At 45.8% G+C, this 72,089-nt stretch overlaps 6 protein-coding genes and 1 long non-coding RNA gene across 11 annotated transcripts; 5 read left to right on the plus strand and 2 right to left on the minus strand.

The window, feature by feature from the left end:
- The first annotated feature begins 12,707 nt into the window (after positions 1-12,707).
- On the plus strand, positions 12,708-14,751 carry LOC124260942. The gene is made up of 2 exons (XM_046695274.1): positions 12,708-12,888; positions 13,358-14,751. Exon 2 carries the CDS (start codon positions 13,361-13,363, stop codon positions 14,282-14,284), a length of 924 nt encoding a protein of 307 aa, XP_046551230.1. The 5' UTR covers positions 12,708-12,888; positions 13,358-13,360; the 3' UTR covers positions 14,285-14,751.
- A 5,375-nt stretch (positions 14,752-20,126) lies between these two features.
- On the plus strand, positions 20,127-21,551 carry LOC124260947. Its single transcript, XM_046695278.1, has 2 exons — positions 20,127-20,290; positions 20,583-21,551. Exon 2 carries the CDS (start codon positions 20,586-20,588, stop codon positions 21,225-21,227), a length of 642 nt encoding a protein of 213 aa, XP_046551234.1. The 5' UTR covers positions 20,127-20,290; positions 20,583-20,585; the 3' UTR covers positions 21,228-21,551.
- Positions 21,552-24,569: 3,018 nt separating this feature from the next.
- On the plus strand, positions 24,570-26,530 carry LOC124260946. The gene is made up of 2 exons (XM_046695277.1): positions 24,570-24,701; positions 25,401-26,530. The coding sequence occupies exon 2, from the start codon at positions 25,409-25,411 to the stop codon at positions 26,183-26,185; it is 777 nt and encodes a 258-aa protein (XP_046551233.1). The 5' UTR covers positions 24,570-24,701; positions 25,401-25,408; the 3' UTR covers positions 26,186-26,530.
- Positions 26,531-27,206: 676 nt separating this feature from the next.
- On the minus strand, positions 27,207-30,700 carry LOC124260948 (EF-hand calcium-binding domain-containing protein 2-like). Its single transcript, XM_046695280.1, has 4 exons — positions 30,488-30,700; positions 28,700-28,839; positions 28,299-28,370; positions 27,207-27,330 (listed from the first exon to the last, which is right to left on the minus strand). Exons 1-4 carry the CDS (start codon positions 30,685-30,687, stop codon positions 27,323-27,325), a joined length of 420 nt encoding a protein of 139 aa, XP_046551236.1. The 5' UTR covers positions 30,688-30,700; the 3' UTR covers positions 27,207-27,322.
- Positions 30,701-33,300: 2,600 nt separating this feature from the next.
- Positions 33,301-39,325, plus strand: LOC124260922. The gene is made up of 5 exons (XM_046695246.1): positions 33,301-33,423; positions 36,127-36,280; positions 38,065-38,204; positions 38,487-38,555; positions 39,245-39,325. Exons 2-5 carry the CDS (start codon positions 36,132-36,134, stop codon positions 39,250-39,252), a joined length of 366 nt encoding a protein of 121 aa, XP_046551202.1. The 5' UTR covers positions 33,301-33,423; positions 36,127-36,131; the 3' UTR covers positions 39,253-39,325.
- On the minus strand, positions 36,262-37,625 carry LOC124260923. Of its 5 annotated transcripts, none has more exons than XR_006894221.1 (5): positions 37,055-37,625; positions 36,900-36,979; positions 36,563-36,682; positions 36,351-36,510; positions 36,262-36,310 (listed from the first exon to the last, which is right to left on the minus strand). It is a non-coding gene; the product is annotated as an uncharacterized LOC124260923 (long non-coding RNA). The 5 variants fall into 5 exon arrangements; XR_006894219.1 differs by having other exon boundaries at positions 36,860-36,979; XR_006894220.1 differs by having other exon boundaries at positions 36,391-36,510; positions 36,820-36,979.
- A 2,358-nt stretch (positions 39,326-41,683) lies between the features above and the next one.
- LOC124260921 (cell division cycle 5-like protein) lies at positions 41,684-60,132 on the plus strand. Its single transcript, XM_046695244.1, has 19 exons — positions 41,684-41,816; positions 43,196-43,299; positions 43,567-43,728; positions 43,962-44,083; positions 44,393-44,489; positions 45,018-45,068; positions 45,339-45,415; positions 45,631-45,734; positions 46,314-46,393; positions 52,210-52,285; positions 52,615-52,779; positions 53,313-53,487; positions 54,999-55,120; positions 55,689-55,994; positions 56,309-56,509; positions 56,671-56,868; positions 57,422-57,505; positions 58,917-59,045; positions 59,709-60,132. The coding sequence occupies exons 1-19, from the start codon at positions 41,772-41,774 to the stop codon at positions 59,802-59,804; spliced, it is 2,394 nt and encodes a 797-aa protein (XP_046551200.1). The 5' UTR covers positions 41,684-41,771; the 3' UTR covers positions 59,805-60,132.
- Positions 60,133-72,089: the final 11,957 nt, after the last annotated feature.

The following is a 72,089-nucleotide window of genomic DNA, read 5'->3' on the forward strand; positions in this document are numbered from 1 at the left end:
TATGTCTGCGTCTTCCACTGTGAGGGTCAGCGTGTGTTGGCCGGAGGTCAGACGTCTTGGCGCGCCAACAGGGCCGGACTTGGAGAACACGTTCCAGTACATCCCGAACCTCGAGCCAGACTTGGACACCACGTCACCGACCTTCTCGCCGTCGATGTCCACCAATATCCGGTCTTTCCCACCGTCGTTGGACATCGTGACGTCACTAACCAACACTTCATGATTCTTCTTCAGACAAAAGTCAAATGACAGAGAGTCGCTAAGGAATAGCCAGACTGTCCTGTGATTGGACGCGCCGGATCGCGGGTACTCACGGCAGCTTGGTAAACCGTTGGTTTTGATCAGCTCATCCAACTGGATGGACACAGACGACTGCCCGGATCGTGGTAAACATGTCATCAAAACACAGACAAATAGTTGTTGCCGTCTGAGCATGGCGACGATCGAGTCAAGTCCGGCCGACTTGTGTCCTTATAAACTAGTTATTGCATCCGGCTCTTACCTCAGGTCAAGTCACCGTCGCCATGTTTTTGTTTATATCAGCGAGGTATTACGTAGATTCTCACAATGACCATATGTGAAAACACGAACAAGAGTGCTGAGTGAGTTCTTAAATGTGTAAATATTTACATGTTAAACAGTTAACTGTGTCATTGTAACGTTGTGGAAGGAGATTTGCGTAGAAGGTGCGTCTGTATATAAAGATTTCACGAACAAAACACAAACTGTGACATTTGGAATACCTTTACTGAGGGTATTTCTGTACAGTTAAACATTTTACTGAGGGTATTCTGTATAGTTCAACATTTTACTGAGGGTATTCTGTATAGTTAAACATTTTACTGAGGGTATTCTGTACAGTTAAACATTTTACTGAGGGTATTCTGTATAGTTCAACATTTTACTGAGGGCATTCTGTACAGTTTTCTGTACAGTTCAACATTTTACTGAGGGTATTCTGTACAGTTCAACATTTTACTGAGGGTATTCCTGTATAGTTCAACATTTTACTGAGGTGGGTATTCTGTACAGTGCCAAACATTTTACTGAGGGTATTCTGTACAGTTAAAACATTTTACTGAGTGGGTATTCTGTACAGTTCGTCATTTTACTGAGGGTATTCTGTACAGTTAAACATTTTACTGAGGGTATTCTGTATAGTTCAACATTTTACTGAGGGTATTCTGTACAGTTCAACATTTTACTGAGGGTATTCTGTACAGTTCAACATTTTACTGAGGGTATTCTGTACAGTTCAACATTTTACTGAGGGTATTCTGTATAGTTCAACATTTTACTGAGGGTATTCTGTACAGTTCAACATTTTACTGAGGGTATTCTGTACAGTTCAACATTTTACTGAGGGTATTCTGTACAGTTCAACATTTTACTGAGGGTATTCTGTACAGTTCAACATTTTACTGAGGGTATTCTGTACAGTTAAAGGACAGTGAGTATATACTACTTTCACACATGAGATTCCTCTCTTGAGGCGTGAACTGAACAGGTGATCATATGTATCACAATGTGTGTGCGTGTGTGTATGTGTGCGTGTGGGAGGGGGGGGGGGGGGGTTGATGGCAGGGAAGGATGTTAGGACATATCCTACACCCATATACAGTTCACCGCAATGTGGGCAGTGCACGATCCTCAGACACCGGTTTTAATGGCAGCAGATATAAGCAATTCATCCTTTTCATCCAAATACATGCTTGCAATACCCCTGCTGTAATATAAGCGACCTGAAGTCACTCTACAACACGTGGACGCATGGTAATGCTAGAATACTGTCCAGCTGACCTAATAGATGGCAATCTGCCACCGTGATGGTGTAAGGTTGCCTGCTTTAAGTGGTCCCTGACGTCGGCGCGAGCACCACATACGGAAGTGTGTGACGTCGATGAGATATCCCAATGTTTTCACTGCTGTACCACGTGTGTGATGCACTCGGCAGTCAGGACACGTCCTGCTGAGGTCAGGTCGACACATGTCGTCGGTCAACGTGTCCCATGTTTTCCACGTATGGCGTTACGCGATGAATCCCACGTTGACGCCAAACGTTAACCGGAAACCAGTCTGAAACCAAACAACAACATGGGATGGGGTGTAATTGACAAATGTAATGTAACATTAAGTAAGTTTACAAATTAATACAAATCACTACAAAGGTATTTCAATGTCAGTACCAACGGAATAGTCGGATAACCTGTGTAAACCAACATCGGAATAGTCTGATAACCTGTGTAAACCAACATCGGAATAGTCGGATAACCTCTGTTAACCAACATCCGAATAATCGGATAGTCTCTGTAAACCAACATCGGAATAGTCGGATAGTCTGTGTAAACCAACATCGGAATAGTCTGATAACCTGTGTAAACCAACATCGGAATAGTCGGATAACCTGTGTTAACCAACATCCGAATAATCGGATAACCTGTGTAAACCAACATCGGAGTAGTCGGATAGTCTGTGTAAACCAACATCGGAATAGTCTGATAACCTGTGTAAACCAACATCGGAATAGTCGGATAACCTGTGTTAACCAACATCCGAATAATCGGATAGTCTGTGTAAACCAACATCGGAATAGTCGGATAGTGTGTGTAAATCAGCATGACCAACTGACTATACAAACGTGTATCCAGGTGTACTTGGGCCTTGCTAATGTAGGAGATTGTGCTGTGGGAAATAATTCATAACATAGCAAACATAGCAAGTATATTTTGTACCCGTCATGTGATCTTCTGTCCAATCTCAAGGTGACTATACAATCTGTGGCTGATGATTAGACAGTTGCATCCGGGACCATCCCTAAAGCTATTGCAATACGCCATGACAAACAGACATATAAGGGACGCCAATTGACACATACACATATAAGGGACGCCAACTGACACATAGACATGTAAGGGACGCCAATTGGGAAACAGACATCTAAGAGACGTCAACTGACACATAGACATGTAAGGGACGCCAATTGGGAAACAGACGTATAAGAGACGCCAATTAACACATGGACATGTAATTAACGCCAAATGACACATAGACATGTAAGGGATGCCAATTGCCCCAAAGATATGTACGGAACGCCACAAGACACAGACATATTAGGGAGGTTAACAGACACACACACATAAAAACATACATACACAGCTATTTGACATATTGATATATTAAGGACGCCAACATGCGTACATAACAGACATACATACACACCTATTTATAAATATGTTATATATGTCATCATTACGGAGACATATTTGAGACTCAGACGATAGAGACACACGGATAATAAGAGACGCGGGCCTAACATCAAACCGATGACTTAACACAATTTATATATCTTTCACTAGACTAATGCTTAGTCTCTGAATATATATATATAATTTTGATGGTAACAAACAAGCCGGAATATATATATATAATTTTGATGGTAACAAACAAGCCCATTTAAATTGAAAAGGAGCCCTGGGGAGACCAGAGATTCAGATAGACTTGCTTTATTTAGGGCTTTAGCACTGCAGAGAGGCCTTAACAGTAGGGGAAATAATGCGGTTCAGGGACTGTGAGACAGACTAATCTTTCACCAAAGTTCTTCTATATTGTACAGTGGATGATGTAAAGTCTATGTACAGTCATCGCGGTTCGCGGTTAACCACGCGACCTGCAGTAACACACAAACACAGATGTATGTTACATACTGATGTGACAAGGTACGACAGGTGATTCTGGAAAGTCCCGTTTAAATATAAACACCTCTACCTTTACTCCACGTTTGAGAGCATAATATAGGTCATTGACGCTGCAATATAGGTAAGGCTAAAAATAAACGAGACAGCCTTACATACACGGATCTTATCTACGTGTGTGGGGTATGTACCGATGTTCAGACTACCGATGAGTGTAACTAGTCCTTGACAGGACGGCCTGCAATCTGTTGTCACAAGTTTGGCAGACTTATTGACCGGTCACAGTAGACCAGGGCTGTGTATTGGCAAATAAATAGTATTGCAATATATTGCGATTCAGGTAACCGTACTGCAACACGTATTCCGATGTATAAGGAACTTAAGTGTTTGACAGTAAGTGACACCAATTGTACATGTCAATCCTATTTTCTACATAATAAGTCCCTAAACAGACATGTTATGGCTCTGATAACAGCAATCTCAAAATGAGGTTGCATAAACTTGGATTCTTTATTATTATTACAGTAGACCCCTTTGTAATTGAATAACGAAGGGAAACATTTGTTGTGAATGAAAGTATGTAGATATTTATCTAAACCATAAAGATCATCACAAAAACTTCATATATGTTTTTACCCAATATACCGGTTCTCAGAAAAAAATATTGCAATACGTATCGTTTGAAAAGCGTATTGTGATATACCGGCGTAAAGGCCAGAGTATACCCCTGTCCCAAACTATAAACTGGGCTAGCCTTGTTTATACCCCGGGGTATATTCTGGAATAGGCCATAGATTACCTCCTCTTCAACCCCACCGCCCCATGCTTCGTTTTAGTGGTGGTTTAGACTGACTGACTGAGTTTGGTTTTACGCCGCTTTTAGCAATATTCCAGCAATATCACGGCGGGGGACACCAGAAATGGGCTTCACTCATTGTACCCATGTGGGGATTCGAACCCGGGTCTTCGGCGTGACGAGCCAACGCTTTAACCACTAGGCTACCCCACCGCCCCAGTGGTGGTTTAGAACAATGAATGTAAGTTGGTATATTTGAAACACCACGTGCTGGCGGCTGTCAGTTCTATCTAACAGGTTGTATTCAGGCAACACAGATTTCACATGTTTACAGGTGCACACGGGTCTATATCAGCTAAATATAGACATGGGAATTCCCAACAATATCGGTTCTGGCAGTCTGTCCAACCCGAATCTGTATACGAATGTCACTGTTTCTCATTGGTCTTCTGTACACCATTATATTGGAACCTGACGTGTCATCTATTGTTCGTTGTGCACGTTGTGCATATATTTGTTAGCTTATGTGGAATTTACTTACCTGCCTAATTCTAAGACTCTTTCATCTTCAATCGCAATATAAGGGACAGTTCATAATCAATGGGTGGGGGTGGGTGTGGGGTGGGTGTGTGGGGTGGGTTTTGAATGTTGATGATTCATATTGTAGATGTTTATCCATAAAATTCATCAATACCTCCATCCCTAGCCATAACTTATGCGCGGTCCCTAACATATGACTGCGCAATTGTTGTGAAGTTAAAACCATGTTTATTATAAAGCAGTTGGTCAACCACTAAGTAACGTAACACATTCTATAGTTGGGATTGTACTCTCTCTCTCTCTTTCACAGTCTCTCTCTCTTTACCTCTCTCTCTCTCTCTCTCTCTACTCTCTCTCTCTCTCTCTCTCTTTCTTAAGGGTGAAATACTGTAAATATTGGTGAAAATGAAAATGGTATTTTCACTGGTGAAAATGATATTTTTTTACTGAGTAGAATAACATGTTATTTCACTGAGTAGATAATCACTTTTACCTGGAACTACTTTCTTATTAAAGAGAATGTCTCGATCATTTATTAACAATGATCAAATTTAATAATAGAATATTTTGTTAATGTTGTCAAATAGCAAGTATAATTCATCTCGTGGTCTGATAAAGTTGATATGTTCAGCTGCACCACTCGTGAACATATAAACTTTGTCAGACCACTCGATGAAATATACCTGTTATTTGCCAACATTGATTTGTTTCGACCTGCTTATCTAATACCAGATTGCTCAAGAGAACGGAGCTACAATTATACCGCTGCCAATCGATAAACCTCGTTGCACAAGCCTAGAGTATTTATATAAGGACTGGATGTGTACTTCGTTGAGGTGGCAGATACAATAAATTGTAAACATGTTCAAATGTGTCAAGTAGTTTGGGAAAACAACAAATTTCTGAGAAGTAAAAACAAAACGGGTATCTCAACAAAACATATCAAAGTTTAGATTCTTATTACAGTACGACGTCTACACAATTGTGACTGCATTTATGCAATATATTACAACTGAGTTGAGGTGAGTTTTACGTCAACTCAACTCGAACGTGATATACAGTATATATTGCATAAATGATATATCACTGTAATACAAGGAGTGATGTTTGAACTATAAGTGACATGCATTTACAACATAAGTGGTTATGTGTATGGGTAGCAAGTATGTCAGTATGGGTATCAAGTGTAATACTCAAGTCTTGAAGTTCTCTACTTCTATACAGAGATAAATGTAACGCTTCCAAGATGTATTCTTCATTTAATATTTTCCAACAGTCTATTTTTGTTATCATTCCTTAAAGTTTTGAATGAATTGCCACCTTGATTGTATACAAGCAATGAAAAATTACAAGTTGGTCAGTGAAATGAACTCCTATATGTCTATATGTTAATGTATGTCTAGCTCCCAACAGGAGCTGGCAGAGGCGGCACACGGCGACTCACAACTACAGATCACGTGAACGGTTTCTCGTTGTGAAAGCGGCATTCAGAATATTGTAAGCACCCCATTCAAAATAATACATGTATTTACAGCTTTCGAACAGCTTTTGTCCATTCTCTCAACAGTCATTGATTCGGGTGCTGGCGTGTGCCGGTAGGTGCGAGATATAAATATAGCCCCACCTCACACACGTCATCGGAATGTGACCGTCACGTGACAAACACGCAATACACGGTACCCTAGAGATATCGACAGTATTGCAACTTGAGGGATTTCCGACAGTTAGCTGCAGGCGATATAAGTAGATAAAATGACATGCTCGTTGCCCAGCAGCAAACTTCTCTCATCTCGTAGTTGCATTAGACAAGACACTACATGGTTAACTAACCACACATGCGTAACCGTCACATAACGGGTTCACTGCATACTACATAAGAGGGGCTATGAAAAAGTAATGCGCAGCTGTTTTAATGTTTTATTTTTCTACATATTATCTGTCAACTTCAAGCATATTGGTTTTGCCATGTTCCAGCATCACGATCCCCATTTTCTTTGACTTTTTACCTTGGTACCCCCCAAAAACGCAAAATCTGCAATAAATGCATCAGAAACTCCAGAAAACAAAATGTGCAAGAGCCATACTGTGTGTTTGAGATAGTCCGCTAGAATCAAACTTTGACATTAAAGTGTATAAAAAAAGCAATTTGAAACTACAGTCGCTTGTTAAACAGACTCCCCACTTTGCGTTTATAGAAAGAGCTTGTTTTGGAGACACTACCCAACCCCTTTCAGATGACGTAATCATAAGGAGATAATTTATTCTAATGTTTTCACCTATTCATACACGATGCTAGGGGTTCAAACTAAATACTGAATGATCACACAAGTGTCAGCTCTCCAATATTTTGTAAACAGTGCCAGCTTAAATATCTGGACACAATGTTTTTAAAAGATTAGAATGGGGGCGTCCTTAAAATGACTCCCCGTCTAAATCTAAATCAAGCAATCCAAATATTTGAATGTTGATTATTACGTGAAGTCCTCCAGTACCATACTGAACATATTCTATATATTATCCGAGGGCATACCATTATCCAAAAGGTACGAAATGACATATCGTTTTTCATTTTCTGCAAAATTTTTACAAATATTATACCCCAATGTGTTGTGATGACTAATATCTCGTTTACCACGTTACCCACATAAGTGAAAGTTTGGATATGGCTTTGCTAATGATTCCTTCAAAATAAAATTGAAACTTTTCAAAAATTGGACATCGGGAATATAGTCAGGCTCACTACCTTTTGATAGCCCCTCGTACACGAGGCATTGCCCGTGTGTGCACCAGCTCACACCAACAATAGCAGTTCGGAGGCGTGATAAGAAATTTAACATTCATGATATATAAAAATGTACTTTATAACCCAACATCATACCAGGTTCATAGAATGGATGAAAAAGTAGTTATAAAAACTAGTAAAATAGCGGTAAATGAGGTTTATAAAAGACATATTACAAGTAGGTTCGTCTTGGTGTACTGACTTTGTGTCAGTTGTCCTGATTGTAGCACATCGTGTCAATATACTGCATTATCAGCGCTATCGTCATGCCACCTACATTCTATCCAGACAACCAGAAATCAAACGCATATACGTGTACAGGTAAATAGAGATATATGAGTCGGGGCTTAATGTAGACCTGGGAATTCCACGTTGGTTCTACCTCTCCCCAATCAGTAATGGCCAATCAGCAGTTTATGCAAATCGTGTCCATTTCTCATTGGCGCACAGTACAAGATATTTTGGAACTTGACGTACCAACTATTGTTCATCGTGCACGACTTTCTTTATTACCTGTGACAACACATGCTTGTCTGAATGAGTGTGTTTCTATTTTGTCCGTTTCTAAGACTACAGTTTCAATTTCAGTTTCTACTGGCTGCCTTCATGTACACGACAATGCACATATAATGAAGACATATACATGTATAACCCGTGAATTACAAATGCTATTCTTACATGTAGTTAGTTACAATATGTATAAAGCAATAGGCAACATCTTGACAGAATCTTTCTTCTGATGCGAAATAGATTGTATTGTCAGTGACGTGGTTGTTAGCGCGTCATCGTCCCAGGACGGGGTGAGACGTTCTTCGTAATATCAAACCATTAGTAATGCACACAGAACGTGCCCATGCTCCCTGACAGCTGAACAGCTTTCCCTTTGTGGAAATAAACATATACGTGTATTTCTTTACAGCTTTCAATAGACTCGCGGTTGTGCATCCATTTAATCTGTTTTCACAATAATAGGACTTTTTGACCGAGGACTTTTTTTCCTATAATCCCCCTCAATAGCCTTTTGCTACGCTTCGTTGAGTTTGGCAATTAGGTGGGTTTAATTCAGCCCCTGCATGTATATACATGTACTCAATATCAAGCGCATGTAGGTCAGGTAGGTATAGAAGAGTTAACAGGCTAAATATAGATTGGGGGATTTCCGATATTCTTCTGCAAGTCTGCAATCGTGTACTGTTCCCATTGGCTCGTCTGGACAAGATATATCGGAACCTGACGTCCTATCTCTTGTCCTAGGTGACGAAGTCTTTGTTCCATGTCGCTATATAACGAGAAGGATTTTACTTACTTATCTGTTTCAGTTTCAGTATCACGTTAATACGATCACCTATATATGGGCGATGATTGTGATTATGTTTAAAGATGAATATAAACTTAGAGGTTAAACCAGTTCGTAAGCAAATAAATAGAACGTGGTAATATAGATGTAATCACTTAAATACTATTTCTTATGTTAATTAGGAAATCATTCTGAGATTACTTAGAGTCCATTTTACGATTCCAACTGCATCATGTGTTTATAAAACGCTGCCTAATATCTCCTCACGCTGAAGGCACAACGTGAAATACATACACTGTGTTTGTGCGGATTCAGACACCATTGCACTAACTCTCATGTGACTGTATTGTTTGTGCCGGTTTTAGCAATATTCCAGCAACATCAAGTCGGGGGACACCAGAGATAGGTGTCGTACACACGTGGGGAATCGAACCCAGGTCTCCGGCGTGATGAGTGAACACTAGCTACCCCTTGTCCCACCTAACGCGATACTTTACTAGACAACATTCGCCTACCAGCTGCCGACCTCGGCTAGATGTCTGCAACATACTGACTCGATATCAGTTTAGTGGGGAGTGAGAAGACATTTGTCACTTGATATTATTTTCACTCTCTGTACCCCGAGATGTTGCAGTCTTTCCTTCCCGGACACACATATACATATTTGATCACCAGTTACCCCGCCGGAAGCCAGAACTATATTTGTTTGCTTCTATGTCAATTCAGTTCAATTCTTTATTTTATATGAAAGGCCATAGGCCCATATACAAAAGAGATACATATTAACAATGACATTTATAATCAACTTTCTAACTAATGAAATGTTTCCTTGACAAAAATGCATTGTAACTAAATACTTTGTGGTTTTTTTAGGTCCTTTGCTGGAAAGTAAGGAAGACAATAGTTTAATGATATGAGATAAAGACAGTTGCGGTAGATACTTATTTCTTAGATTTTCATATACAGGTCAAATAAACATGAATGGAATTCATCTTCAGTAATGTAACAGAATGGACATTATCTTTGTTTGTTTTTTTCCATAGAAAGATATCTTCCACGGTTAATCAATAAATCATTAAGGTCTAACCTGAAACGTATAAAAGCATTGCGAACATTTCTGTAGCAAAGATAAGCAAGAAAAGACTCTGGCTCAAACAACGACTTGAATTGACGATATGAATCATATCTAGAACTTTCATGGATAGTTGAATGCCATTCCTGCTTAAACATATCAATAGCATGCATGCCAAACTGTCTAATAAACACATTTACAATGCCAACTGTCTGTGATAACCAAATAAAACCAAACCATATCTCAATAGTAAGGTGCGAATATGAGATATCCAATTATTCTTTCCAAGATAAACAATCTGTTTGATTGGCATTTTAGAAGTTGATTGATTATAAAAAAGGTATAATACTTTATGGATAACAACTTCTTTATTTATTATGATGCGACGTTTCGGTATAGCTTCTTATACCGTTGTCAAGCAAGAGTTAAGTACAATATAGAACAAGTTTTATGGATAACAACTTCTTTATTTCGTGAGTGCGACGTTTCGATACAGATTCTTGTACCGTTGTCAAGCTTGACAACGGTACAAGAATCTGTATCCACAACTTCTAAAATGCCACTCAAACAAGAGTAAAGTAATACAGCACAGAACCGACTTATATACATGTAACAGCATGTTAGATAAACAAGATCTAAAAGCATATTGAAGGCCTTTTTGAGGTAAACGAAGTTCAGGCATATAATTATTTTACACCAATATTTTAAACAACGAAAATAAGATGATATGTACAATGGAAACCTCCCACATTCACCATAACCCATAGCGTTTGGTGTTGACAAACAAACACATGGAAACTGTTTACAGGCAAGCAAATGATTTTTTCTTTGGTATAATTCACTTTAAAACCCCATATTTCAGATCCATACAGTAAAATCGGTTGTATTTGAGAATCAAATAATTTGAAGTAAATAGTCGTTGTAAAAGAGCTTTCTTTGCTCTCCTCGCCAGGTAAAGTACAGACGGATTCAGACCCAGCGTACGGGTAAACAAAATGCCAAGGTGTTTATAATCATTCACAAAATTCATACGTTTATGTTTAAAAAAACATTTCTCTCTAGCCGACAAAGGACCACCTCTACGGAATATACACACGCTTCCCGAAATACCTGACTATAACAAGTACAGGCGCACCTCAAGACGTACTCGACTCTGCTCCAGTCACACCCATTGATCCAAGTAGTCAGCATTATGCTGTGCGCGTCCGTCTGCTACTAAATATAGATAGGGGAATTCCCACCACATCTAACATGAAAACCAATGCACTATAATCCATGCGCTTGAGAGCTTTTTTTGTTCTCATATATGCGCAGTATTTCAGGTTAATGGAGTTTCAAAGTACCTCATGAAAAATTCATTTCAATTTCGTAATAATTTCATGGCGTTTTATTTCATTAATGTCTCATTGCCATAGACTTGAAACATGATCATGAGCAGATGGGCTTTTCGAAAGACTGGGTCACGTGAAGTCTCGAGTTAGATTGACAGCTGATATTTTCATTTTTAAACCAGTTCAGATCTCATACCTCCCCTTTCATTTGCGTGTCTATTACTACACAAGTCCACGTTTTGGTGCCACAAAATACATACTGCAAAGGTTGAAGAATACCCCGGTAAAAATTGTCACTAAAACAAGACAGACAGACAGACATATAGGCAGCTGAGGCAGATCTCCAAACATGCAGTCGCCATGGCGGAAATGCAAGTGTAATGTCTACCTCAATATTGACTTATTTAAATTTTTATTTGAATGTTAAGGCTGTGGCGCCTGGTCCTGTGCATAGAGCTCGGGCCATAATCAGTAGAAGTTAAGCGGTGTTGTGTGCGGAGAGTACTTAGATGGGTGACCGGGTTTGGCAGCTTGCGAAATTGACTCCTGAGAGTGCCTAGGACTTCAGTCCTGCTCCACAACGATACATGTGGTCTCACCTTAGGCAAGTAAGTTTGTTCAAAATTGTCTCTGTTCACCCAGCAGTAAATGGGTACAGACTATTAACCTTCTAGCGCCTAACAGGCAGCTTGTGTTGTCCGGGGTAATAATAGTCAGATTGTGCGCTTTGAGTAGGATATACGGCCTGGAAAATGCGCGTTATAAATATTCTCATTATTATCATTAAGCGTACATAGATGTACAAACCACTAAACAGTGTTAAAGTTATCACTTCCACAAACACGTGAACTTTGGGTGCCTTTCAGTCATTCTACAAATATTGTGTCAGAGTGGCGACAACCAGAGGATCAGATATTGACGTAAAAGTCAGAAATATTGTCTTCTTGGATGTTCCAAGGTCTTCCAACGGGTATGTTACCAGCAAACCTGTATACGTCCCTACTGCCAAGAATTCACTCAACCAAACAAACTATTGTAGACATAGCAGGTCTTCGGTGAGTGAAGAACAGTGTATATATGTCACATATGTCGATCCGTTCAATAACTATTCGCTGTTTGTCGTCACTGCAGTAGTCATGTGTTCGGGACATGTGTCAGCTGGTCATTCTAAACACAGACCAGGTGTCATTCTTGGCGTGGATATATTTTAGTTCACATTTTCCATGACCATTTCGAAACGTTGGTTCTATATTTGAGCAAATGTATTGGTATAAAATATTTGAACTGTTGTCTAGACGTCAGTTCTGAGACTACTGCCAGGTTGACAACATCCTTACTACGTCTACGACTGTGACACCGACATCAGCACACCTACCTGGTGAGTGATGGTGGTCTATTGACCAGTTCTGTTTCTATGTACATTTGTGGTTTAAAGCCACACTCAGCAATAGTCCAAACATGACAAGCATGGTCGCTTGCATGAAGGTCGACTAATGCAGTTGGGATACCCCGACAAGCAAGTCAGCGAGCATACCCGTACACCCGTACATCTGGACATCCGTTCAGTTTGTATCCGTACACTGCCTCCTTTGTAAAGCATGTGTAGCTGAAGACCAGTTCTAACTGATTCTTCACGGGGGAATAGTTTTCGTCTAATTTGGAACCTCCCCTCTCGGTGTGGGGATGGTGTTTCTGGGTACGTAATATGTGAAACATGGTCCAAACTTGCCACGAAATCTTGGAATGTATGACGAAAGCCGGAATTCTGTTCACTATCTTTCTGGTATTATATTGAAGGAAAGTGTGTCTGGTGGGCTGCTGTACACAATTTGTTACTTTCTTTTCAGAAAATGTCACTTCACGATCTCAACAAAAAATTGGAAAACTGGGTAAAAAAACATGGCGGCTTTTCCGAAGATGACTTGAAAAAGGGTCTGGTTCGGTTTGAAATCGACACAAAAAAACTCCGAGTGATCACTACAGACAAACCACCTGACCCAAAAGATGAAGGAGGAAAGTCTGACAAAGACAAGAAAGAAGAATCTGACAAAGACAAGAAAGAAGAATCTGACAAAGACAAGAAAGAAGAATCTGACAAAGACAAGAAAGAAGAATCTGACAAAGACAAGAAAGAAGAATCTGACAAAGACAAGGAAGAAGTAGGTGGGGATGACATGGGCTCAGGAGTCGTGTTCAAATCGACGTACACCAACAAAACAGATGTCCCCCAGGAACACACGTTCATCATGAACAAGCAGACAGAAGCCACACTGACCAGCACCTTGACCAAAGGTTTTACCACTGATGGCATTGTTGGTATAAAGGTGAAGGTACCAGACGTCGTCTCCAACGCCACCAGCACCTTCGGCACGGACGTGTCCATCGCAGAAGACGACATGAGCATTGTGAAACACTTGCTGGATTGGTCCTCAAAAACCAAGGTAAACGTTGCACCGGGGGAGACGATAGTGACGGAGCTGAGGATCAGTGAAACCAAATGTAAAGTCCAGTTTAACTCGACGGTCGCCATGAAAGGCCGGGTGATTGCCCGCGTGTACAGGGCCGACAGACAGAATCCAAAGGTGATGCAGTCGCCGCTTGCTACCATCCTGTCTGACGACGAGACTGTATCACAGAGGTCTGATGTCTGTATCGACTTGGACACCGGGAAGGTGACCTGGGACATGTCAGGCTCTCTCCACTTCCGGTTCGGCGTGTCTCAGGACTGTGTGGTGTACGCCTTGGAAACAGATAATCCTCCAGTTACAAAATGACTGTTACTTTGTCGGCAGAAGCTTCTCGTGGCAACGGATGTAAACAAACTTGCCACCAGTGCGTCCAGTGTTAATAATCTGAAACAGAGAACGATCACACCTGCATAAGAGATATGCAGTTATACAAAATATATCTTGTACGTATGGCAACAAAACTTAAAAGAAGATACAAGTAACTTACTGTTCATAAAAAAGAATGACCAAGGCCAAGTGAATGTTAAAATACATACCTACATTTAGACATTTGTTTATGGAAAATAGACCTAGAGGTTTTGGCTCAGTATAGTCTGATCATGAACTCTCCCTGTGTAGTAGAAACACAAGAAATTGAATAATTACACTGAGTATTGTCTAATTGGCTAGTTTTCAAAAGAAAATGTGTTCATTATTTTTTCAGAAACATATAATAAACTGTTTTTGTCTGTACTTTTATATCCTACCTTGCAATAAAAAATGTTGGTTGGTAATTTGTCTTCTTTTTTGAAACGGTTTTGTACTTCTGTATATCGAACAGAGTTGTGGCCCTTGGAGTCATGATAAGCAGTTGGTCGTGAGTTCGAATCCCACCCTGTTATGTTATGTAGCTCGGTGTACAAATACTTAGCCAGCCTTCGTGTAAACCGAGCATAGTGGAAATGTAGACATCTGCAACACTGCGTTCCTCCTTCAAAAGGGACCCGTGAAGATCTGGGTTAGAATTGATCTTCAGTAACCCATGCTTGTCGTGAGAGGCGACCAACGAGATCGGGTGGTCATACTTGCTGACTTGGTTGACACATGTCATCGTATCCCATTTGCGTAGATCATGCTCATGCTGTTGATCACTGAACTGTCTGTCTAAGAAGCAGTTATTTACAGACATCCGCCATATAGCCTGGATATTGCTGAGTGCGACGTAAAACTAAACTCACTGACTCCTTCATAAGGCGACGTGTCATGATATAGAAAGTGTTAAACATGGCCAGTTTGGACCACATTCGTTTGACAAATTTGACATACGAGTACAGCTACAGCGTCACATCACATAACCATCCATCCACTCAGTGACAGTTGGGGCTGACGAAAATCCATTGTTTTTGTTATGAGATAGTTGTACACACACACTAAGTGCTGTCTGACAACACCGACTTTAGGAAAACAACGCAACTTAATTATAGCGAGGTTCATCTTATCCTAACTCGTACTTCGTTACAGTGAGGTTGATCTTATCCTAACTCGTACTTCATTACAGTGAGGTTTATCTTATCCTAACTCGTACTTCGTTATAATGAGGTTTATCATATCCTAACTCATACTTCGCTATAGTGAGGTTGATCTTATCCAAACTCATACTTCGTTACAGTGAGGTTGTTCTTATCCTAACTTATGCTTCGTTATAGTGAGGTTTTTCTTATCCTAACTTATGCTTCATTATAGTGAGGTTTTTCTTATCCTAACTTATACTTCGTTATAGCGAGGTTGATCTCATCCTAACTCGCACTTAATTATAGCGAGGTTTATCTTATCCTAACTCGTACTTCATTATAGTGAGGTTTATCTTTTCCTAACTAATACTTCATTATGGCAGGTTTATCCTATCCTAACTCATACTTTGTTACAGTGAGGTTGATCTTATCCTAACTCGTACTTCATTATAGCGAGGTTGATCGTATCCAAACTCGTACTTCGTTACAGTGAAGTTGATCTTATCCTAGCTTATGCTTCGTTATAGTGAGGTTTATCTTATCCTAACTCATACGTATTTTTCAATAAGCGAGAGTTTTACTTCATCTACTGAGTTTTGGATTTTCATATTGTTGTATTTGCTACTCAAGGGCAGAATTATTCCGGAATTGAAAATTCGAACACCCTGGACCGAATCACTGGACCAAATGAGAAAGTAGTTCAAGAGCTGAATACACAATGCCATTCAGAAAGTGGTCAAATGTAACATATCCCATATTTGGGATGACACTTTCTTAATAGAGTACAGATTCTAGTGCTTTTGTTGGGTTAGTCCCATCCGGCATTCGAACTCTGAGGGTGTTTGTTCAAATCCCGGATGGGACTCAACCCAACAGAAGTACTAGAATCTGTACTTTACTAAGAAAGTGTAATCCCAGATATAACATATGTTACAGTTCAAAAGCTGCCTCAATATGCACTAATGCACTGACAGCTTAAGTGTCACGTGTCGTGTGTCACGTGTAATGTGGTTGCATGTCAGTTCTATTTTCAGATGCGGCATGACGTGGACACACACGTGTATTCTTATTAAAGATTTGATATTCACGCTTGACACGCTTCGTACCCTACGGGATTTAATGGGGTTTCGAGAAGACACCTACTCAACACCCCTGTCTGCTATTGTCTGGGATCCTCAGTATTTTGGGAACAAACGTAGAGCTTTCTATGCCTGGCTAATGCGCACATTTTCTCAAGTCCTAATGGATTAACTGACTCTGCAGATATTTTTACATGTCATGCGTTATTTCGGACTGTGAAAATGTGGTTTATATTCTTTTTCTAACAATGAATGGCCAAACTACAACTACAGACAGATATTTCATTGTCATTTAGTTCAGATTATCTGTAATGTATAGTGACTGGCCAAATTACAACCACAGACAGATATTCCATTGTCATATAGTTCAGATTATCTGTAATGTATAATGACTGGCCAAACTACAACCACAGACAGATATTTCATTGTCATTTAGTTCAGATTATCTGTAATGTATAGTGACTGGCCAAATTACAACCACAGACAGATATTCCATTGTCATATAGTTCAGATTATCTGTAATGTAAAAGGACTGGCCAAACTACAACCACAGACAGATATTTCATTCACAACTGGGTTGTTAACTGTGATGTGTCCTGACAACTGGGTTGTTAACTGTGGTGTGTCCTGACAACGGAGTTGTTAACTGTGATGTATAGTGACTGGCCAAACTACAACCACAGACAGATATTTCATTGTCATTTAGTTCAGATTATCTGTAATGTATAGTGACTGGCCAAATTACAACCACAGACAGATATTTCATTGTCATATAGTTCAGATTATCTGTAATGTATAGTGACTGGCCAAATTACAACCACAGACAGATATTTCATTGTCATATAGTTCAGATTATCTGTAATGTATAATGACTGGCCAAACTACAACCACAGACAGATATTTCATTGTCATATAGTTCAGATTATCTGTAATGTATAGTGACTGGCCAAATTACAACCACAGACAGATATTTCATTGTCATATAGTTCAGATTATCTGTAATGTATAGTGACTGGCCAAATTACAACCACAGACAGATATTCCATTGTCATATAGTTCAGATTATCTGTAATGTATAATGACTGGCCAAACTACAACCACAGACAGATATTTCATTGTCATTTAGTTCAGATTATCTGTAATGTATAGTGTACAGTTGTTAACTGTGATGTGTCCTGACAACTGGGTTGTTAACTGTGGTGTGTCCTGACAACGGAGTTGTTCACTGTGATGTGTCCTGACAACTGGGTTGTTAACTGTGGTGTATCCTGACAACTGAGTTGTTAACTGTGGTGTATCCTGACAACTGGGTTGTTAACTGTGGTGTGTTCTGACAACTAAGTTGTTAACTGTGGTGTGTCCTCACAACTGAGTTGTTAACTGTGGTGTGTCCTGACAACTGGGTTGTTAACTGTGGTGTGTCCTCACAACTGAGTTGTTAACTGTGGTGTGTCCTGACAACTGGGTTGTTAACTGTTGTGTGTCCTCACAACTGGGTTGTTAACTGTGGTGTGTCCTGACAACTGGGTTGTTAACTGTGGTGTGTCCTCACAACTGGGTTGTTAACTGTGGTGTGTCCTGACAACTAAGTTGTTAACTGTGGTGTGTCCTGACAACTGGGTTGTTAACTGTGGTGTGTCCTGACAACTGGGTTGTTAACTGTGGTGTGTGTTGTTAACTGTGGTGTGTCCTGACAACTGGGTTGTTAACTGTTGTGTGGTGTGACAACTGAGTTGTTAACTGTGGTGTGTCCTGACAACTGTGGTGTGTCCTGACAACTAAGTTGTTAACTGTGGTGTGTCCTGACAACTGTTAACTGTGGTGTGTCCTGACAACTGAGTTGTTAACTGTGGTGTGTCCTGACAACTGGGTTGTTAACTGTGGTGTGTCCTGACAACTGGGTTGTTAACTGTGGTGTGTCCTGACAACTGGGTTGTTAACTGTGGTGTGTCCTGACAACTGGGTTGTTAACTGTGGTGTGTCCTGTGTTCTGTGGTGTGTCCTGACAACTGAGTTGTTAACTGTAGACATTCTCACCATGGTGTGTCCTGACAACTGGGTTGTTAACTGTGGTGTGTCCTGACAACTGTGGTTGTTAACAACTGTGTGTGTGTCCTGACAACTGGGTTGTTAACTGTGGTGTGTCCTGACAACTGGGTTGTTAACTGTGGTGTCCTGACAACTGAGTTGTTAACTGTGGTGTGTCCTTGACAACTGGGTTGTTAACTGTGGTGTGTCCTGACAACTGGGTTGTTAACTGTGGTGTGTCCTGACAACTGGGTTGTTAACTGGGTTGTGGTGTGTCCTGACAACTGGGTTCTTAACTGTGGTGTGTCCTGACAACTGGTTGTTAACTGTGGTGTGTCCTGACAACTGGGTTGTTAACTGTGGTTGTAACCTGTCCTGACAACTGGGTTGTTAACTGTGGTGTGTCCTGGGTTGTTAACTGTGGTGTGTCCTGACAACTTGGTGGTGGTGTGTCCTGACAACTGACAACTGTGGTGTGTTGACAACTGTTGTTAACTGTGGTGTGTCCTGACAACTGGGTTGTTAACTGTGGTGTGTCCTGACAACTGAGTTGTTAACTGTGGTGTGTCCTGACAACTGGGTTGTCCTGACAACTAAGTTGTTAACTGTGGTGTGTCCTGACAACTGGGTGGTTAAGTTGTGTAACAACTGTTGGTGTGGTGTGTCCTGACAACTGGGTTGTTAACTGTGGTGTGTCCTGACAACTGGGTTGTTAACTGTGGTGTGTCCTGACAACTGGGTTGTTAACTGTGGTGTGTCCTGACAACTGGGTTGTTAACTGTGGTGTGTCCTGACAACTGGGTTGTTAACTGTGGTGTGTCCTGACAACTGAGTTGTTAACTGTGGTGTGTCCTGACAACTGGGTTGTTAACTGTGGTGTGTCCTGACAACTGAGTTGTTAACTGTGGTGTGTCCTGACAACTGGGTTGTTAACTGTGGTGTATCCTGACAACTGGGTTGTTAACTGTGGTGTGTCCTGACAACTTGGTTGTTAACCGTGGTGTGTCTTGACAACTGGGTTGTTAACTGTGGTGTGTCCTGACAACTGAGTTGTTAACTATGGTGTATCCTGACAACTGGGTCGTTAACGGTGGTGTGTCCTGACAAGTAGCAGTTGGTCCCAGTTACAAGTAATATGGAATACGATAATACCCCTGTTGTCAGTGGACCACACTGTTACAACTCACAGCCTCTTTCATACCCAGTACTTATAATCGAGACTGACTATTCTCCGACGTTGATTTAATATTGTTCACATGAGTTTCAGTTTGAGACAGGATCGATACACTACAGACTTCACAATTCAACCCGATTGTTCACCCAACTTTTATTTATTGTTTGTGTTGCGCAGTTCACCACCCGATGTACGGCTGTCTACATTAGACTGTGTGTGAATTTCCAGATATATTTACGGCAATCGACTCATATCCATTCCTTTGTTCGTGGTGCGTGTAGAGACAAAGGTGGGAGGTCCTAGGAGACACCGGGGGCGTTGCTGGAGCTGTGCGTTGTCGCTATTTCCGAACAGATTCAAGGTATTAAAGGAGGACACGGAAGCCGGGATGCCATTCACCAGACAGTTGCGAGTTGATCATTGTCGTTATTTCCGAACAGTACCGAGGTATTTCCGAACAGAACCCAGGATTTCATCCATCAGACAGCTGCAAGGTCGGACCACTTCTTGAATCCACAAAGTACAGGCTCCCGACACCTTGGTAGGTATCTGTTAACCAATAATGTTTTTCAAGAAGGTGTTTTCCGTGTGGGGCTAGATGCCCCTGTTTCAGCATTACCTTGGAGCAATCAAACAGTTAGGAGAAAACCAATGTTGTTACTTGTAATCACCTTTTATCAGTGATTGTTGTTTCGTAGCTTTGATGCTTAAGATAAAGTGTTTCTTTATAATGTATCTTCATTTCTCAGATAGCTTGTCTATTTCGTGTGTTGAAAGTTAGGGTGTAATAAATAAGGATTGGGCATTTTTTACTCGTCGTATATTTTTTCTAGACCATGCCCATTCACGATCTACACAAACCTTTGGAAGACTGGGCCAGGAGGCGAGGCCAGATCGATGACGAGGAAGTCAGGTTGGAGGTTGACACCCACAGACTGCGTATCAGAACCACCGAGTCCTCCATGGCCGAACTCTCGGTCGCTGCAGGATCCAATTCTCCATCCGGGGTCTTGTTCAAGTCCAAATACAAGAACAGTACAGACACCACCCAAGAGCACACCTTCATGGTGGAGAGACAAACCGAGGCAACGGTCACGACCTCTTTGGCAAACGGCTTCACCAGAAATGGCAACGTTGGAATACAGTTAAACGTTCCTGTTGACGTCTCCAAAGCTACTGGCAGCTTCGGGTCGAGCGTGACCGTGGACACCGAGGATGAGAACACTGTGAAACACGCCGTCAGCTGGGGCATCAACTCCAAGGTGAATGCCCCTCCAGGGGAGACAACTGTCGCTGTTCTTAAGATTATTGAGGAGAAGCATCACTTTACCTTCAAGGCCAAGGTCACCATGAAGGGACGGGTCCTGGTACGAATTATGGATGACGACGGAACTGTTCTGCGCGTCATGGAGAATGACCTGGCCACCATCTTGGATGAAGATGAAAACTTTAAAAAAAGAATCGGGAGTCAAAGTTGACATGCAAACAAGAAAGGTCAAATGGGATGTGTCTGGGTCGCTGAATTTCCGGTTCGGTGTGTCGCAGGATGTGGAGGTGTTTCACGAGAGAAAACAGCAGGCTCAATCACGTCGCTAAAGTTTCGACACCATTCGTGCTCTGCTAAAACTAGATTCTTGTTCATTTCTTCTTTCCAGATTCTTATGCAGGAATATCATGATGATTATATATGCAACTAGGCAGTCTGTTTTTTATCCTACTAAGTTAATCAGCCCCACAACTGTAACAATATCTACTTAACTAAACATGTATGATGGTGGAAATAAAACTTGTAAGTAAACTTCTGACTTGACTTTTGACTCTTTTGGTGAGATATCCCGGTTATTTTGACGGTTGGTTGTTTAACGCCGGACTCAGCAAACTTCTAGCTATATGGCAGCGGTCTGTAAATAATCGAGTCTGGGGCAGATATTCCCGTGATCAACGTCATGAGCATCGATTGGGATACGATGACATGTGTCAACCAAGTCAGCGAGCCTGACCACCCGATCCCGTTAGTCGACGCTTACGACTAGCCTTGTTGAAGGCCTATTCTAACCCTGATCTTCACGGGTTATGGCGGCCGTTTTACCTACGAACATGGATCGCTCTAGGATGTTAGTCGTATAGAAACATCACCGTATAGGTGAGTGATGGAATGACTGGTCACGTCAGTGGCTGACTGGATGTACAACGTTCCACGCCATGGAAGCACGATGACACACTGTTAGCCAAGCCACACAGTAAGACAGGTCACACGTTAGCCAGGCCACACAGTTAGACAGGTCACACGTTAGCCAGGCCCCACAGTTAAACAGGTCACACAGTTAGCCAGGTCACACGTTAGTCAGGTCAAACAGTTAGAAAAGTCACACGTTAGTCCAGGTCACACAGTTAGACAGGTCAGAAAAGGTCACACGTTAGACAAGTCACACGTTAGCCAGGTCACACAGTTAGACAGGTCACACGATAGCCAGGCCACACATTAGACAGATCAAACAGTAAGAGAGGTCACACAGTTAGACAGATCACACAGTTAGACAGGTCACACTGTCAGATACGTCACACGTTAGCCGGGTCACACAGTTAGACAGATCAAACAGTAAGAGAGGTCACACAATTAGCCAGGTCACACAGTTAGACAGATCAAACAGTAAGAGAGGTCATACGTTAGCCGGGTCACACAGTTAGACAGGTCACACAGTTAGACAGATCACACAGTTAGGCAGGTCACACAGTTAGCCAGGTCACACAGTTAGACAGATCACACAGTTAGGCAGGTCACACAGTTAGACAGGTCACACAGTTAGGCAGGTCACACAGTTAGACAGGTCACACAGTTAGCCAGGTCACATAGTTAGCAAGGTCACACAGTTAGACAGGTCACACGTCAGCCAGGTCACAGAGCCAGGTCATACGTTAGCCGGGTCACACAGTTAGACAGGTCACACAGTTAGACAGGTCACACAGTTAGACAGATCACACAGTTAGCCAGGTCACACAGTTAGACAGATCACACAGTTAGGTAGGCAGGTCACACAGTTAGCCAGATCACACAGTTAGGCAGGTCACACAGTTAGCCAGATCACACAGTTAGCCAGGTCACACAGTTAGACAGATCACACAGTTAGGGAGGTCACACAGTTAGGGAGGTCACACAGTTAGGCAGGTCACACAGTTAGACAGATCACACAGTTAGATAGGTCACACTGTTAGCCAGGTCACACAGATATATATGGGAACTTAAGTGCATGACAGTGGGTGACACTAATTGTACATGTCAGTCCTATTTTCTACATTATAAGTCCCTAAACAGACATGTTATGGTTCTGATAACAGCAATCTCAAAATTAGGTTGCATACTCAGTTATTCTATTGACCATTTTATACAATTTATGGTACAACAGTTTGCCGTTTTGTCAATGAATACGAAGGAAAACATTTGTTGTGAATGAAAGTGTGTAGATTTTAATTTAAACCAAAAACATACTCACACAAAATATCATATATGTTCTTTTCCCAAAATACCGGTTCTCATAAATAAATAGTGCAATGGGTATGGTTTGAAAAGCGTATTGTGATATACCAGTATGTCGGTAATACCGTGTCGTCCTAGACTAAACTATGTGTATCGTTGACACAGCATCACATACAGTGAACTGTATCTCTGTATCAGCATCATATGACATACGTGTAGTCTAAACCACCAGTTCCCAAGCTGCAGCTGCTGGTGTGACAATATGATGTTTACTGGATCGGTAGTTACACCGAACAACGGAAACAGTCCGAGCCGACATTACCGTGACGGAGCAATGGAAACATTGTACCCAATGTATACTGGCCATAACATCCACCTTTCTGTTTAAAGCAATTGCGGAAAAGTGAGAACTACATGAGAGAACTACTATTTCATACTATTTCTGAATACATTGTCGGTGATATAGAAGTATCAAGGTGTGCTGCGACCTACAGTATCACGTTGTACTGCAGGGATGTTGTAGCAATACACCCCGGAATATGTATCGCAGTATTCAGATTCTGCTCTAGACAGGGTCCAGTGTATACAAGTAAAGCAACTGTACTACCACCACCCGTCTTCCCGACGCGTCTCGAGGACTGGTCGACCCTGCCCACGCCCCCATGTTTCGTCACAATATTAATATCTACAAGGGTCACTTTGGGTTGATTTCATTAACCACAATATTGTTTAACTCAACTCATTAAGTGTGTATTACCATTCATAACACGACACATACAGGCTTATATCCGCACTGCAATGTATGGATCAAACCCACTCATGCGAATCAAGCATATTGACGGCTTGAGTCGCTACAGTGTACAAACCACACATCTATGTAGTGAATGTGTACATTTCACTCGAACACTAAGTATATTACACACGGGGTAGAATCGTTATGTAAATAAACATGAAGAGTGTATACACTTGTCTTACAGCTCGGCCCATGACGGCAACGTACGTGGGACGTGTTCCCGATACGCGGAGTGCGCTGTCGTTATCGATTGTATAGGTTTACCTGAGCGTGTTGTGTCGCGCAGTAGGTATAGGTACAGAATGATGTGGAGGTATTACCGTTGATGACGTCATAAGTCTTATAGCTCACTTTATTTTGACCAACCACGTTGCCACACGCCACAGTCATAACGTGTGGTTATTTATAAAAACGTGAATCCCCCCCAGTCGACGACCACGTGCAGACAACGCCATGGAGAAACCAATGACTTGAGGAATTACCCGCTTAAAATATATTTGTAGAATATTCCAGGTTTGACATGGATTTATATTTAAATTCAGAACAGGGTATAAATGGTGATATTTTCAGGACATCATCCATTCGGAGACTGAGCTTCAGACGTTTGCAGTATTTGCCGAATTCCCAGCGACCACAGACACTAATTGTTGGACTTCACTCCTAATAGGGCGACAAACTTCTCTCGTGAGTACCATCTTTTTCTTTGAGTTTGTTATTTCAAATTTTTATTTAATTTTGTACTTGATAAAATATATTTTGACTTCATGTGATCATGATACCACGATATTTTTCAATTATAAAGAATTTACGTGGAAATATATGAAGTGGAAAGTATTTCTCAAATAATTACAGGACACCTGAAATATATATAGGGTTAACAGAGGCCATCACGACCCGAAATATCATGTCTACCTTACAGCTACCGTGTGAATAGACTTTCTCTTGTAATATTGTATAAACGTGCATGAAATATTATCCTATATAGTGTAAGTCGCTTTTTAATCAAGAGACTTGGCTTCAATTGAAAAAGTGTATTGCAATTATAGCTGTAGTAAATGTGACCAGGTAAAACATGTAGGAAGCAGTCAGCGAACATACCATGACGTACTCACGATGTACAATGTATGAATAGGGCTTTGTCGTCAGCACGCGTATAGTCTGTGTTACCAGGTATGTGTTCACATGTGTATCCGTGTACAAATAGCTTGTAAATTGTCATAAATTACTCAAGTAGTGAGAAATGGTTTTGTTGCGTGTGTATGTGTGGTGTGGTCTGTGTGCGTGCATGTGTGCATTCGTGCACGTGTGTGTGAGTGCGTGTGTGTGCAACTATTGACAAGTACAGTGTTTGTGGGTTTATTCATTTTACCCTTTTCTTTTCAGAAATCAACATGGGTGTGATCGATCTGGATACAGTTGTCAGGAAGTGGGTGGAGAACCGAGTGGGGGTCGGAAACGCCAGCAACAAGGCCATGGATATCGACTGGCACAGAGTCCACTTCTCTACCGTCAGTTCCAACTGTTACGAAAGCACCCAGTATCAGCAGCAACGCTATGGGGCACGAGGGTCCCAGAACACCGCGTCAGGCCGGTCCCAGGTTGTTTTCACGTCTAACTACGAGAACAACACGGGGGAGGTACAGAGCCACACCTTCCAGATGGAGAGGTCCACCGACGCTGTGGTCAGGACCAGTCTCACTAACGGCTTCTCCAAAGGCGGCGACGTCGGCATCAACGTTGACGTACCCGATACCATCTCCAAGGCGACTGCAAGCTTTGGCAACGACGTCCAAATACAACAGCAAGACGACAACACGGTCAAACACGCTGTCAAGTGGTCCCTGAACTCCACGGTGAAGGCCCAGCCCTACTCCCGGACCACCGCCAAGCTTTGTGTCACCGAGACGGAGAGCGAGTTCGACTTCGACGCCGAGGTGCACATCAGAGGTACAGTTCTGGTCAAGATGACCAACGGTGGGGGTGCCCAAACTGTAAGCCAGGGGGACATTGCGACCATTCTACAGGACGAGACAGATAAGGGCAGATTCAACTCCGACAACAAGGTGACCATTCAAGGGCGGAAGGTCTCCTGGAAGGTTGCTGGGAAACTCAAGTTTAAATACGGCATTTCCCAGGATACATCTGTATCGAGTGAATCACTTTTGTAGATGGTGATACACTCTGTCAAAGACTATTGCAAGATGGTCACAGTCCGAGATCGGAAGGCGATACAAACGTTTGAGACATTTCTTGTTTATGAACTTTATACATGAGAGGAACTGAGATTAAGAAACAACTTTTCAGACATCCTCTGAAACTCTTAAAATGGTTCAAACTGCCACTTGATTACCTTTGATATCACCCTTGGGTTGACGCTGGAAAATATTTGACTTTTGTGTTTAATAATATTTCTGTGTATTATGTTGTTGTTTTCTACCATACAAGAATATAAGCATTACAAATTGTGCGATGTGTACATTTGTTAAAATAAAGTGTAATCATCAAATAACAAACGTATTCTTCGCCTTTACATGTTATGATCATCTCGCTGCATAGGAATTAGTTCACGTAGGAACTGAAGGGAATCAACGGCAAACCCATGACTGGTTGAAACACCGTCATCCATCAACATGCCGCCGACCTTTGCCAAGAGGTCTCCGGAGATTTTTGGAATCGTCAGTTTCCGGCGCTCTCGATTCCTTATTAAGTGACCCGAGGAGGTCAGCCATCGGCCTAAGTTGGCCTGCCAGAGGACTGTCAGCTGACCAGGTGGTCGATCTTCTAGCAGATACCATTTCATTTCAATGTAGCATAACGGGTCGGTAGCTGCTCACAGTATCGAACACTGGTTACCTCAACCATACCCTAATATTTACCAAGTTAATACATAACCAAACAAAATGTATTTGGTCTTTTGTATAATAGGCAAAAATGGGTAAAATGAGTTCATGTAAAGGGATTTTACGTTCTCTTCTTTTAATGTTTCCTGACCGGCTGCTACAACCGTTACATATGTGAGACGTAAATCTCATGATTTGAGACGATTAGTGAAAGAAGTTTTCTTTTCACATCTTCTACACATACATGAAAAAAGCTCAAGTTACGAAAACGAAGCTTTAAATTCTTATTTGATACTATCTAATCGTCCTTGATACCTGATTTCCCATGATACCTGATAGAACAAACATGAATGTTTGAGTGAAAGTTTAATCAATGCACACAGTACGCCAATATCAACAAGAGGGAAAATAGTTCACTGTACAGGTTCCACATTCGGCAGCCTCGTTCTGCATTCCGCCAGCAGATCACGGGGCTGCAACACACAAAAACCTGTGTGCATCATGTGTGAAAGGGTGTGTAGATGATGTAGTCAGTAGATGATGTTTCACATCAAGGGAATTGAGTTACATTTCATTTAACGATCGTCTTTGACACTATGCATTGCTCACAAGGTTATTAATTTCAGCCGCTCACACACACACGCGCATTCACACTATTACACGAAAACGCAAATGGACATGCGCACGTGCACGCACAATCACACGGAAACACAAATGGACATAACCTAGAAACCTATGCGTGTAAGAGTTCTTCAGTAACCTATGCGTGTGATAGTTCTTCAGTAACCTATGTGTGTGAGAGTTCTTCAGTAACCTATGTGTGTGAGAGTTCTTCAGTAACCTATGTCTGTGATAGTTCTTCAGTAACCTATGCGTGTGATAGTTCTTCAGTAACCTATGTGTGTGACAGTTCTTCAGTAACCTATGTGTGTGACAGTTCTTCAGTAACCTATGCTATTTGTGAGTTCTTCAGTAACCTATGTCTGTGAGAGTTCTTCAGTAACCTATGCGTGTGAGGGTTCTTCAGTAACCTATGCGAGTGAGAGCCCTTCAGTAAGCTATGCGTGTGTGAGAGTACTTCAGTAACCTATGTGTGTAGAAGTTTTTCAGTAACCTATGTGTGTGAGAGTTCTTCAGTAACCCAGGTGTGTGTGTTCACTACAATGTATTGCAGTGTTTCTCTTAAGGTTCAGTCGTGTTCATAGCATTGAGTTTTAACAATAATTAGTTACCTGCAGTATATTACTATCTTATCTTAGGGATGGTACGGAAGTTACAACGCTTTCATGCTTTTGGAGTTGAGGGTAATCTGGAATATTCAAGAACAGCTGCAGAAAGTAACATCATTGTGTAGTAGTAACTAGTAGGTGTGGCTGTCGCCTCAACATGTCGTCAAGTTCGCAGTGGGTGAGGGAAGCAGTGAAATGCAAACAATAATTACCAGATTCTGGACCTTCGTCCTCGAACGCCAGCGCCGCATCAAAGAACTCATCCAGATCCACGGTGCCATCACCTTTGAACCATTACAGAAACCGTATCTGAGGACGTACTTGAAGTCGGTGAATCGCACCACAGTGGTCGAGTAAAAACATTTGAATCTACAATTGAACTATTGTAAATAGTGATGCCCCAATATAAACCTTTGCTAATAGCCCATTAGTTAAATGGCTGTCTACATTGGTAGAGGTACATTTGGCCCTAACAATGGGGATACCAGTGTGACTGACACAACCACCCCCACACACCTAGTGAGACAGCCACACGCACACGCACACGCACACGCACGCACATGCACGCACACACGCTTATACTGTTACGAGCTTCACGTAGACATCAACTCACGCTTGGCATCGGCCATGTTCATGAAGTGGTCGAGTTGGGCATCGCTGTGGTCGACTCCGAAGTAGCTGGCGGCCTCGGACCTGTCCACTAATCCGTCTGTGTTTGCGTCCAGAGCCCGGATCTCACGCCCAGTAAATTTTCTGTAGACGTGAACATTTGCAGTGACTGAACATGTGTTAGGAGCATTCAAAATGATTGAATTTCTAATCAGTCGGCATCAGTCGGTAAGCTCTGATACCTGCTGACCGGAGTCCCGTAACTGTGCGTATTGTTGATTCGCCGACATAGTGCATCTATGAGGAGGCGGTTGCGGAGGTGCACACGTACCCAGATACCCGTCTTCCTCTGACCTTGGTCTCTCTGTTCTCAGCCTGAACATTGTCCGACCTGCCTGCCTGAACCGTTGCAACAAGTTTCCAAGGCAACACAGGAACAGTCAAAGGTTCCTGCAACGTCGGTATGGGTTGTCTCCATCTGTATCATTCCAACGGCTGTGGCACGTGCATTTCCACCAGTATTTCGAAGTTCACGTGAATTCCAATTTTTAGCATGTTCTCAGAAACACGTGTATGGTCCCGGGACAGAAGTCACGTACACAAAGGTCGCGTTGTGTTTGCGACTATTTGGGTTTATATCCGTACTACTAACTTTTATGAACACACATGTATGTCATTTAGAAACTGGTCAAATGTAACACATTATTATATTTGGCATTACACTTTCTCAGTAAAGTACGGATTCCCATCCGTGATTCGAACCCACAGTCTCAGATTCGGGCACCTAATCACCAGCACACAGAGTCTGTCTCTAACTCACTCAGCTACCGCGGCTTCTAGAAAAACGTTAAGTAGGCCCTAATCATAATTTCAAATGTGTGTAGTGCCGTTTATTTGATGATAACTTTGTGATGGATACCATCACTCAGGTGTTTGAAATGCGCGAAAAAACAACTGCGCGAACAGGCCTTTTGTGAACTTTCCGCGAAAATTGCACCCCGCGAAAATATATACGATTACAGTAGATGTTTTAATTTAAAGAGCAGTGTTTTCCTGATAGAAAAAGTAATTAACATTAAAATCATACTGAACAAAATACTGATAATCAAATCTGTGAACGAACCGTTTTAAAAAGGGCATAGATGAATGAAAACATTCTACATTTCGCCGCCTGAACGATGATGCCACACGTCACGTCTTGACGAGCTACAGAAACAAAGCCCAGTTCTCGTCAATCTGTGGAAGTCAACTGAACGGACTACTGACAATCAGCAATGACACCAGGTGTCCGAGAAAAGGGTAGTATGTTCTGTCCTACCAGTGACGCCGTTCAAAAGATTTTCACTAAGCCTTTACAGGCCGCCCCAGCGGCCATGCGACGGTGATGGCTTGTAAACAAACCAGACAATCAAGTGATCAATCAACCAAAACGTCCAGTGACACGATAGTGGATTTATTAATGTGAGCGTGAGTTAATGATTTGAGGTTTACGCCGGTTTTGGCAATATTCCAGCAATATCACGCGTGGACACCAGAATTGGGCTTCACACATTGTACCTATGTGGGGAATCGAACCCGAGTCTTCGGCGTTACGAGCGAACGCTTTAACCAGTAAGCTAGCCTACCGCCTCTTACTGATGACTTTTAGATACAGACTTGACTGGTGTCTGCTTAAAGTGACAATGCTGAATAACGTTGTTGAAACGTTATCTTTAACAGTGTACCATAATCAGTAGAACATTGAAACTAAGAGTTATTTCAACAAGATACTTTAACGGTAAATAGTAAATACCTGTAAAGACCACACCCAACCTTTATTCCCGTGTGGTAAGGCCCGAAATATGTTTTAGCCACAGTGCCCAAGACTGGCTTGATGAAGGGTTTTAGTGTTCGGAAAGGAACTCTGAAGCGTCGAAATCGGACTCGTAACCACCCATCCGTTCCCATGACGACCAGGACAGCGGTCAAACATAGAAGATACACCAGCTTCATTCTCACTCTGAAAATAAAGTCAATTCGTGAGAGTCTCGGTAATTGGGACATGAGAATTTTGTAATTCCGGAAGATAAGTCAGCGAAGCCTGATTATTCGAGAGATTTTTTTAATCAAACCACGTTTTGGTCGATACATATTTTCTCTACAGTTATGCATAATGAACTCCACTGACGACTCGGAGAGAGAATCACTAGGGATATAGTGCAACAATGAAGAATGAAAGTATGGGTGCAATCCCCCACTCCTGCTGTACCGGGGCAGGAAGGGAAGCCATGGAAACCTCCAAAACACCCTCCCACCTGCAGTCAAGTTGAGAGTGCTTCTCTGTTTCTGCTATGTTACAGTGATTCCCAACACAATTCCAAGCCATTAAGGCAAAATAAACTGAATGAAATGATAACAGATACATCTATAAACATTTATCAAATCCACATTATATTAATAAGAAAAAAAAAAAAGAAAAAACCCGGAAGTACCCCATGCATCCTGTGAGACAGCCTATAAGGACCCCCAGAAGTATATTGTTTGGTGGTACACCCCCAACCCCCCAACCCACCATCACGCCGTCAGTTTCCACCCACCACGCCGAGGGCGAAATATTACATGTCGGGTGCAGATTTAACATGATTCTTTACGTTCATAACTTGCTGGGGCAAAGGTACGAAAGAATACTAATATAATCGGTAACATGAAACTGAGCTGTCTCAAAAAATAAAATAACAATGAAACAATGAAAAAGAAAGAACCAAACCGCGACATTTTTTGGTCAAACGAAACAACCAGAAACATGACAATTCATTTGGTCTAGACAGTTTCTCTTCTATGGACAGTTGTGATAGCACGCGGTCACTACAGTGTAAGGACAGCTAAAGCACACGGTCACTATAGTGTAAGGACAGCTAAAGCACACGGTCACTGCAGTATTGTAACCTTAGCAATATATTCAATAAGCCTACCTTTATCTGGGCGTTTGGCTCTGCGCATCGGCGTGTCGTACATCAGGCTTTTAAATACTCGGGGTGTGAAATTCACAAGCGGCGTTTTCCGGGGAAACTCACGACAAATTTCCATTTTTTCCCACAATGTGTGATGTCCGGGATGCAAGCTGATGTGCTGCAGATATATCTACACAACATGCTACTGGAACACAATCTAACACCACCATAACGATGTGGAAACAGAAGCTGGCCGTACACACGCAGGCCTTGGCCAAACATATAAATGGCAGCTCACGTATAATGAAAATCTGCAAGAAACCTGTGACCGTGCCTTAAAATCATGGTTTGAATCGATATACATTGTTTAAGTTAATACATATTCATTACCTGTCTGATGTTACTACATATTCCTGTTCCGTACACCCACACGTCACATACGAGACATCCTGTTCCCTGTCACATACACAGACACCCTGTTCCTGTCACATACACCGACACCTGACACACTGACATCCTGTCTGTCACATACACAGACATCCTGTTCCTGTCACATACACAGACATCCTGTTCCTGTCACATACACAGACATCCTGTTCCTGTCACATACACTGACATCCTGTTCCTGTCACATCACGACACACTGTTCCTGTCACATACACCGACATCCTGACATCCTGTTCCTGTTGTCACATACACAGACACACTGTTCCTGTCACATACACAGACATCCTGTTCCCTGTCACATACACAGACATCCTGTTCCTGTCACATCACATACACAGACATCCTGTTCCCTATCACATACACTGACACCCTGTTCCCTGTCACATACACAGACACCCTGTTACACAGACACCTGTTCCCTGTCACATACACACATACACAGACATCCTGTTCCCTGTCACATACACAGACATCCTGTTCCTGTCACATACACAGACACCCTGTGTTCCTGTTCCTGTCACATACACACTGTTCCCTGTCACATACACAGACATCCTGTTCCTGTCACATACACCTGACAGACACCCTGTTCCTGTTCCTGTCACATACACAGACACCCTGTTCCTGTCACATACACCGACACACTGTTCCTGTGTTCCTGTTCCTGTCACATACACAGACACCCTGTTCCCTGTCACATACACCGACACACTGTTCCCTGTCACATACACCGACATCCTGTTCCCTGTCACATACACAGACATCCTGTTCCCTGTCACATACACCGACACACTGTTCCCTGTCACATATTCAGACACCATGTTCCCTGTCACATACGGGACATTCACTGTCATGTTTATCTAATAAATAAATGGTTGTGATCTTGAAGTCGTGAAAATAACTTTTGAAATTGACAACGTTTCTGCAACAAATTCTGCAGAGGGAACAAAACAGCAACTTATGTTATAACCTAGAGCTAACTAATACCAAACACGTAGAATATGTCACAATAGTGTTCCTGATTAGCTCCGATCAACGTATAGCAAGGACAGCATGGGACGTGTAGATAGCTGTTGTATTCCACCGTATTCTGTAACAACAGTAAACTACAAAGGGCCATGGTGTTACAATCAATACCACCAAATATACCTAACACCTCGTTACCTAACACAAAATCAGCATGTGTTACGGATAGCTCACATCCGGTTACACCAGAGTGTGAACTGCACTTATCACTCACGGATATCAGAAGCCCGTATCACACCTCCCGCCCGTCCCTGCGCCAGTCCCGCCTCTATATAGGAGCCCGATACCTCCTCACAGACGGCGGGCTGACAGGACGTCCACACAAGTGAGTATGCTTTTCAATATTTCATTGATACCTGCCTCGTTTTTAACAAAGTACCATGGGTGTGGGAATATCAGATCCTTAAATCATTGTCGGTGTGATTTAAAAGAACAAAGCGCCAGTGCCATAGTGGTCTAAGGAGTATAGTTCGCTGTTCAGAATAACGTCCCTTGTCCGTGTCAGGATTCGAATTGTGACTGCGAACTGATTATGACACGTTGTCTGTAAACATCATATTAGCGCGCGTTTTGACTGGACCTAGGTATTTCCTGCTAACACGTCTGGGTTTAGCTAACATGCGGTTCAAAGTGGAGGCTTAGCTCACACTCGCATATAGATACCCGTAGTTTAGCCAGAATGAAAGATAACTGTGTATTGACCGATTGATTTCTGAGTGGTGTATCTGTGTTGTGTATAGAAGTTGTATATATCTTAGTTCTATGTTTACCCATGTACATTAAAGTCAAGTACTTAAGTCGTGTGTCTTAGTCCTTTAGAAAGGTCGTCCTCTGTCCCAGTCTGAAAAATAAGTCGTGAGTCGGTGTCGCGATCTGTGTTGCGTATTTAAGCCACGCCATTAAGTCGTGTAGTTGTGTCATACATCTTAGTCGTGTGTCTATTCCCTGGACAGAATTCGTGAGTCTGTGACGTAAGCCCACGTCGTGAGTCTGTGACGTAAACCCACGCTGTGAGTCTGTGTCGTAAACCCACGGTGTGAGTCTGTGTCGTAAACCCACGCCGTGAGTCTGTGTCGTAAACCCACGCCGTGAGTCTTTGACGTAAACCCACGCTGTGAGTCTGTGTCGTAAACCTCAATTGTAAACCCAGTGAATGAATACTGGTCGTACAAGGACGTAAAATAATAATTAAAAAGTTATTCCAATCACGAGGATCGATGTCTGATGGAGTCTAGTCACTGGACTGGACTGTCCAGATTATACCAGTTGCCATGATATTACTGGAACTGCAGTGCGGCGTTAAATAAAACACAAGCCTTCCTTCGTCGTTTATCCAGACATCATATTTACGTGGTGTCGTTTATCCATACATCATATTTACGTGGTGTCAACATCGGTGCCAATATGAAATGTGGTGGCACGTGGTAGTTTGTACGGTGCGCAGGTCATAAATCAGCGTCGTCCGGCAACTTGGGTCTTACAATGTTGAGTATTTACTCCAGACACAGAGCAGTATGTTGATTCCCGACAGCTTGGGGTTTTTAGTCCTGCCCCAATGCTAAGCGCTTGTACCACTCGTGATGGGGGTGTGGTCTTGTGAATAGAGGCCAGGTGACCGTGTTTGGCAGCTTGGCACCTGAGAGTTTCTACTGTCCAACCAACATTAGAATGAGGTGCGCGTTTGTGAAAGCAGAGGGGGGAGCGTGCCGTGAACTGATCCACTACCCACTCGAATGGGGAACAGGTGTGAAAACTTCGCGCACGTGATTTTTGTGATCCTTGCAGTAATCACTTTCTATGCAATGATTCGGAAGCGTCGTGTTTCTGCTCGAGCATTTGTATACTAGTATCTTGTAAAGTGGACTGTTATAAAAGAGTATTAAACTCTGCAGATATTTGAAACTTATCATGTCGCACTCTAAATTGGGTAAACGGGGTCAAGTCATTCATTCACAAACACGTGAGAGGATGAAATCGAAAAACTTGTCGAACTTTTCGTCGATACAGATGACAGTGATATCAGTGATATTGATGACGAGTAGCAGATTCAAGAGACTTACATGTAGCAAATAGCAGACAAACTACCACTGGGCAATCAAATTACTAAGCTTTGTTTGTTTTATTTATTACTATCCCGTTTTGAATTTACATAACGATATTTCATTCCCCTCGAGGACAGCACAAGCGTATTATCCATAACATATTCACACACACAGAACCTGGGCTAGGACAGAAATTAACCTTTTGGTATTTTTTTTTATCGTTAAACACACAAACAATTCGAGTGTTGTATTGGGTTGTGTATGGAAATCGTCAACGGCAAAATAGCAAATAGAACCCGTTCCAGAAGAGCGAGAGTAGGCTGACAGGCTTCACAACAGTTTATCGCTTTACATACCCTCGGCCCCTTAATGGTAAAATGGACTGCACCGCTATTCAGATTCACGGGTTCAAATGACAGGTCGGCATTACAGTAGGACCCTCCTGCCCAACAAAGAAGTACATGGGATACATGTGGTCTCACTTTGGGGAAGCGAATTTGTTCAAAATTGCCTCTGTTCACCCAGCAGAAAATGGGTACCCGGTGGGATAAGTCATGTGACTATAACCTTCTAGCACCTAACAGACAGCTAGGTTATCCGGGGTAATAATGTGTTAGCGCCAAGAGCATGCTTACGAGTGTCGATATGCGTATTATAAATATAAACTGTTGTTATGCAGGTGACACGGTGGCATGGTCACGTGACTGTTAACTTTGGGATGTTGAGCTGCATACTGCTTAAAGAACTGCGAAAAACAATTACGTGCATATTGATCGAATGTTAGAGCTTTGAACATGCACCAACCGATAGCGCATTACAAGTACATGTATCCATTTTTAATCTTTATTTTTCAGAACAATTATATTATTATTATTATCATTAAGCCGACGGGTATATGAAACTGAAGCACTGCTAAAATTGGGGGCAAATTCATCTCATGGACTCTTCAACTTAAACATCGATGCAAGTTGGTTGATATATTGCAGGAACCATGAAGTTGTTCCCGGTGCTGCTGCTGTTTTCGATGTTGGTGCTGCTGCCGCAAGTCGATTCATTCAGTTGGAGACCAGCAATACAACTGGGTCGCAAGTACTTGCCCAAAATACATCGGGGGATAAAGGCCGGGTGTAATTTTTACAGGTAAAGCATTTGTACCATAGCCTGTGTTACCTCGAGAATCGCTGTATTTAGAGAATACAGCCTGTGTTACCTCGAGAATCGCTGTATTTAGAGAATACAGCCTGTGTTACCTCGAGAATCGCTGTATTTAGAGAATACAGCCTGTGTTACCTCGAGAATCGCTGTATTTAGAGAATACAGCCTGTGTTACCTCGAGAATCGCTGTATTTAGAGAATACAGCCTGTGTTACCTCGAGAATCGAGAATCGAGAATCGCTGTATTTAGAATACAGCCTGTGTTACCTCGAGAATCGCTGTATTTAGAGAATACAGCCTGTGTTACCTCGAGAATCGCTGTATTTAGAGAATACAGCCTGTGTTACCTCGAGAATCGCTGTATTTAGAGAATACAGCCTGTGTTACCTCGAGAATCGCTGTATTTAGAGAATACAGCCTGTGTTATTCGAGAATCGCTGTATTTAGAGAATCGCTGTATTTAGACAGCCTGTGTTACTCGAGAATCGAGAATCGCTGTATTTAGAGAATACAGCCTGTGTTACCTCGAGAATCGCTGTATTTAGAGAATACAGCCTGTGTTACCTCGAGAATCGCTGTATTTAGAGAATACAGCCTGTGTTACCTCGAGAATCGCTGTATTTAGAGAATACAGCCTGTGTTACCTCGAGAATCGCTGTATTTAGAGAATACAGCCTGTGTTACCTCGAGAATCGCTGTATTTTGAGAATACAGCCTGTGTTTCGAGAATCGCTGTATTTAGAATACAGCCTGTGTTACCTCGAGAATCGCTGTATTTAGAGAATACAGCCTGTGTTACCTCGAGAATCGCTGTATTTAGAGAATACAGCCTGTGTTACCTCGAGAATCGCTGTATTTAGAGAATACAGCCTGTGTTACCTCGAGAATCGCTGTATTTAGAGCATGTTCCGAAGCATGGTTGTCTATTGCTCTGGGCCTGGCAGTCTGAGACAACGACAGGTTCTGTCATATAGAAGGAATATTGTTGTGTATTACGGTAAACGAAACTCATAGAAAGGCAAACACTTATTGAGGCGTGTGTGGACGGCGGGTACGATTGGTTAGGAAGGACACCATTCGCAAACACCTGGTGTCATCACTGAATGACAGGGATCCGCTCATATAACTTTCACCGCTATTTTTGGGGACACAACTTTATTGCCACCACTGGTATCGTTTCGTTATAAGCTCAAAAGCATTTATCAGTGTGTTTCTTAACCTTATTCATTCGGTAGTTGGAACCGTGGGGTAGCTTAGTGGTTAAAGCGTTCGTTCGTCATTCCGAAGACCCGGGTTCGATTCCCCACATGGGTACAATGTGTGAAGCCCATTTCTGGTGTCCCAGAAATGGTGTCCCTGGAATATTGCTAAACGCGGCGTAAAACCAAATTCACTCACTCACTCATTCAGCAGTGCAGGTTATACGCCCATGGTACAACAATACCACAATGCTGTGACAGTCACTGGACAGGGTGTGGGACATGACATACAACTATTACCTGATACCAACGTGTTACAGGAATATACCCAGCTTGTCAAGCATACAGTTAATGGATCATGGGAGATGCAGTACTAAAGCAATACGTAATTGTCTTTATTATCACTCGGACTGGTGGGGTAGTTAAAGCGTTTGGTCTTCGCAACGGAGACGCGGGTTCGGATCCCCATATTGGTACATTGTGTGAATCCCATTTCCGGCTTACTGGAATATTGGTAAAACCAAACTCACACACTGACTCATCTCAGAACTACATGGTTCTGCGTTACAGGAAGTACGTCGGCCGCCAAGCAGAGCTCCTGGACACGAACAAAGATGGCCGCGTGGACAGGTCCGAGGCCGCGAACTATCTTGGAGTGGATCACGAGGACGAAGAACTTCACGACTTCATGAACAAGGCTGATTTCAAACGTAAGTACCTCCGCCTGACGTTCACCATACATTGATCCGATGTACTTAGCGTGAAGCACCTGGCCCTTGTGGTACCAGTATAATTTAACATTGATTTGGTAAGAATGAACAATGAAAATGTCATTACGCCATTCCTGCTCTCTTTAAACAGATTGACGTTCTAAAAAGATATAAGACTCGTCTATATTTCGGTTTAGAATCGGAGTATCTGGGTTACGTTATGCTATGGCTTGTGTCCAAAACTCAGCTCACTATCTGAGTTGTCTCCCTTGTGTACTGCAGGCGACGGCATCGTGGACTTGGACGAGTTCCTAGACGCCGCCATCATGGCACAAGCCCAGAAGGAACATCGTAAGATATTTCCATAGGTCTAATTCTGATCACAAGCTATAAAACCAGCACCTTGTCATAAATCACAACTTTCAACTACACTTTGCTAATACGGAACCAGGTCAGCAAGTAATATATACTTGCTGTCTTTCGAATTTATGTTTCTTTGGTGTGTTTTTATGTGTTTCTACTATGGAATCTGTTCACCCACAGGGTTAGAGTTGGGTTAGGGGCGAACATATTCTATAGGGGCTCCTGGGTAGGGTTAGAATTAGATTAGGGGCAAACATATTCTATAGGGTCTCCTGGGTAGGGTTAGAATTAGGTTAGGGGCGAACATATTCTATAGGGTCTCCTGGGTAGGGTTAGAATTAGATTAGGGGCAAACATATTCTATAGGGTCTCCTGGGTAGGGTTAGAATTAGGTTAGGGGCGAACATATTCTATAGGGTCTCCTGGGTAGGGTTAGAATTAGATTAGGGGCAAACATATTCTATAGGGTCTACGGGTTAGGGTTTGAATTAGATTAGGGGCAAACATATTCTATAGGGGCTCCGGGTTAGGGTTGAAAGTTAGGCTAAGGCCGAATATATTGTACAAGGCTCCTGATTAACTATAAACCCTCTAAATGTTCAACTGAAAGGGTAACAGATGTTTCGAATTATCATCTGTGGAAGAATATGCAATATTACTTCTTTTGTCTGTTTCAGTTGATTGAGGACCGGAACACATTTAACATCCATCTGTATCAACGCACACGCCAATATTCAATAAACTCTCTTTCCGTTTAATGTCAACTCTCGTTGTTGTGTTTTATACAGTACAGTTTACATCGCTTCTGTCAAACCTGTAGTTGTGGGGCGCTATGTGTGTTCTCATCACGGTCTGGCGTCTTAGGTCCTAACATTGCCTCAGGGTCGTCCTTTTGCTGGTGAAGTTACATTTACCGAAAAGACGACAAAGAAGGAAATTCACACAAAATACCGTCTGGAGATTAGAACGGGGCGAACACACAAACAACCAGTCTCAACCTATATCCGAATGGTGTTTGATTAACACCTGCTTTCTAATGGTGTATTCATGAGGAGCGAACACATATTTTAGCACACAGTGTAGCCAAACCTACAGACATTGGGTCAACACAGGGAAAGATATTCCTTTACGCCATAGTCGGTCCTGTTACAGCCATATTGCAGGCCTGGAAATAGTCGAATCTGGAGTGAACAATTAAACCGGTGATTGATATCACGAGCGCCGTCCAATGACATTTCGGGACACTCATTAAAAACATCGTAGCTTGGAATTGCCACACGATCCATTAGTTGCCGTGTATAAACATCGGTTACTGGGTACATATTCGAACCAAACGCGCTCACGCTGTGTACCTTTGGCATTGAAGTTGTAAGTTCGGGGTAAGGGTTACAGTTAAGGGCCTAACCTTAATACGGCCGCGCCCGAAGTGTACTTTGTGTTTTGAGCAGCGCTATGAGAGTTCTGTTTCAGTTGTCTGATTCCGCTTTAGTTTTTACTGCAACTAGAGAAATCTGGTCTTAAACGGGAGTAGCCGGTGGATGTGCACTGACATTTCCATCCTAGTACGGGCGTTAGGAGGCACATGTCGCTCACTGAGAACTTGTCTTTTGTACTATGTGTCGCTTGTGCTTGCCCGCGTGGAGGCTTGTATGTTGGTTTGTAACATATGTTATATTTGGGATGACACTTTCTCAGTAAAGTACAGATTCTAGTACTTTTGTTGGGTTGAGCCCCATCCGGGATTCGAACCCACACCCTCAGAGTCAGGCACCTAATCGCCAGCACACAAAGTCCGCCACCAGCTCAGCCACCGCGGCTTTTCTATATGTAAATAATCCTGTCTGGTTCTCGTGTAGAAGTAAAGTTTGCGAGGCTTTTCTCAGAAATGTTAGCACAATCATGTACAAGTTTTCATTCCCACTTGCATGAGTTGATGCATGTGTTCCAACCCTTGGTGACAATAATTATAATAGTAACAATAATAATAGCAATAACATTTTCAGTTTAGTTTACTAAATTTAATTCATTGATTAGTTAATATATTTTAACATATGTTATATTTGGGATTACACTTTCTTAGTACAAAATTAGAGTACTTTTCTGAGTTGAGCCCCATCCGGGATTTTAACATTTAAATGTATATTGCACTCGAATCCAGGACAAAATCCACCCGTCAACATCTTGCCACATTTCAACAACGCAAACAACAACTTTTAACAATAGCAATTTGAGAAGGATGGATTTTGTCCATTTTTTTGTTAATAAGAGGTGGATTTTGTCCAGGGTGGCAATTTTGGGGTGGATTTTGTCCGTGTGGATTTTGTCCGGTCACCATTGCACTCACACCCTCACACCCTCAGAGTCAGGCACCTAATCGCCAGCACACAAAGTCAGCCGCTTAACCCGCTCAGCTACCGCGACTTCCACAAAAATGGAAGTCGGACAACTGGTAGTCTAGACTGCGGGCTTTGTGTACCCCTCTGATAGGTGTCAATTGGCACGGCTCCCACGACCGAAAGCTATGATTACACAATATGCCATTTAGAAAGTGGTCAAATGTAACATATGCTATATTTGGGATTACACTTTCTTAGTAAAGTACAAATTCTGGTACTTTTTTTAGTTGAGCCCCATCCGGGATTTTAAAATTTAAATGTATATTGCATATTTCTGCACACCTTTGAAGTGATTGTTGGTCCACAGAGACTACTAAACATGGACATTCATGGCTTTCTGTAAGACTACTTTATCATCTCGTCTCTGCACTTCTACATTACAGGCAAACGCTGACAAAGAAACGCGTCAAATTCACTTTGGAAGGTATTAGTATTAGCACAAACACATACATCTGTTTACACAAATAATCATACCTCTACATATTACCCAACTACCTGATACCTTAGGACGCAACCCTGCAGTGCAAAAGACGCGTCTCACACAAAATGTTGGATATAATATATATTCATAATCAATTCTGATAAAATTTAGAAATATTTGCATCGAGGTCAGTCAACATGTCAATCACTCTTTCAACGACTTGGGAGAAAACGTCGATGAGATTTTACCCGGATAAATTATCCGGATTTTAGTGAGATCACGCGAGATTTCGCGAGAGACGTTTATTCGGACACTTCCGGTGGAAGAAGCATTGCTTTTCTTCAAGTGTTTTGTTTGTATAAGTGAAGGTACCAACACAATTTCAAGATGCCGCGTATTATGATCAAGGGTGGCGTTTGGAGGAACACAGAGGTAGGATATTACTGTGACTACTTTGAACCTTTGTAAACGAAATTGTGCATTTGTTGACTGCAGTGCAAGGCCTCGGGTGATTTAGTGACACACTCAGTCTCGTACGGAAAACGTTTCAGTAGACTTTTTCAGATAATGAATGGTGTACCAAGGACAAATTATTATGATTATTAAACAGATATCAGGTATGATGATAACTGATCGTTGCATTGTCCAGGAAGTCGCGTTCATTCTGCAATTATTAATTACTGAGCACCATTACAGAGTAAAATGTAGGAAAGAGTTCCTTCCGTTCCCCCAACCCTAAACCTAACTCTAAACCTAACCTAATGCTAAAGCTGTGTTCACCGTCTTCAAATGATCATTACATGTTAGAGGCATAGAATATTAACATTTGGAAATCGTAACAAACATTGATGAGTACAGTGTTTGGGTTATTAAGTGTTAATCAGTGCTGAATCAGGGGCGGTGGGGTAGTCTAGTGGTTAAAGCGTTGGCTCGTCACGCCGAAGACACGGGTTCGAATCCCCACATGGGTACAACGTGTGAAGCCCATTTCTGGTGTCCCCCGCCGTGATGTTGCTGGAATATTGCTGGAATATTGCTAAAAGCGGCGTAAAGCCAGACTCAGTCAGTCAGTGCTGAATCAATTTATAATACTCACAACACTGTGGTGTCAGAGCATTTGAGATTTCTGGTTGTCAATCCAGGACATGCTGGCTGTTTACTTATACAAATCAGGAACCAGGAACTCCACATTTTGTAAACTATTTCATTTTTTTATGATTGTTCCATCTACTGTAAATTTGAAGTTTGCAACTGCATTCCTTGATAATTCTTTTTGGTGGAACATAAAAACAAACTCAGTTGGGATGAAAATAACACATAAGTCTCCAAAAAGACTTCCACTAAGTTCCAGAAATCACTTGATGCACAATGTATTTTATGAATAAATTTCCATCGTTTGATTCAGTGTTGTCCAAAATATTACGTAGGATCTATTCCTTATCAATGTTAAAATTTTGAAATATGGTTTAAATGAATATACTCAGAGTCAGACTCTCCATTATCACGGCATTTGAAAACATCGGGAAAGCAGAAGCGCCACACCCCATATTGGCTGTTTGCATGTGCAAATTATGTGAACAAATTCATCGCTCTAGTAAAAGTGATTTATTTCAGTGGAATGTCACATCTAATGGTAGGTATAGTAAAGTATTCATCTTTGCAGTAACATAATTTGTATACTAGTTTGACCCTGTCACCATTGCATCTTGCACAAATGAAATCTTACTTCATCAAGAGTAATCCTGCGACAACTATGAGGCCACCTGTATATTTACCACCCTAAAACTATAACACCCTATTTTTCCCAACAGGATGAAATTCTCAAGGCAGCTGTCATGAAATATGGCAAAAACCAGTGGGCTAGAATTGCATCTCTCCTGCACAGGAAGTCTGCAAAACAGTGCAAGGCTCGATGGTTTGTGTTTTCTGAACATGCTATAACTATGTAACATATTTCAATTGCTGTTGTCATATTGATAATGTCCCTGTTGCAGTTCCTGATGTAAAAACGCATTTGATAGCTATAACTGAGTGTTGAATCATCTGACATGTCTAAAATTTAAAGTTTAGTTAACCAGTGAGTACATTCAGAGGTGTATCCTGGGACAGAATCGAACCGTATCCTCCTAGACAATAATAATCTATATCTGCATTTGTCATAACCTATGTTCTGGTACTTTAGGTACGAGTGGCTGGACCCCAGCATCAAGAAGACAGAATGGAGTCGGGAGGAGGAGGAGAAGCTCCTCCATCTGGCCAAGCTGATGCCCACTCAGTGGAGAACCATCGCACCCATCATCGGCAGAACTGCTGCTCAGTGTCTCGAACACTATGAGTTTCTCTTGTGAGTACTAATGGCAAAAGTTTACACAGCCATTTGTCAAAGTGAGAATTAATTGTTTCTCCTAAAATTTAGAATCTCTGTTCCCTCTTTCAAAATGATTAAATTTTACTCTTGATCATTATCATCGGTTTGTGTGTGCTACATTCTTCCATGAAGTTCCTCCCCAATGTATTAAATATGTGCTGACTTTGTTATTGCTACCAGTGAAGTCTATTGATGTGTTTCCACTCCAGGGACAAAGCACAGAACAGAGATGATTCTGAGGACGATCCGAGAAAACTAAAACCAGGAGAAATTGATCCCAACCCTGAAACGAAACCGGCGCGACCTGATCCAGTGGACATGGATGAAGATGGTGAGTTTTGAAGTGGGTCAGAACACTCCTCTCACCACTTCACCCCAAATCCCTTCCTGCTGAAAGCTTAGATATGATCCCAGGGTTGACTTTTGTGAGTCTTATTTGGAATGTCAGTTTATGCCAAAGTCTCTTCAGAAGAACCATTTTTTTACAAGCAAAGGAATGTCAACTTTGGACGCTAAGGTTGATGTAAGAAAATGAGACTCATTTAAAGGGATTGGTACACTCTGGTGTCAAGGAAAAAACATCTGTTGTTGGGAAGTCTCACTGAGACAGCAGATCTGATGGTTTAATTGCCTGTTTCAGAACTGGAGATGTTGTCAGAGGCCCGAGCCAGGCTGGCCAACACTCAGGGAAAGAAGGCCAAGCGGAAAGCCAGGGAGAAGCAGCTGGAGGAAGCCAGGTACGTGTGACACACATGACAGAACTATACCATCTTGTCTGTTTCCTTCTCTTCATTACAGGGCGGTGGGGTAGCCTAGTGGTTAAGGCGTTCGCTCGTCACACCGAAGGCCCGGGTTCGATTCCCCACATGGGCACAATGTGTGAAGCCCATTTCTGGTGTCCCACGCCGTGATATTGCTGGAATATTGCTAAAAGCGGCGTAAAAACTAAACTCACTCACTCACTCTTCATTACAGGGGAGACAACTCCTCTATCTGAGCATCATTAAGACACATAGACATCTCACCCTCATGGTATACAACTGTCATAAATGGTGGTTATAGTGTTGAAAGTTCTGAATGAAAGTAAGAGGCTTTTGTTGTCACCCAAAGTTAATGTTTAATGGAGTAGATCAAAGTATTACCTGTATATTTAGCAAAAATGTCCCCAGACTCAACATGATCAGCACCATATCTTTGAATGACATAGGTTCGGATTTGTTCATGTTTGTTCAGGAAAGCCATTACAATTGGTTGTTCTGTTTTAGGAGATTAGCAGCACTACAGAAGAGGAGGGAGCTCAGGGCAGCTGGCATCGAGTGAGTCACGATAGTCATACTGTGTCCGTGAAGTCTAAGCTAATTATTGAGAAGCACATTGTTTGTGAAAGTAGAACAAAGTTACCATGTGTACCTCATTTTATTATTATTGGGGACTATGGTAACACAACTATATCAGTTTGAAAACTGTTAATATCGTAACGTTGTAGATAGTCTGATTGAAAAGTTCAACATTTGACTGTGTATGAGTGTTAGAAGATGTCGTGCTGCCCCAGGTGAGAATCAGCAACATCTGTGTGTATGTTTCAGTGCGAAGCAGAAGAAGAGGAAGAAGAGAGGCGTGGACTACAATGCTGAGATTCCATTTGAGAAGAAACCAGCACCTGGTAACACCCTCTTGTCACCATAGGCAGTTCTTACCCCTAAACATAAATGGTGGTATTACTGTAGGGGCCATCACAAAAGCCTAAATCTTATATGTCATTACCTGTATTTCCAGAATGCTGTAGGTGAGGTAAACCTTGTTGTCCCAACCAAGCAGGTAGTATTTCATGTCACTTAACATAGCTTTGTCCAACTAAACATCAGCTGTATTGTTCAGGTTTCTACAACACGTCGGAGGAGCACTACAATCCCCTGGACCCCAACTACAAGAAGCTGCGGCAGCAGAACCTGGATGGGGAACTCCGCAGCACCAAGGAGGAGGTGGGGGACTCTTCACTTGTTTTTCAATAATTCAAACAGCAAGATTTGACTTCCATTTCCTGAGAAAATAGTTAAAAACCTTATTAGGGACTGTTCAGAATTTATGGCTAGTGGGGGTGATGATGATTTTCATGGAGAAGCGTGTACAATGTGAATCACACACACACATAAACACACACACCCCACCCTTAAAATCATCATCACACCATCACACACACTCTTGGTGAGCCAGGATTTCTATGTACAAGTATACTTGACTTCATGACAAAGTATGGACTTGCTCCCCTTTTACAGAAATACCAACATAGTTTCCCTAGTTAATGATTTGATCTACCGAAATTATTTTTTAATATTTAAAATGTTTTAAAATCTTTCAACCTTGCAAAGGTATTAAATTTCACAAACCATAACAAATAATGAAGTATGACCAAACGTTTTTAATGTACTGTGGATACAGACCTTCAATGAGTTTTGCTAACTGTGGGTCAGTGTCTGTAGTATTGGATTCCTAACTGAGCCGAGTGTTGGTCAGGGAAGGCTTTAGTATGTGCACTTACACTATCTGTTCCTTCACTTTAGAGAGATAGAAAGAAGGACAAACAGAGACAGAAGAAGAGGAAGGAGAATGACCTTCCTGGAGCCATCGCTGCCCAGACAAAGTAAGTGGGCAGGGTTTCAGGTTATCAGGTGTCATTCATATTATAGGTATCAGGGTGACAGTAATTAGTAGATGTTCAGCTGTTATAGGGCAGCAGCTGTGTCACTTAGGAGAGTTTCACTTTTTGATACAGGACATCGCTATTCGAATCAGTACGATGTAGATGTAGTAACTGATGTCACAGTGGTCTGCAGGGCATTGTATTGGAGTTGCATTGAAGCTACAATTGCGTAGATTGATGCTCATGATATTGATCACTGCATTGTCTGGTCCAGACTCGAATATTTACAGACCACTGCAATACAGCTGAATTCTTTTTCAGAAGAAGTCCTCCTTGGGGTACATGAAAGCATTAAAATGTCCATTTTAAAATACCTGCGACAGTTGTAACAATATTTCAATAAAATATTTTACCAAACAAAAAACTCGTTATGTTTAGTGAGACCACCCCTATAGGGCCACTCACAGGGCCCCCTACAGCCAAGAGCAGGTAACTGACTGCTTACCTCATACCTCACTTTTCATGCTGTCGTTGACTATATTTTTTCTGTATTATTGTGTGCATATTACATTATGTCAAACAGTCCTTGCTATTAGTCATAGCGCGGTTCTGTTTTTGCAGCCCAAGGGGTGTGTTACCTGTAGCGCTACATTATTGTCTCAGGATCGACACCCGATATGTTTGCGTTGTTTGGCGGAGGAAGCCCATGATGAGCAGGGTTGTGCCATGTGTCAGGCATTTTCCCCTCATTCTATCAAGTCGGGACGTGCGGACATGATGTTTTACACGTCTTTACTTCAGACGAGGGGGGGTGGGGGGCATTTGGGGACAGGAGCCTCCTAAGGATAAGGATAAAAAGCCTAAGAAAAAGAAGGCTTTTTCTACGTCTCGGTTGCGGGCCACCCCTCCACTACGGTGACTACCACCAGTCCGAGCCTCGGCTCTGGGTCGGTAGTTGGTGCCGGTTTTACAGGCTCTGTCCCTGTAGTCTCCGCTACCTCCTCACATTTGGTCCCACCGCTTGCACCGGCTTTGCCGGTGTCAGGGTCGGGGCCCATATGCTTGCCGTTGGTGAATCCCGTGTCGGGCTCTTCCTCGTCTCGCCACCGTGACTCAGTTTCGAGTCTTGAGTCGGGCGTGCCGGGCAACTCGTCTCTGCTCGAGCCTCTGTCACTCTCCCTAGACCCCTCGGATGAACCCTCGGAGCTTTCCCTAGATACAGAGACTTCTGCTCCAGGAGGATCGGTTCGAGGAGGCTATGGAGGAGGATGAGGGTCGGGGAGGGTTGGGTACACCTTCTGTTTCGCTCGGTGCATCCCTGAAACAGGTGCGGGAGCGTATTGCCTCTGTTCTGCCTCAGGTGGTTGTCAGTGCTGGCGCACTCAACCCTCAAGAGTTTCGCCTCCCCGGGGAGACTTTTGCTCCTACTAAGGTGGCGGACACTCGACTTCGCATTTTGCCTTCAGTTTTAACTGAGGTTATAAACCCACTCCTCTGTGGTGCCAGATCCAGAGTCGACTTGCCCGAGCTGGACCGTCGGTACCTCATGGGTGAGGCTGGCCTATATAATACCCCAGTGGTAAACGATTGTGTCTATGCGTCAGTTGCACTGGGGGGTTCGTCTGGTAACTCACTGGCTTCCGCCGTTCACAGCCAACGCCACGGCACTTAAGTCCGCCTATCGCTCCTTTGAGGAGCAGTACCGGAACGCGGTCCAGTGCCTCAAAGTTACTATACATTCCGCCTACATCTCGGTGTTGCAGAGGGAACTACTGGATGTGGGTGGGGTCGAGGAACATTTGTCTCCCTCCACCTTGGCAAAACAATTGACAGAGGTCCAGTTACATCTGGCGTGCGACTCTATCAGGTCGTCGGCCTGCCAAATGATGTCGGCGGTTATGGGCCTCCGTCGCCTGTGGCTTTCTATGGCGAGGTACTCTCCTGCCACACAACAGGCTCTACTGGCACTGCCGTTGCGGATGGTTTCTACGCTGTTCCCCGGGGCAGCTACAGTAGTCCGGGAGGCCGCGGAGGCTGTATCAACCTTCAAGGACTCTAAGCCCTTGTTGGAACAGCTTCACATGTCTCGCGCGCGACCCCAGTACTTACCTCTGCATACCCTTCTGCCTCGGCAAAGGAATCTGTTAAATGGGCTCAGCCATTACAGTCGCGGAGGGGTAAGGGCAGAGGCAAGGACAAGGCCACAGCGCCCCACCAGCATTTTCAGAGGAAGGGTAAGTGAGCCCCGGCTTCCTAGCAATAATTCCTCCGGAGCCCTTGTTGGTACCAGATCAAGCAGTCGGAGTACTGCCGACGTCTGGTATCTATTGCCTCATGCCACATATCCCTGTGGGTGGTCGACTTTCTCTCTTCCTGTCGGAATGGGAAAAGGTCACTTCCAATCCCTGGGTCCTGTCCACGCTCAGGGAGGGCCACATGCCACAGTGGAGGCGAGACCCACCCCCCTTCTCCGGGATCCGTTGCACTCCAGTGCCGGCTGCCCTAGAGAAGGCAGAGGTGCTCTGTCCCGAGGTCCAGTCATTACTGGACAAGGCAGCCATAGAGGTGGTTCCAGCGGGACAGGAAATGGCGGGTTATTACTCGACCTATTTCCTTGTCACCAAAAAGGACGGAGGGTTCAGACCTATTTTAAACCTCAAAGGTCTGAACGACATGATAGAAGTACCATCCTTCAAGATGGAGACACTGCGTTCAGTGATCTCATCTGTGGAGAAGGGAGATTGGCTCACGTCAATCGACCTCAAAGACGCATACTTCCATGTCCCAATGCACCCCAAGTTCAGGAAATACCTAAGGTTTTCCTTCGACGGGAGGTGCTATCACTTTCATGTGCTCCCCTTCGGCATCTCCACGGCGCCACAGGTGTTCACCAAACTCATGCTAATTCCAGCGCAGGTAGCCAGGTCTCAGGGCAGGTGCTGTCACCCGTACCTAGACGATTGGCTCCTTCGTGCGCTTGCGCTTGCCACTCACTTTTTATCAATCTCAAGAAATCAGAACTGGTTCCCACCCAGGATCTGGTTTTCTTGGGAGCGAGATTCGAGACAGTGCGAGGGGTAGCCTCCCTGTCTCCGGACGTCACCAAAGTCCAGAGAGTTGTGTTACAATTTCTCGAGTCCCCCAGGGCCTCAGCTCGGACATGGCTCCAGTTGCTAGGCAACATGGCAGCAACGGTGGACATTGTTTGGCGAAAGCGGTTGAGGATGCGCCCCATACAGCAAGCTCTAGCTCGAATGTGGGTCCACACCCGGGGTTACGAGTTGATTCTCCACATTCCGGGGTGGCTAATTCCTCATTTACGGTGGTGGACAATGGCAGGGAATTTATCCAGGGGGTTCCCCTTGGACATCCCGTCGCCAGATCTCTCTCGATTCAGACAGACGCCTCCCTCACAGGGTGGGGTGTGTGCTGGGTGACCTGTCAGTCTCAGGCCTGTGGTCACAGAGCGAGGCGCAACTGCACATCAATGTGCTAGAATTGAGAGCAGTCAGGTTAGTGTTCAAACGGCTTCGGAGCAGGTTCGAGGTCGTGTGGTTCGTCTAGAGATGGACAACAAGACGGCGATGACCTATATCCAGAAGCAGGGCTGTACGGTTTCCCTGTCTCTCCTGCAGTTTCTGCTCTGGTGCGACCAGTTCGACATACGGGTGATGCCTGTTTATCTCCCAGAGGCGGACAACGTTCGAGCAGCCACTTCTCTCGCCATATCCTGGCCCCGCACAAGTGGATGCTCAATCGGGAGATATTCGGGACTATCTCCCAGTTGTTTGGGTCGTTCCAGGTGGATCTGTTTGCTTCTGGGGGGACGAACCAGATTCCGGTGTTTTGCTCTCGGATACCGGATCCGAGCCATCGCCTTGGACGCTTTCCTGCTCGACTGGGCGGGCAGGGTTCTGTGGGCGTTCCCGCCACTACCCCTGATTCCCAAAGTCCTCTCGCAGCTTGCTACCCAACCAGCTCGACTTCTTGTGCTCCTTGCACCTCTTTGGTTTCCAGTACTACTCAGGTTTCTGGCTCAGCCTCCTGTACTATTACCCTTTCAACCGGACTTACTATCCCAGAACGGAGCGCCGCACCCGAATCCCAGGGATGGCCTGGCCACTGTCCGGAATCGCCTCCAAGCAAGCGGAATTCCTGCACCAGTTGCAGACACAATTCTGGCTTCGCGGAGGGATTCGACAAACGTTCAATATAAGGATAGATGGGCCTGTTATACGCGCTGGTGTGTCGGCAGAGGGATTCTTGATCCCTTTTCTCAACTGTAGTTGAAGTAGTGGAGTTCTTACAGTCTCGGTTAGAGGCCGGCGTCTACTATCCGGGGCTACTCCACGGCAATCTCTGCCTTCCATGTACCTGCTGATGGTGCTCTCTTGGGGCAGCACCCTCTGGTGCAGCGCTTTTTAGCAGGCGTGGACAGAATCCGTCCGACTGTCCGGCGGATTAGCCCCCCACGGGACTTGTCAATCGTTCTTGATTGGATGTCCGGTCCTCTCTTTCACGATCTGTCGTCTTTCACTCCAACTGTTAAGTTGGAAGGCTGCCTTTCTTGTGGCGGTCACGTCTGGCCGGCGGATAGGCGATATCCATGCGATGTCAGCGGATCCTGCTCTGACTGTCTTTCACAAAGACAGAGTCAGTATTCGGTTGCCAGACTCTTACCGTCCTAAGATCACAGGCACCTTTCATATAACGGTGCCTATTGAACTGCCAGCTTTCACTCAGCGTCCATCGTTCGGTACCTCTCTTCGACGTGCTCACGTCTTAGATGTCCGTAAGACTCTCAAGGCTTATATCAAATGAACGGCTGCTCTCAGGAAAGATAAGCAGCTGTTCTGTTGTTATGGCGGTGGTAAGGCTGGTCTTCCGGCGAACAAGCCGACCATATCTGGGTGGCTTGTCTCTGCCATTTGTATGAGTTACTCTCACAAAGGGTTAACTATCCCTCAGGGGTTAAAGGCTCATTTGATTAGTGCAGTGACGACATCGAAGGCATATGCCGGGGCACTGACCATTGAGGAGATCTGCTCAGCGGCTATCTGGAGCCGACCGAGTACGTTCATCAGCCATTATCAACTAGACAAACACTCACGGGAGCGTGCTCGGTTTGGCCAGACAGTTCTCACCAGTGGGCAGTGTCGTGATACTCTAGCCGAATGAGCCTTCGAAATCACGATTGTTTTTATGCTGGGTCGGTCTTATAAAATTTCACAATTTTTATCAGTGTGCTTTCGACTGAACTAGGAAGTATGTTAGCCAGACAGAATACCACTCCAGACTCGACATCGTTGGGAGTCTGTCTTATGCTTATATGTACCCCAAGGAGGACTTCTTCTGAAAAAGAATTGTACAAACCTGTAGAGGTTATGCATTCTTTGAAGAAAAGTCCGCCTTGGGGTACGGCTGCCCACCTCCCCTCATTCTGTTTGACACGTTCAGCATGTAAAGTGAGGTAAGAGGTAAGCAGCCAGAGTTACCTGGTCTTGGCTGTAGGGGGCCCTGTGAGGGGCCCTATAGGGGTGGTCTCACTAAACATAACAAGTGTTTTGTTTGGTAAAATATTTTATTGAAATATTGTTACAACTGTCGTAGGTATTTTAAAATGGACATTTTAATGCTTATATGTACCCCAAGGAGGACTTTTCTTCAAAGAATTCATAACCTCTACAGGTTTGTACAAATTGTGCTGTGAGTGGTGTTAAACAACAACAAACAAACAAACATTGAAGCTATGTCTGTTCTCATGTGTTGTTGTTTAGTGAGATACAGCCAATGATAACATTGTATAATTATTCCAGTTTCACAGAGCCTGTCAAGAAGAGGAGCAAGCTGGTGCTTCCCGCACCACAGATCTCAGATGCCGAACTTGAAGAGGTCAGTGGGTTTTGTCAATAAATTTATTTGAATTTCAGCTGTGTAGCTGAACTCGCACTGTATGTTGAGTAGTGTAATGATTTCAAATCAGATTTGAAATTACTGAGACAATTCTGTCCAATCGTGGTGGGCCAATGGTTAATGTGTTCATCTGTCCAGTGTACTAGGTGGGTTTGATTCTGTGTGAAGATGGTGAGGGTGGGCCAATGGTTAATGTGTTCATGTCCAGTGTACAAGATGGGTTTGATTCTGTGTACAGGTGGTGAAGGTAGGTCAATGGTTAATGTGCTCATGTCCAGTGTACAAGATGGGTTTGATTCTGTGTACAGGTGGTGAAGGTGGGCCAGGCGAGTGAGTATGCCCGGCAGCAGGCGGAGGATGCGTCACGGGGGGATACTGCCTCCAAGGGACTGCTACAGGACTACAACGCTACTCCTAACGCTGTCAATCTCCGGACTCCTCGCACACCCGCTGCACAAGACACAATATTACAGGTAAGTGAACAAACAACTAAAGCATATTTGTGCAGCAGTGACCTGAAGTGATTTTAGCATTAAATCTGTTGTCTTCCTGAACATTGTCTTCCGATGCCCTTAATGTTGTAATCAATTTGTGAAAAAGAAATCAGAGATTTTTCCTTCATTTTACAGATGCACTTTTCATTTGAAAACATTTCTTGGCTATGACAGTAGTGTCACTTACAGTTCAATTCTGCAGCAGTTATGTTATATCAATCAAAACAGCATTCACAGGAGCTCCTTCTCTCACTCACCCCATCTCACTCACTCACCCCAGTTGGACATCAAACAGCATTCATGCGAGCTCCTTCTATCATTCACCCTATCTCCCACTCTCACTCACCCCATCTCACCTCAACTCACCTCAACTCACTCACCCCAGCTGGACATCAAACAGCATTCACGCAAGCTCCTTATCTCACTCACCTATGTCCCTCTCTCACGCAGCCTGTCTCCATTTCTTCCACGATGCCATCAAGTCATCGATATTGTGTGTTGCTGTATTGCAGGAAGCCCAGAATATCATGGCGCTGACTAATGTGGACACTCCACTCAAGGGGGGACTCAACACCCCCATACACAACAGTGACTTCAGCGGGATCACCCCCAAACACCAGACCTCCCAGACACCCAACACCGTCCTGGGCACACCCTTCAGAACACCAGGACAGGTTGGGGAAGGAGGTAAGTGCTGCGGGGAGTCTCTAGTACTCTGAATATACCTCTCATACGGAATATATCCCCTGTACTCCACCCATGGGGAATATATACCCTGTACTCCAGCCATGGGGAATATATACCCTGTACTCCATCCATGGGGAATATATCCCCTGTACTCCACCCATGGGGAATATATACCCTGTACTCCATCCATGGGGAATATATACCCTGTACTCCATCCATGGGGAATATATCCCCTGTACTCCACCCATGGGGAATATATACCCTGTACTCCAGCCATGGGGAATATATACCCTGTACTCCACCCATGGGGAATATATACCCTGTACTCCACCCATGGGGAATATATCCCCTGTACTCCACCCATGGGGAATATATACCCTGTACTCCACCCATGGGGAATATATACCCTGTACTCCACCCATGGGGAATATATCCCTGTACTCCACCCATGGGGAATATATACCCTGTACTCCACCCATGGGGAATATATCCCTGTACTCCATCCATGGGAATATATCCCTGTACTCCACCCATGGGGAATATATCCCTGTACTCCACCCATGGGGAATATGTACTCACCCTGTATCCCATACTGAATACTCCACCCATGGGGAATATATCTCCTGTACTCCACCCATGGGAATATATCCCCTGTGCTACTCCACCCATGGGGAATATATCTCCTGTACTCCACCCATGGAATATATCTCCTGTACTCCACCCATGGGAATATATCCCTGTACTCCACCCATGGGGAATATATCCCTGTACTCCACCCATGGGGAATATCCCCTGTACTCCACCCATGGGAATATACCCATGGGGAATACTCCACCCATGGGGAATATATACCCTGTACTCCACCCATGGGGAATATATCCCCTGTATTCCATCCATGGGAATATATCCCCTGTACTCCACCCATGGGGAATATATCCCTGTACTCCACCCATGGGGGAATATATCCCTGTACTCCACCCATGGGAATATATACCCTGTACTCCACCCATGGGGGATATATATCCCTGTACTCCACCCATGGGAATATATACCCTGTACTCCACCCATGGGGAATATATCTCCTGTACTCCACCCATGGGGAATATATACCCTGTACTCCACCCATGGGGAATATATCTCCTGTACTCCACCCATGGGGAATATATCTCCTGTACTCCACCCATGGGGAATATATACCCTGTACTCCACCCATGGGGAATATATCCCCTGTACTCCACCCATGGGGAATATATACCCTGTACTCCACCCATGGGGAATATATCCCCTGTACTCCACCCATGGGGAATATATACCCTGTACTCCACCCATGGGGAATATATCTCCTGTACTCCACCCATGGGGAATATATACCCTGTACTCCACCCATGGGGAATATATACCCTGTACTCCACCCATGGGGAATATATCCCCTGTACTCCACCTGTGTGATATTGAATGTGTATTTATTCCACCGCCTACCTTTAATAATACTGTATAATTCCTATGGTCAGGTATCACCCCAAGGACTGGCTTGACCCCCCGTGGAACCCCTCAAGGCACCCCGATGAGGGACAGACTGAACATCAATCAGCTTGACGAGGAAGAAGCAGCGCAGTATGACAAATTCTACCAGGTACTGACACATTTACTGTCATGAATACGTATAGCTGGCAAACTCAAAACTAGAATGAAACCAGTGTTTCTAGAACAGTCAATATTGCTTGAAGGTGTGTCAGGTTCCCAGCACCAGGTCTGTCCCATGGCTTGACTGGACATTGGATTTGGTTGTCACTTAACAGAGGGTGTGGTTTGTCATTCATGCTGTCAACCATTAGAGTGCACGGTGCAAACTGTCGCTGGTTCAGCACCGATGAACTCTGCATGATACAGGCTCTGATGGACACATGGCAGAATCTGACATCATCACTCTCTCACTCATGTCATGAGTGTCCGGGTTAGAACTGGTAGTAACGGAAAAGGGTGGTCAGACTCACTGCTTGTCATATCTCAGCTGTGTAGATCAATGCTCAAAATACAGCTCACTGGATTGTGTGTTATGGACTTCATTATTTACTGTCGTCCCTCTTCTGGTTGAATAATTGCTGAGTGTGCCATTAAACAGCAAGCAAAAGCAAAACAAACACTATTGATGACAAGACTTTAACCAGTACCAACAACTGAAACATTATGTTCCGCTTCAGAGAGATATGAAGGAACAGTTGAGACGGGGCCTGGCTGGACTACCGGCACCAAAGAACGACTATGAGATTGTTGTCCCAGAAGATGAGCTGCAGGGCAGCGAGGAAACATCGGCTATAGACAACCACATCGAGGACCAAGCAGACATCGACAACGCAACCGAACTGGAGATTCAGCAGCGCCGTCTGGAGGAACTCAAGCTGAGGTCACAGTCTGTGCAGAGAGACCTTCCAAGACCCACTGATGTCAATTCCAGTATACTGAGGGTTGTTGGACCAGGAGATCCACCTCTTAGTGAACTGCAGAAGGTGGGTGGCATACCTTAATTATCACCATGAATGTATTTACTGTCCTGACATCCAGCTTTCTGACTGGTCTGCTACTCTGCCAGAGGTATTAAATCTTCTCAGCCAGAGGTATTAAATCTTCTCAGCCAGAGGTATTGAATCTACTTTGTGAAGTTTTGACCAAATTATGTAAAAAAATCTGTGCAGAAATCTTTGAATAATCAGTGTATAAATCATAAGACATGTTCAAATGGCCCGGACCTTTACTATCTTACACATCCAAGTTTTGGACTTGTTAACAATTGTATAACACAAAGTCACTGACTCTACCCCAGGCCGAGGAACTGATCAAACGTGAGATGATCACTATGCTGCACTACGACGCTGTCTACAGCCCCACCCTGGCACAGCTGGGCATCACCCCTGGGTCCAAGAAGCCTGTGCCCAGCCAGAAGAGTATCGTGAACCAGGCCCAGCATCTGGCTTTCCTGGAACAGCATTCTTACGACACATTCTCTGAGGAGGATCTGCATGACGTGAGTGTCTGCTGGATGAGACCTCCATGCTCTTGTAAACCATGTTCTGTCTAACGTGTGCCAGTTGCAGTTTCCTCCGTCACATATCAGCCTCTGTCTGAATACATTCAGATTTGATTTTTGATATTGATTGGTCTCCTGATGATGTTGCATCTTTTTAGGCACGAGCGATGATGAAACAGGAAATGGAGGTTGTGAAGGACGGGATGGGCCATGGCGAGCTGTCCCTTGAGGCGTTCTCCCAAGTGTGGGACGAGTGCTACTCTCAGGTTCTGTTCCTGCCCTCGCAGGGCCGCTACACCAGGGCTAACCTGGCCAGCAAGAAGGACAGGATCGACTCTCTGGACAAACGCCTGGAGGTGGGTGGGACTTGTAATATCATTAACCCATGGGGCTCGTGGGCCTTGGTACAAGGCTAAACAACAATGGTTGCAGAGAGTAGATGTATTAGTGACAGCTGAGAGTCTCTGTATTTTGTTTTGTTAGATGAAGGACGGTGGGGTAGCCTAGTGGTTAAAGCATTTGCTTGTCACGCCGAAGACCCGGGTTCGATTCCCTACATTGGTACAATGTGTGAAGCCCATTTCTGGTGTCACCCGCCGTGATACTGCTGGAATATTGCTAAAAGCAGCGTAAAACTAAACTCATTCCCTCACTCACTCACTCTGTTAGATGTTTTGTTTCTAGAGGCTTGGTAATAGAAATGTAACCATGTTATTTAATGTTGGTCATTACGATGTGTTAGACTTTTCGTGGAGTCCCGACACAGATCACTGATGTGGCTGTACTACACTAATACTGACAGCACAGGATGACTCTCACACACTCAATAACCCAGACTGTGATATGTTAAACCATATCACCTCTCAGTGTTGTGCTTCAGTATGTATCTACGTGTAACTTTGTCTCCAGGCCAACAGAGGACATATGACAAAAGATGCAAAACAGGCTGCCAAGCTGGAGAAGAAGCTGAAGATATTGCTGGGAGGCTACCAGGTCCGTATAAAACAGGACATATGTTGAAACTGTGCTGGTTGGTTAAACTAAATGGGTTCAACATTTGGGTATTATTATTAATGACTATTTCTTTAATCTTTCATAAACAGAATTTTATGTACGATGAAGTATTAAATGCTATTGTTACTCAGAAGTCTGAGTGATTCAGATCCTGTGAGGATGATAGACTGGGCATAAGAGCAAGGGACCATGTCGTCTCGTACATAGATCAAGGGGACCATGGGGACTCGTACTTAGAATATAGGGAGATGGGGACTCGTACATAGAACAAGGGGACCATAGGTACATAGAACAAGGGGACCATGGGGACTCGTACATACAAGGGTACATAGAACAAGGGGACCATGGGGACTCGTACATAGAACAAGGGGACCATGGGGACTCGTAAGTACATACAAGGGTACATAGAACAAGGGGACCATGGGGACTCGTACATACAACAAGGGGACCATGGGGACTCGTACAGGTACATAGAACAAGGGGACCATGGGGACTTCATTACATACAACAAGGGACCATGGGGACTTCATTACATAGAACAAGGGTACATAGAACAAAGGGACCATGGGGACTCATTACATACAACAAAGGGACCATGGGGACTTCATTACATACAACAAGGGTACATAGAACAAGGGGACCAGAACAAGGGGACCATGGGTAGAACATACATAGAACAAAGGGACCATGGGGACTCATTACATAGAACAAGGGTACATAGAACAAAGGGGACCATGGGGACTCATTACATAGAACAAGGGTACATAGAACAAGGGGACCATGGGGACTGCATTACACAGAACAAGGGTACATAGAACAAAGGGGACCATGGGGACTCATACATAGAACAAAGGGTACATAGAACAAGGGGACCATGGGGACTCGTTACATTAGAACAAGGGTACATAGAACAAAGGGACCATGGGGACTCATTACACAGAACAAGGGTACATAGAACAAGGGGACCATGGGGACTCATACATAGAACAAGGGTACATAGAACAAGGGGACCATGGGGACTCGTACATAGAACAAGGGTACATAGAACAAGGGGACCATGGGGACTCGTACATAGAACAAGGGTACATAGAACAAGGGGACCATGGGGACTCGTACATAGAACAAGGGGACCATGGGGATCATTACATTGAACAAGGGTACATAGAACAAGGGGACCATGGGGACTCATTACATACAACAAAGGGGACCATGGGGACTCGTACATAGAACAAGGGGACCATGGGGACTCGTACATAGAACAAGGGTACATAGAACAAGGGGACCAGCAGTACAAAAGCCCTGACTGTAAATGATCTGTGTTATACGTGTGTTGGGTGATGTGTTGAGGTGAAAGAGCACATGTCGATACCTGTACCTGATGTTGTTGCAGTCACGGTCACAAGCTCTGGTGAAGCAGCTTCACGATGTGTATGAACAGATTGAGCAGACATTTGTTGAGCTGAAAACATTTGAAAACCTCCGTCAACACGAGATTGGAGCCATTCCTAAACGCATGGAGGTAAAGATTCAGTGTATCTGTAGTGTATTTGGCAGCTTTCTTTCCCACGGGACAGCTTAATGATCCACATTGGTGGTGTCTCTGACTTTGTGACTATAAACTCACTCATACTCGCACATATAGCACAAGGAATAGACTCTTTTCTATCAGTAAATGGATTAAGTTATTTATGTACATTATGAAGGCTTTTGTTGGGCAAAGGAAGCCAAGTGGTGGTGCTTTGTTTTTGTCACTTGGTCCCTATGTGGATCAAATGTTTGATGCCCATTTCTGGTGTATCGCTGGAATTTTGCTGAATGTGTTGGAAAACCCAACTCGCTTACTATGGGCATGGCTGGACAATTGGCGATCCATGTTCAGTCACTTGTAATGATACGAGGGGTTTGGCATTAAATTTCTCTCTGCAGATGCATAAGCCATTAGGTGACTGTATGATCAATTGCTGTACTTAATAATGCACCTCTCTGTGCCTCGCAGGATTCTTGCAATAATATGGCATCGGGCTCATTCATGTAGATGGGGGGTTTCTTTTAGTTAAGATACTCAATGATTGTCTCAAACATCTTTTATATCACTTGGCCATTTCATGATTCAAATGGTTCAGTCATAATTGAGTGTGTCAGTTACAACTTATTACAACTAGATGTTGATTATCTGTTTCAGTCCTTGACAGAAGACGTTCAGCGACAGACGGAGAGAGAACGAGAGCTACAGAAACGATATGGTGAACTTCAGCATCGACGAGACATTATCTACTAGTGGCCGGGATGTGTGTGTAGAGTCTTGGCTGGGACATCAGTTACAATGTGTTGTAGCGTCGAAGTGATGCAATTAGATGATAAAGGTCCTTGGGTTTCCAGAAACCTGGGGTCCTGGGTTCGAATTCCAGTTGACATGTATCGTGTTTCTGGGTTTGTCAGCTCCATACAGTTGTCGGTCTCTGAAACTTGGTAAACGTCTGACACCTGCATCACCCACGTCAAGCCAGCACACTGTCATATAACTGAAATATTGTTGAAAGTGGGTTTAGACCCAACTCACTCACTGACTGGACGAGTGCACTGCTGTTACAGCAGACTGGTGGACCAGGCGTATCCTTTCTACTGAATGCAATAAGTGCTGAAGTCAGGAAGCGCCTCTTCATCGTTCTGGACCATGTCCTCCATGCCACCACACCTCGCGGGGAACATGGCAGATGGAGAGCTATAGGCTGCTTCAGTCTGGACCATGTCCCCATGCCACCACACACCTGCTGGGAACATGGCAGATGGGGACCTATAGGCTGCTTCAGTCTGGACCATGTCCTCCATGCCACCACACCTCGCGGGGAACATGGCAGATGGGGAGCTCTAGCCTGCTTCAGTCTGGACCATGTCCTCCATGCCACCACACCTCGCTTGGGAACATGGCAAATGGGGAGCTATAGGCTGCTTCAGTCTGGACCATGTCCTCCATGCCACCACACCTCTTGGGGAACATGGCAGATGGAGAGCTATAGGCTGCTTCAGTCTGGACCATGTCCTCCATGCCACCCACCTCTTGGGAACATGGCAGATGGAGAGCTATAGGCTGCTTCAGTCTGGACAATGTCCTCCATGCCACCACAGCTGCGGAACATGCCAGATGGAGAACTATAGGCTGCATCAGTGTGGACCATGTCCTCCATGCCACCACACCTGCGGGATCATGGCAGATGGGAGCTATAGGCTGCTTCAGTCTGGACCATGTCCCTCCATGCCACCACACCCTGCGGGGGAACATGGCAGATGGGGAGCTCTAGGCTGCTTCAGTCTGGTCCCTGTCCTCCATGCGACCACAGCTCAAGGGAACATGGCAGATGGAGAGCTATAGGCTGCTTCAGTCTGGACCATGTCCTCCATGCCACCACACCTCTTGAGAACATGGCAAATGGGGAGCTATAGGCTGCTTCAGTCTGGACCATGTCCTCCATGCCACCACACCCTCACGGGAACATGACAGATGGGGAGCTCTAGGCTGCTTCAGTCTGGACCATGTCCTCCATGCCCCCACAGATGCGGGAACATGGCAGATGGGGAGCTATAGGCTGCTTCAGTCTGGACCATGTCCTCCATGCCATCACACCTGCGGGAACATGGCAGATGGGGAGCTATAGGCTGCTTGAGTCTGGACCATGTCCTCCATGCCACCACACCTGCGGGAACATGGCAGATGGGGAGCAATAGGCTGCTTCAGTCTGGACCATGTCCTCCATGCCACCACAGCTCTTGGGAACATGGCAGATGGGGAGCTATAGGCTGCTTTCAGTCTCGACCATGTCCTCCATGCCACCACAGCTGGGGAACATGGCAGATGGGGAGCTATAGGCTGCTTCAGTCTGGACCATGTCCTCCATGCCACCACACCTGCGCGGGAACATGGCAGATGGAGAGCTATTGGCTGCTTCAGTCTGGACCATGTCCTCCATGCCACCACACCCGCGGGGAACATGGCAGATGGGGAGCTATAGGCTGCTTCAGTCTGGACCATGTCCTCCATGCCACCACACCTCCTGGAACATGGCATATGGGGAGCTATAGGCTGCTTCAGTCTGGACCATGTCCTCCATGCCCCCCACAGCTGCGGGAACATGGCAGATGGGGAGCTATAGGCTGCTTGAGTCTGGACCATGTCCTCCATGCCACCACACCTCTTGGGAACATGGCAGATGGGGAGCTATAGGCTGCTTCAGTCTGGACCATGTCCTCCATGCCACCACCACACCTCTGTGAGAACATTGACAGATGGGGAGCTATAGGCTGCTTCAGTCTGGACCATGTCCTCCATGCCACCACACCTGCGGGAACATGGCAGATGGGGAGCTATAGGCTGCTTCAGTCTGGACCATGTCCTCCATGCCACCACACCTGCGGGAACATGGCAGATGGAGAGCTATAGGCTGCTTCAGTCTGGACCATGTCTCCCTTGCCACCACACCCGTGGAACATGGCAGATGGGGAGCTATAGGCTGCTTCAGTCTGGACCATGTCCTCCATGCCACCACACCCGCTTGGGAACATGGCAGATGGAGAGCTGTAGGCTGCTTCAGTCTGGACCATGTCCTCCATGCCACCACACCTGCTTGGAACATGGCAGATGGGAGCTATAGGCTGCTTCAGTCTGTCCCTGTCCTCCATGCCACGCACCTGCTTGAACATGGCAGATGGAGAGCTATAGGCTGCTTCAGTCTGGACCATGTCCTCCATGCCACCACACCTCTTGGGAACATGGCAGATGGGGAGCTATAGGCTGCTTCAGTCTGGACCATGTCCTCCATGCCACCACACCCTGCGGAACATGGCAGATGGAGAGCTATAGGCTGCTTCAGTCTGGACCATGTCCTCCATGCCACCACACCCCTGGGGAACATGGCAGATGGGGAGCTATAGGCTGCTTCAGTCTGGACCATGTCCTCCATACCACCACACCTCACGGGGAACATGGCAGATGGGGAGCTATAGGCTGCTTCAGTCTGGACCATGTCCTCCATGCCACCACACCTGCGGGAACATGGCAGATGGGGAGCTATAGGCTGCTTGAGTCTGGACCATGTCCTCCATGCCACAACACCTCTTGGGAACATGGCAGATGGAGAGCTATAGGCTGCTTCAGTCTGGACCATGTCCTCCATGCCACCACAGCTCTTGGGGAACATGGCAGATGGGGAGCTATAGGCTGCTTCAGTCTGGACCATGTCCTCCATGCCACCACACCTGCTTGAACATGGCAGATGGAGAGCTATAGGCTGCTTCAGTCTGGACCATGTCCTCCATGCCACCACACCTACGGGAACATGGCAAATGGGGAGCTATAGGCTGCTTCAGTCTGGACCATGTCCTCCATGCCACCACACCTGCGGGAACATGTCAGATGGGGAGCTCTATGCTGCTTCAGTCTGGACCATGTCCTCCATGCCACCACACCTCACGGGGAACATGGCAGATGGGGGAGCTCTAGGCTGCTTCAGTCTGGACCATCTCCTCCATGCCCCACAGCTGCTGCGGAACATGGCAGATGGGGAGCTATAGGCTGCTTCAGTCTGGACCATGTCCTCCATGCCATCACACCCTCGGGGAACATGGCAGATGGGGAGCTACAGGCTGCTTCAGTCTGGACCATGTCCTCCATGCCACCACACCTGCGGGAACATGGCAGATGGAGAGCTGTAGGCTGCTTCAGTCTGGACCATGTCCTCCATGCCACCACACCTGCGCGAACATGGCAGATGGGGAGCTATAGGCTGCTTCAGTCTGGACCATGTCCTCCATGCCATCACACCTGCGGGAACATGCCAGATGGGGAACTCTAGGCTGCTTCAGTCTGGACCATGTCCTCCATGCCACCACACCTGCGCGAACATGGCACATGGGGAGCTATAGGCTGCTTGAGTCTGGACCATGTCCTCCATGCCACCACACCTGCGGGGAACATGGCAGATGGGGAACTCTAGGCTGCTTGAGTCTGGACCATGTCCTCCATGCCACCACACCTCAAGCGAACATGGCAGATGGGGAGCTATAGGCTGCTTCAGTCTGGACCATGTCCTCCATGCCATCACACCTCTTGTGGGAACATGGCAGATGGGGAACTCTAGGCTGCTTCAGTCTGGACCATGTCCTCCATGCCACCACAGCTTGGGAACATGGCACATGGGGAGCCTATAGGCTGCTTGAGTCTGGACCATGTCCTCCATGCCACCACACCTGCGGGAACATGGCAGATGGGGAACTCTAGGCTGCTTCAGTCTGGACCATGTCCTCCATGCCACCACACCTCTTGGGAACATGGCAGATGGGGAGCTATAGGCTGCTTCAGTCTGGACCATGTCCTCCATGCCATCACACCTGGGGAACATGGCAGATGGGGAGCTATAGGCTGCTTCAGTCTGGACCATGTCCTCCATGCCACCACACCTATGGGAACATGGCAGATGGGGAGCTATAGGCTGCTTCAGTCTGGACCATGTCCTCCATGCCACCACACCTGCGGGAACATGGCAGATGGGGAGCTATAGGCTGCTTCAGTCTGGACCATGTCCTCCATGCCACCACACCCCACTTTGGAACATGGCAGATGGGGAGCTCTAGGCTGCTTCAGTCTGGACCATGTCCTCCATGCCCCCACAGATGCGGGAACATGGCAGATGGGGAGCTATAGGCTGCTTCAGTCTGGACCATGTCCTCCATGCCCATCACACCTCTTGGGAACATGGCAGATGGGGAACTCTAGGCTGCTTCAGTCTGGACCATGTCCTCCATGCCACCACAGCTGCGGGAACATGGCACATGGGGAGCTATAGGCTGCTTGAGTCTGGACCATGTCCTCCATGCCACCACACCTGCGGGAACATGGCAGATGGGGAACTCTAGGCTGCTTCAGTCTGGACCATGTCCTCCATGCCACCACACCTGCGGGAACATGGCAGATGGGGAGCTATAGGCTGCTTCAGTCTGGACCATGTCCTCCATGCCATCACACCTCTTGGGGAACATGGCAGATGGGGAGCTATAGGCTGCTTCAGTCTGGACCATGTCCTCCATGCCACCACACCTATGGGAACATGGCAGATGGGGAGCTATAGGCTGCTTCAGTCTGGACCATGTCCTCCATGCCACCACACCTCTTGGGGAACATGGCAGATGGGGAGCTATAGGCTGCTTCAGTCTGGACCATGTCCTCCATGCCACCACACCTACGGGAACATGGCAGATGGGGAGCTCTAGGCTGCTTCAGTCTGGACCATGTCCTCCATGCCCCCACAGATGCGGGAACATGGCAGATGGGGAGCTATAGGCTGCTTCAGTCTGGACCATGTCCTCCATGCCACCACACCTGCGGGAACATGGCAGATGGGGAGCTATAGGCTGCTTCAGTCTGGACCATGTCCTCCATGCCACCACACCTGCTGCGAGAACATGACAGATGGGGAGCTATAGGCTGCTTCAGTCTGGACCATGTCCTCCATGCCACCACACCTGCAAGGGAACATGGCAGATGGGGAGCTATAGGCTGCTTCAGTCTGGACCATGTCCTCCATGCCACCACACCCTTGGGAACATGGCAGATGGAGAGCTATAGGCTGCTTCAGTCTGGACCATGTCCTCCTTGCCACCACACCTGCGGGAACATGGCAGATGGGGAGCTATAGGCTGCTTCAGTCTGGACCATGTCCTCCATGCCACCACACCTGCGGGAACATGGCAGATGGAGAGCTGTAGGCTGCTTCAGTCTGGACCATGTCCTCCATGCCACCACACCTGCGGGAACATGGCAGATGGGGAGCTATAGGCTGCTTCAGTCTGGTCCCTGTCCTCCATGCCACCGCACCTGCTTGAACATGGCAGATGGAGAGCTATAGGCTGCTTCAGTCTGGACCATGTCCTCCATGCCACCACACCTGCGGGAACATGGCAGATGGGGAGCTCTAGGCTGCTTCAGTCTGGACCATGTCCTCCATGCCACCACACCTCTTGCGGGAACATGGCAGATGGAGAGCTATAGGCTGCTTCAGTCTGGACCATGTCCTCCATGCCACCACACCTCACAGGGAACATGGCAGATGGGGAGCTATAGGCTGCTTCAGTCTGGACCATGTCCTCCATACCACCACACCCTCGGGAACATGGCAGATGGGAAGCTCTAGGCTGCTTCAGTCTGGACCATGTCCTCCATGCCCACACAGACACCTGTGGGGAACATGGCAGATGGGGAGCTATAGGCTGCTTCATTCTGGACCATGTCCTCCATGCCATCACACCTCTTGCGGGAACATGGCAGATGGGGGAGCTATAGGCTGCTTGAGTCTGGACCATGTCCTCCATGCCACCACACCTGCTTGGGAACATGGCAGATGGGGAGCTATAGGCTGCTTCAGTCTGGACCATGTCCTCCATGCCACCACAGCTGCGGGGGAACATGGCAGATGGGGAGCTATAGGCTGCTTCAGTCTGGACCATGTCCTCCATGCCACCACAGCTGCGGAACATGGCAGATGGGGAGCTATAGGCTGCTTCAGTCTGGACCATGTCCTCCATGCCACCACACCTCAAGGGAACGTGTCAGATGGGGAGCTATAGGCTGCTTCAGTCTGGACCATGTCCTCCATGCCACCACACCTGCGGGGAACATGGCAGATGGGGAGCTATAGGCTGCTTCAGTCTGGACCATGTCCTCCATGCCACCACACCTCCTGCGGGAACATGGCAGATGGGGAACTCTAGGCTCCTTCAGTCTGGACCATGTCCTCCATGCCACCACACCCGCGGGAACATGGCAGATGGGGAGCTCTAGCCTGCTTTCAGTCTGGACCATGTCCTCCATGCCATCACACCTCCTTTGGGAACATGGCAGATGGGGAGCTATAGGCTGCTTCAGTCTGGACCATGTCCTCCATGCCACCACACCTGCGGGAACATGGCAGATGGAGAGCTATAGGCTGCTTCAGTCTGGACCATGTCCTCCATGCCACCACACCTGCGGGAACATGGCAGATGGGGAGCTATAGGCTGCTTCAGTCTGGACCATGTCCTCCATGCCACCACACCTGAGGGAACATGGCAGATGGGGGAACTCTAGGCTCCTTTAGTCTGGACCATGTCCTCCATGCCACCACACCTGCGGAAACATGGCAGATGGGGAGCTCTAGCCTGCTTCAGTCTGGACCATGTCCTCCGTGCCATCACACCTGCGGGAACATGGCAGATGGGGAGCTACAGGCTGCTTGAGTCTGGACCATGTCCTCCATGCCACCACACCTGCGGGAACATGGCAGATGGAGAGCTGTAGGCTGCTTGAGTCTGGACCATGTCCTCCATGCCACCACACCTGCGCGAACATGGCAGATGGGGAGCTATAGGCTGCTTCAGTCTGGACCATGTCCTCCATGCCATCACACCTGCGGGAACATGGCAGATGGGGAACTCTAGGCTGCTTCAGTCTGGACCATGTCCTCCATGCCACCACACCTCTTGAGAACATGGCACATGGGGAGCTATAGGCTGCTTGAGTCTGGACCATGTCCTCCATGCCACCACACCTCTTGGGAACATGGCAGATGGGGAACTCTAGGCTGCTTCAGTCTGGACCATGTCCTCCATGCCACCACACCTGCGGGAACATGGCAGATGGGGAGCTATAGGCTGCTTCAGTCTGGACCATGTCCTCCATGCCATCACACCTGCGGGAACATGGCAGATGGGGAGCTATAGGCTGCTTGAGTCTGGACCATATCCTCCATGCCACCACACCTGCGGGAACATGGCAGATGGGGAGCTTTAGGCTGCTTCAGTCTGGACCATGTCCTCCATGCCACCACACCTGTGGGAACATGGCAGATGGGGAGCTATAGGCTCCTTCAGTCTGGACCATGTCCTCCATGCCACCACACCTGCGGGAACATGGCAGATGGGGAACTCTAGGCTGCTTCAGTCTGGACCATGTCCTCCATGCCACCACAGCTGCGGGGAAGATGGTAGATGGAGAGCTATAGGCTGCTTCAGTCTGGACCATGTCCTCCATGCCACCACCACACCTGCGGGAACATGGCAGATGGAGAGCTATAGGCTGCTTCATTCTGGACCATGTCCTCCATGCCACCACAGCTGCGGGAACATGGCAGATGGAGAGCTATAGGCTGCTTCAGTCTGGACCATGTCCTCCATGCCACCACACCTGCGGGAACATGGCAGATGGGGAGCTATAGGCTGCTTCAGTCTGGACCATGTCCTCCATGCCACCACACCTCTTGGGAACATGGCAGATGGGGAGCTATAGGCTGCTTCAGTCTGGACCATGTCCTCCATGCCACCACAGCTTGCGGGAACATGGCAGATGGGGAGCTATAGGCTGCTTCAGTCTGGACCATGCCCCTCCATGCCACCACACCTGCGGGAACATGGCAGATGGGGAGCTATAGGCTGCTTCAGTCTGGACCATGTCCTCCATGCCACCACAGCTGCGGGAACATGGCAGATGGAGAGCTATAGGCTGCTTCAGTCTGGACCATGTCCTCCATGTCACCACACCTGCGGGAACATGGCAGATGGGGAGCTATAGGCTGCTTCAGTCTGGACCATGTCCTCCATGCCACCACACCTGCGGGAACATGGCAGATGGGGAGCTATAGGCTGCTTCAGTCTGGACCATGTCCTCCATGCCACCACACCTGCGGGAACATGGCAGATGGGGAGCTATAGGCTGCTTCAGTCTGGACCGTGTCCTCCATGCCACCACACCTGCGGGAACATGGCAGATGGGGAGCTCTAGGCTGCTTCAGTCTGGACCATGTCCTCCATGCCCCCACAGCTGCGGGAACATGGCAGATGGGGAGCTATAGGCTGCTTCAGTCTGGACCATGTCCTCCATGCCACCGCACCTCTTGGGAACATGGCAGATGGAGAGCTATAGGCTGCTTCAGTCTGGACCATGTCCTCCATGCCACCACACCTGCGGGAACATGGCAGATGGGGAGCTATAGGCTGCTTCAGTCTGGACCATGTCCTCCATGCCACCACACCTGCGGGAACATGGCAGATGGAGAGCTATAGGCTGCTTCAGTCTGGACCATGTCCTCCATGCCACCACACCTGCGGGAACATGGCAGATGGGGAGCTATAGGCTGCTTCAGTCTGGACCATGTCCTCCATGCCACCACACCTGCGGGAACATGGCAGATGGGGAGCTATAGGCTGCTTCAGTCTGGACCATGTCCTCCATGCCATCACACCTGCGGGAACATGGCAGATGGGGAACTCTAGGCTGCTTCAGTCTGGACCATGTCCTCCATGCCACCACACCTCTTGTGAACATGGCACATGGGGAGCTATAGGCTGCTTGAGTCTGGACCATGTCCTCCATGCCACCACACCCGCGGAACATGGCAGATGGGGAACTCTAGGCTGCTTCAGTCTGGACCATGTCCTCCATGCCACCACACCTGCGGGAACATGGCAGATGGGGAGCTATAGGCTGCTTCAGTCTGGACCATGTCCTCCATGCCATCACACCCTTGCGGGAACATGGCAGATGGGAGCTATAGGCTGCTTGAGTCTGGACCATATCCTCCATGCCACCACACCTGCTTGGGAACATGGCAGATGGGGAGCTATAGGCTGCTTCAGTCTGGACCATGTCCTCCATGCCACCACACCTGTGGGAACATGGCAGATGGGGAGCTATAGGCTCCTTCAGTCTGGACCATGTCCTCCATGCCACCACACCTACGGGAACATGGCAGATGGGGAACTCTAGGCTGCTTCAGTCTGGACCATGTCCTCCATGCCACCACAGCTGCGGGAAGATGGTAGATGGAGAGCTATAGGCTACTTCAGTCTGGACCATGTCCTCCATGCCACCACACCTGCGGGAACATGGCAGATGGAGAGCTATAGGCTGCTTCATTCTGGACCATGTCCTCCATGCCACCACAGCTGCGGGAACATGGCAGATGGAGAGCTATAGGCTGCTTCAGTCTGGACCATGTCCTCCATGCCACCACCACACCTGCGCGGAACATGGCAGATGGGGAGCTATAGGCTGCTTCAGTCTGGACCATGTCCTCCATGCCACCACACCTGCGGGAACATGGCAGATGGGGAGCTATAGGCTGCTTCAGTCTGGACCATGTCCTCCATGCCACCACAGCTGCGGGAACATGGCAGATGGGGAGCTATAGGCTGCTTCAGTCTGGACCATGTCCTCCATGCCACCACACCTGCGGGAACATGGCAGATGGGGAGCTATAGGCTGCTTCAGTCTGGACCATGTCCTCCATGCCACCACAGCTGCGGGAACATGGCAGATGGAGAGCTATAGGCTGCTTCAGTCTGGACCATGTCCTCCATGTCACCACACCTGCGGGAACATGGCAGATGGGGAGCTATAGGCTGCTTCAGTCTGGACCATGTCCTCCATGCCACCACACCTCTGCGGGAACATGGCAGATGGGGAGCTATAGGCTGCTTCAGTCTGGACCATGTCCTCCATGCCACCACCACCCGCGGAACATGGCAGATGGGGAGCTATAGGCTGCTTCAGTCTGGACCGTGTCCTCCATGCCACCACACCTGCGGGAACATGGCAGATGGGGAGCTCTAGGCTGCTTCAGTCTGGACCATGTCCTCCATGCCCCCACAGCTGCGGGAACATGGCAGATGGGGAGCTATAGGCTGCTTCAGTCTGGACCATGTCCTCCATGCCACCGCACCGCGTGGGAACATGGCAGATGGAGAGCTATAGGCTGCTTCAGTCTGGACCATGTCCTCCATGCCACCACACCCTGCTTGAACATGGCAGATGGGGAGCTATAGGCTGCTTCCAGTCTGGACCATGTCCTCCATGCCACCACACCTGCGGGAACATGGCAGATGGGGAACTCTAGGCTGCTTCAGTCTGGACCATGTCCTCCATGCCACCACACCTGCGGAAACATGGCAGATGGGGAGCTCTAGCCTGCTTCAGTCTGGACCATGTCCTCCATGCCACCACACCTGCGGGAACATGGCAGATGTGGAGCTCTAGCCTGCTTCAGTCTGGACCATGTCCTCCATGCCACCACACCTGCGGGAACATGGCAGATGGGGAGCTATAGGCTGCTTCAGTCTGGACCATGTCCTCCATGCCACCACACACCTGGGGAACATGGCAGATGGAGAGCTATAGGCTGCTTCATTCTGGACCATGTCCTCCATGCCACCACAGCTGTGGGAACATGGCAGATGGGGAGCTATAGGCTGCTTCAGTCTGGACCATGTCCTCCATGCCACCACAGCTTGGGAACATGGCAGATGGGGAGCTATAGGCTGCTTCAGTCTGGACCATGTCCTCCATGCCACCACACCTGCGGGAACATGGCAGATGGGGAGCTATAGGCTGCTTTCAGTCTGGACCATGTCCTCCATGCCACCACAGCTGCAGGGAACATGTCTGATGGAGAGCTATAGGCTGCTTCAGTCTGGACCATGTCCTCCATGTCACCACACCTCCAAGGGAACATGGCAGATGGGGAGCTATAGGCTGCTTCAGTCTGGACCATGTCCTCCATGCCACCACAACACCTGCGGGAACATGGCAGATGGGGAGCTATAGGCTGCTTCAGTCTGGACCATGTCCTCCATGTCACCACACACCTGCGGGAACATGGCAGATGGGAGCTATAGGCTGCTTCAGTCTGGACCATGTCCTCCATGCCACCACACACCTGGGGGAACATGGCAGATGGGGAGCTCTAGGCTGCTGCAGTCTGGACCATGTCCTCCATGCCACCACAGCCTGCGGGAACATGGCAGATGGGGAGCTATGGGCTGATTCAGTCTGGACAACGTCCTCCATGCCATCACACCTGCGGAACATGGCAGATGGGAAGCTATAGGCTGCTTCAGTCTGGACCATGTCCTCCATTCCCACCACAGCTGGCGGGAACATGGCAGATGGGGAGCTATAGGCTGCTTCATTCTGGACCATGTCCTCCATGCCACCACAGCTTGGGGAACATGGCAGATGGAGAGCTATAGGCTGCTTCATTCTGGACCATGTCCTCCATGCCACCACAGCTCTTGAACATGGCAGATGGAGAGCTATAGGCTGCTTCAGTCTGGACCATGTCCTCCATGCCACCACACCAGCGGGAACATGGCAGATGGGGAGCTATAGGCTGCTTCAGTCTGGACCATGTCCTCCATGCCACCACACCTGCGGGAACATGTCAGATGGGGAGCTATAGGCTGCTTCAGTCTGGACCATGTCCTCCATGCCACCACACCTCTTGAGGGAACATGGCAGATGGGGAGCTATAGGCTGCTTCAGTCTGGACCATGTCCTCCATGCCACCACACCTGCGCAGGGAACATGGCAGATGGAGAGCTATAGGCTGCTTCAGTCTGGACCATGTCCTCCATGCCATCACACCTTGCGGAACATGGCAGATGGGGAGCTATAGGCTGCTTCAGTCTGGACCATGTCCTCCATGCCACCGCACCCGCGGGAACATGGCAGATGGAGAGCTATAGGCTGCTTCAGTCTGGACCATGT

This window comes from Haliotis rubra, unplaced genomic scaffold (assembly GCF_003918875.1).
Source record: "Haliotis rubra isolate DU_JTF1 unplaced genomic scaffold, ASM391887v1 Scf781, whole genome shotgun sequence".
Taxonomy (NCBI): Eukaryota; Metazoa; Mollusca; class Gastropoda; order Lepetellida; family Haliotidae; genus Haliotis; species Haliotis rubra.

Coding starts and splice junctions, on each gene's coding strand:
- LOC124260948 (XM_046695280.1), bottom strand. CDS start 30,687: ATGAAGCTGGTGTATCTTCTATGTTTGACCGCTGTCCTGGTCGTCATG. Junction 28,840..30,487: donor GTTGGGTGTGGTCTTTACAG/GTATTTACTATT, acceptor TCACGTCTACAG/AAAATTTACTGGGCGTGAGA. Junction 28,371..28,699: donor GAACATGGCCGATGCCAAGC/GTGAGTTGATGT, acceptor AATGGTTCAAAG/GTGATGGCACCGTGGATCTG.
- LOC124260942 (XM_046695274.1), top strand. CDS start 13,361: ATGTCACTTCACGATCTCAACAAAAAATTGGAAAACTGGGTAAAAAAA.
- LOC124260922 (XM_046695246.1), top strand. CDS start 36,132: ATGAAGTTGTTCCCGGTGCTGCTGCTGTTTTCGATGTTGGTGCTGCTG. Junction 36,281..38,064: donor GCCGGGTGTAATTTTTACAG/GTAAAGCATTTG, acceptor TCTGCGTTACAG/GAAGTACGTCGGCCGCCAAG. Junction 38,205..38,486: donor GAACAAGGCTGATTTCAAAC/GTAAGTACCTCC, acceptor TGTGTACTGCAG/GCGACGGCATCGTGGACTTG.
- LOC124260921 (XM_046695244.1), top strand. CDS start 41,772: ATGCCGCGTATTATGATCAAGGGTGGCGTTTGGAGGAACACAGAG. Junction 41,817..43,195: donor GCGTTTGGAGGAACACAGAG/GTAGGATATTAC, acceptor TTTTCCCAACAG/GATGAAATTCTCAAGGCAGC. Junction 46,394..52,209: donor GCCATCGCTGCCCAGACAAA/GTAAGTGGGCAG, acceptor TAATTATTCCAG/TTTCACAGAGCCTGTCAAGA.
- LOC124260947 (XM_046695278.1), top strand. CDS start 20,586: ATGCCCATTCACGATCTACACAAACCTTTGGAAGACTGGGCCAGGAGG.
- LOC124260946 (XM_046695277.1), top strand. CDS start 25,409: ATGGGTGTGATCGATCTGGATACAGTTGTCAGGAAGTGGGTGGAGAAC.